The sequence below is a fragment of the Panthera tigris genome, chromosome X (genome assembly GCF_018350195.1).
Source record: "Panthera tigris isolate Pti1 chromosome X, P.tigris_Pti1_mat1.1, whole genome shotgun sequence".
Taxonomy (NCBI): Eukaryota; Metazoa; Chordata; class Mammalia; order Carnivora; family Felidae; genus Panthera; species Panthera tigris.
The window spans coordinates 51,431,902-51,503,345 of NC_056677.1; positions in this window are offsets into that span (position 1 = coordinate 51,431,902).

Here is a 71,444-nt window from a genome sequence, read left to right on the forward strand (position 1 = left end):
TCCCCGCAGACGTCTTCAAACACGCGTCAGTCACGTAGGGAGACAAGACGTTAGTTGAAAGAGGATTTCCCCCAAGTGCAGGGGGACAGCGTCGAGGATAGGAGACTGTCCGCGCAGTCCCGGCACAGGTTTTCCAACAGTTGGCACGGTGAGAAACACGACGTTAGTTAGGGAGAACATCTTCCTAGGTCCCACTTCAGTCTCCTCACACTTTTCACGTCGTGACACAAGCTTTTCCCTGAAAGATGGGTTCTCCAAAGTTCCCTCGCACCATATCGAGTAAAGGTCACCTTCTCCAGGGTTCCCCGCGGAGGGTTTTGAACCCTTGTAACGTGGGGAGAAAGACCTCAGTTTGAGTGAAGTATCGCCCGGGTGCCCTTGGGCAGAGTGGAGAAGAGGAGACTGTCCGCACAGTCCCGGCACAGGTTTTCCAACAGCCGGAACGGAGAGAAACCCCATGTTAGGGGAAAAGGTGGTGTGCCCACAGTGTTCCCTCACAGAGTTGAGTCTATGGCAATGAGCCTGTGGGCGCCGCGCCGGATTTCCAACACGTCTAAATGTAGGAGGGGACACGAGACGTCAGATGAAGGCTGGTTGGCCCGCTGTGTTGTCTCAGAGAATTGCGTGAATGGCAGGCACATTCTTCATAGTCCCACAGAAGTTTTCCAACGGTTTTCACATAGCGAAACAAGAGTCTCCTTGAAGGATGGTTGCTCCCCAGGATTCTTTCCCAGGGGCTGGGATGGGCCACTTTCCCCCATTGTGACCCGCTTTGCATTTCTGACAGTTCTGAAAGTTAGCTCTACCAGATGGGAGGGACCTGAAAGATGATTTTCCCATAGTGCAGTTTGACCGAGTGGAGTAGCTGGCACGTTGTGCAGCGTCCCTGCATAGGTGTGCACACACTTGTAACTTTTGGGAGACAGGATGTTAGTGAACGGGTGGTTTTCCCACAGTGCCCATTGGCAAATGTGCGTGGGTGGCGCTTCCGTTGTGGGCCCCGCAAGGGTTTGCAAACAGTTCTCCGTGACAGGGGATCTTGTGGGAAAGACTGGCTCGCCACGGCGTTTCTTCCCAGCATTCCCTATAGGGCACTTTCTGCCTAGCCCCGCATACCATGTGAGACATTCCTAACACTGTGAAACCAGGTGGTAGCTGCGAGTGTGTGTGCCCACAGCGTTCTTTCGAGCAGACGGCCCATAACTTGTGCGGCGCGCGTAGGGATACACACACACATTTCCGACGTAGTGAAACGAGGCGATAGCGGAAGGAGGGTTTCCCCATCGGCTTCTTTCACAGAACTGTGTGTGTGGCACTCTCATCCTAGGCCCCCCCTTCCCCGAGTTTTTCCACCCTATCTGTCCTTAGGAAACAAACAAGCAAGGTGTTAGTTTGAAACAAGTTGCTCCCCAGGGCGTCTACGCACTGTCGCGCAGAGGACACTTGCCACGTCGTTGGCCGTGTGGAATTTCAAACAATTTCCGCATCGTGACACAAGACGTTTCTTGCCACCCGGTGACCGCCAAGTGCCGTGTGACCCCGCTGCGCGTATGGCGCTTTCGCTCTAAGCCTCACGTCCGTGTTCCGCCTCTTCCAAGGCAGAGAATGGAGATGTCGGTGGAAAGGTGCGGTTCCCACACTTTGGTTTCCCCCAGACGAGTATCTGGCACGGAGTGTGCAGCTCAGAATACGTCTTCACACTCTTCCAAGTCAAACAAGGTGTCGGCTCAAACACGGGTTCTGCACAGTGTTCTTTCGGAGGGCCGAGCACAGGTCACTTGTCACACGGTTCCCTGCATACGTTGTCCAACACTTCTCCGCCAGTGACACAAGATGTTAGCTGCAGAATGGTTTCGCCAAAGTGCACTTCGACCCAGGTGAGTGTCGGCAACTTTCCGCCTAGGCCCCACGGACACGTTAGCCATCCTTTCTAAGGTACTGACACGCGACGGTGGTTGACATACGGTTTCTCCACACTCTTCCTTCCCTGGTGGAGAAAACTTTCCCTTTCCGCGTGGTTCTCCGCATGGGATCTCAAACACTTTCCACTCTGGGATCCAAGAGGTGGCCTGCGGCGCTGGTACCGCTTCGGAAATGCCTTCCGAGGACTGAGACTATGGCCTTTTCGTCATAGGCCCCGCATAGGTTTTCCAAAAGAACTCAGTGAAACAACAAGGTGTTGGTTGAATTGATGGCTTCTCCGCAGTACCCTCTCACATTATCGAGGGAGGGTCACCATCCCCATGGTTCCCCGCCGAGGCTTTCAAACACGTGGAACGTGGGGAGACAAGATGTCAGGTCAAAGGCCTTTTCCCCCAAGTGCACGTGGACGCGGTTGACTCCAAGAGACTTCCCGCGTAGTGTCAGCCCAGGGTTTCCAACGGTCCTACCTGCGAGAAACAAGATGTTAGTGAAAAGACGCTTTGCCCGCAGTGTGCTCTCACAGAGGGGACTCCATGGCAATTGGAGCGTGGGCCCCGCTTGGGGTTTCAAACACTTGCGACTTCGGGACACGACATGGGAGATGAAGGATGGTTTGCCCACAGTGTGGTTTCCCAGACTGGTGCCAATGGCACCTTCTGTAGGTCCCACTTAAGTTTTCAAACAGTTTTCACGCCGTGACACGAGATTTTCCTCCAGAGATGGGTTCTCCGAAGCTCCCTCTCCCCATATCGAGCAGAGGTCACCTCTCCCATGGTTCCCTGCATAGGTTTCCAAACACGTGTGATGTAGGAAAGAAAAGACGTTACTTGAGCGACGTTCTCCCCCCCCCCCCCGCCCCCCCCATGTGCAGTTGGGCAGAGTTGAGTGTATGGCTCTTTCCTCACAGTCCCAGCGCAGGTTTCCCAGCAGTTGGAACTGAGAGAAACAAGATGCTAGCGAAGAGGTGGTTTGCCCACAGTGTTCTTTCACGGAGTGGAGTATAGCGCAGTCAGCGCTGGAAGCCGCGTCGGGTTTCCCACACTTCCAACGTAGAGAAACGAGACGTTAGATGAAGGATGGTTGGCCCGGTGTGGTGTGTCCCAGAGAGGAGTGTACGGCAGGCACTCTCTTCAGAGGTCCCACATACGTTTTCACACAGTTTTCACATAAGGACACAAGACGCCGCTTGATTGAAATGGCTTCTCCACAGTATCGTCTCTCAATACCGGGGAAAATTCACCTTGCAGATGGCTCCCCGCAGACGTCTTCAAACACGCGTCAGTCACGTAGGGAGACAAGACGTTAGTTGAAAGAGGATTTCCCCCAAGTGCAGGGGGACAGCGTCGAGGATAGGAGACTGTCCGCGCAGTCCCGGCACAGGTTTTCCAACAGTTGGCACGGTGAGAAACACGACGTTAGTTAGGGAGAACATCTTCCTAGGTCCCACTTCAGTCTCCTCACACTTTTCACGTCGTGACACAAGCTTTTCCCTGAAAGATGGGTTCTCCAAAGTTCCCTCGCACCATATCGAGTAAAGGTCACCTTCTCCAGGGTTCCCCGCGGAGGGTTTTGAACCCTTGTAACGTGGGGAGAAAGACCTCAGTTTGAGTGAAGTATCGCCCGGGTGCCCTTGGGCAGAGTGGAGAAGAGGAGACTGTCCGCACAGTCCCGGCACAGGTTTTCCAACAGCCGGAACGGAGAGAAACCCCATGTTAGGGGAAAAGGTGGTGTGCCCACAGTGTTCCCTCACAGAGTTGAGTCTATGGCAATGAGCCTGTGGGCGCCGCGCCGGATTTCCAACACGTCTAAATGTAGGAGGGGACACGAGACGTCAGATGAAGGCTGGTTGGCCCGCTGTGTTGTCTCAGAGAATTGCGTGAATGGCAGGCACATTCTTCATAGTCCCACAGAAGTTTTCCAACGGTTTTCACATAGCGAAACAAGAGTCTCCTTGAAGGATGGTTGCTCCCCAGGATTCTTTCCCAGGGGCTGGGATGGGCCACTTTCCCCCATTGTGACCCGCTTTGCATTTCTGACAGTTCTGAAAGTTAGCTCTACCAGATGGGAGGGACCTGAAAGATGATTTTCCCATAGTGCAGTTTGACCGAGTGGAGTAGCTGGCACGTTGTGCAGCGTCCCTGCATAGGTGTGCACACACTTGTAACTTTTGGGAGACAGGATGTTAGTGAACGGGTGGTTTTCCCACAGTGCCCATTGGCAAATGTGCGTGGGTGGCGCTTCCGTTGTGGGCCCCGCAAGGGTTTGCAAACAGTTCTCCGTGACAGGGGATCTTGTGGGAAAGACTGGCTCGCCACGGCGTTTCTTCCCAGCATTCCCTATAGGGCACTTTCTGCCTAGCCCCGCATACCATGTGAGACATTCCTAACACTGTGAAACCAGGTGGTAGCTGCGAGTGTGTGTGCCCACAGCGTTCTTTCGAGCAGACGGCCCATAACTTGTGCGGCGCGCGTAGGGATACACACACACATTTCCGACGTAGTGAAACGAGGCGATAGCGGAAGGAGGGTTTCCCCATCGGCTTCTTTCACAGAACTGTGTGTGTGGCACTCTCATCCTAGGCCCCCCCTTCCCCGAGTTTTTCCACCCTATCTGTCCTTAGGAAACAAACAAGCAAGGTGTTAGTTTGAAACAAGTTGCTCCCCAGGGCGTCTACGCACTGTCGCGCAGAGGACACTTGCCACGTCGTTGGCCGTGTGGAATTTCAAACAATTTCCGCATCGTGACACAAGACGTTTCTTGCCACCCGGTGACCGCCAAGTGCCGTGTGACCCCGCTGCGCGTATGGCGCTTTCGCTCTAAGCCTCACGTCCGTGTTCCGCCTCTTCCAAGGCAGAGAATGGAGATGTCGGTGGAAAGGTGCGGTTCCCACACTTTGGTTTCCCCCAGACGAGTATCTGGCACGGAGTGTGCAGCTCAGAATACGTCTTCACACTCTTCCAAGTCAAACAAGGTGTCGGCTCAAACACGGGTTCTGCACAGTGTTCTTTCGGAGGGCCGAGCACAGGTCACTTGTCACACGGTTCCCTGCATACGTTGTCCAACACTTCTCCGCCAGTGACACAAGATGTTAGCTGCAGAATGGTTTCGCCAAAGTGCACTTCGACCCAGGTGAGTGTCGGCAACTTTCCGCCTAGGCCCCACGGACACGTTAGCCATCCTTTCTAAGGTACTGACACGCGACGGTGGTTGACATACGGTTTCTCCACACTCTTCCTTCCCTGGTGGAGAAAACTTTCCCTTTCCGCGTGGTTCTCCGCATGGGATCTCAAACACTTTCCACTCTGGGATCCAAGAGGTGGCCTGCGGCGCTGGTACCGCTTCGGAAATGCCTTCCGAGGACTGAGACTATGGCCTTTTCGTCATAGGCCCCGCATAGGTTTTCCAAAAGAACTCAGTGAAACAACAAGGTGTTGGTTGAATTGATGGCTTCTCCGCAGTACCCTCTCACATTATCGAGGGAGGGTCACCATCCCCATGGTTCCCCGCCGAGGCTTTCAAACACGTGGAACGTGGGGAGACAAGATGTCAGGTCAAAGGCCTTTTCCCCCAAGTGCACGTGGACGCGGTTGACTCCAAGAGACTTCCCGCGTAGTGTCAGCCCAGGGTTTCCAACGGTCCTACCTGCGAGAAACAAGATGTTAGTGAAAAGACGCTTTGCCCGCAGTGTGCTCTCACAGAGGGGACTCCATGGCAATTGGAGCGTGGGCCCCGCTTGGGGTTTCAAACACTTGCGACTTCGGGACACGACATGGGAGATGAAGGATGGTTTGCCCACAGTGTGGTTTCCCAGACTGGTGCCAATGGCACCTTCTGTAGGTCCCACTTAAGTTTTCAAACAGTTTTCACGCCGTGACACGAGATTTTCCTCCAGAGATGGGTTCTCCGAAGCTCCCTCTCCCCATATCGAGCAGAGGTCACCTCTCCCATGGTTCCCTGCATAGGTTTCCAAACACGTGTGATGTAGGAAAGAAAAGACGTTACTTGAGCGACGTTCTCCCCCCCCCCCCCGCCCCCCCCATGTGCAGTTGGGCAGAGTTGAGTGTATGGCTCTTTCCTCACAGTCCCAGCGCAGGTTTCCCAGCAGTTGGAACTGAGAGAAACAAGATGCTAGCGAAGAGGTGGTTTGCCCACAGTGTTCTTTCACGGAGTGGAGTATAGCGCAGTCAGCGCTGGAAGCCGCGTCGGGTTTCCCACACTTCCAACGTAGAGAAACGAGACGTTAGATGAAGGATGGTTGGCCCGGTGTGGTGTGTCCCAGAGAGGAGTGTACGGCAGGCACTCTCTTCAGAGGTCCCACATACGTTTTCACACAGTTTTCACATAAGGACACAAGACGCCGCTTGATTGAAATGGCTTCTCCACAGTATCGTCTCTCAATACCGGGGAAAATTCACCTTGCAGATGGCTCCCCGCAGACGTCTTCAAACACGCGTCAGTCACGTAGGGAGACAAGACGTTAGTTGAAAGAGGATTTCCCCCAAGTGCAGGGGGACAGCGTCGAGGATAGGAGACTGTCCGCGCAGTCCCGGCACAGGTTTTCCAACAGTTGGCACGGTGAGAAACACGACGTTAGTTAGGGAGAACATCTTCCTAGGTCCCACTTCAGTCTCCTCACACTTTTCACGTCGTGACACAAGCTTTTCCCTGAAAGATGGGTTCTCCAAAGTTCCCTCGCACCATATCGAGTAAAGGTCACCTTCTCCAGGGTTCCCCGCGGAGGGTTTTGAACCCTTGTAACGTGGGGAGAAAGACCTCAGTTTGAGTGAAGTATCGCCCGGGTGCCCTTGGGCAGAGTGGAGAAGAGGAGACTGTCCGCACAGTCCCGGCACAGGTTTTCCAACAGCCGGAACGGAGAGAAACCCCATGTTAGGGGAAAAGGTGGTGTGCCCACAGTGTTCCCTCACAGAGTTGAGTCTATGGCAATGAGCCTGTGGGCGCCGCGCCGGATTTCCAACACGTCTAAATGTAGGAGGGGACACGAGACGTCAGATGAAGGCTGGTTGGCCCGCTGTGTTGTCTCAGAGAATTGCGTGAATGGCAGGCACATTCTTCATAGTCCCACAGAAGTTTTCCAACGGTTTTCACATAGCGAAACAAGAGTCTCCTTGAAGGATGGTTGCTCCCCAGGATTCTTTCCCAGGGGCTGGGATGGGCCACTTTCCCCCATTGTGACCCGCTTTGCATTTCTGACAGTTCTGAAAGTTAGCTCTACCAGATGGGAGGGACCTGAAAGATGATTTTCCCATAGTGCAGTTTGACCGAGTGGAGTAGCTGGCACGTTGTGCAGCGTCCCTGCATAGGTGTGCACACACTTGTAACTTTTGGGAGACAGGATGTTAGTGAACGGGTGGTTTTCCCACAGTGCCCATTGGCAAATGTGCGTGGGTGGCGCTTCCGTTGTGGGCCCCGCAAGGGTTTGCAAACAGTTCTCCGTGACAGGGGATCTTGTGGGAAAGACTGGCTCGCCACGGCGTTTCTTCCCAGCATTCCCTATAGGGCACTTTCTGCCTAGCCCCGCATACCATGTGAGACATTCCTAACACTGTGAAACCAGGTGGTAGCTGCGAGTGTGTGTGCCCACAGCGTTCTTTCGAGCAGACGGCCCATAACTTGTGCGGCGCGCGTAGGGATACACACACACATTTCCGACGTAGTGAAACGAGGCGATAGCGGAAGGAGGGTTTCCCCATCGGCTTCTTTCACAGAACTGTGTGTGTGGCACTCTCATCCTAGGCCCCCCCTTCCCCGAGTTTTTCCACCCTATCTGTCCTTAGGAAACAAACAAGCAAGGTGTTAGTTTGAAACAAGTTGCTCCCCAGGGCGTCTACGCACTGTCGCGCAGAGGACACTTGCCACGTCGTTGGCCGTGTGGAATTTCAAACAATTTCCGCATCGTGACACAAGACGTTTCTTGCCACCCGGTGACCGCCAAGTGCCGTGTGACCCCGCTGCGCGTATGGCGCTTTCGCTCTAAGCCTCACGTCCGTGTTCCGCCTCTTCCAAGGCAGAGAATGGAGATGTCGGTGGAAAGGTGCGGTTCCCACACTTTGGTTTCCCCCAGACGAGTATCTGGCACGGAGTGTGCAGCTCAGAATACGTCTTCACACTCTTCCAAGTCAAACAAGGTGTCGGCTCAAACACGGGTTCTGCACAGTGTTCTTTCGGAGGGCCGAGCACAGGTCACTTGTCACACGGTTCCCTGCATACGTTGTCCAACACTTCTCCGCCAGTGACACAAGATGTTAGCTGCAGAATGGTTTCGCCAAAGTGCACTTCGACCCAGGTGAGTGTCGGCAACTTTCCGCCTAGGCCCCACGGACACGTTAGCCATCCTTTCTAAGGTACTGACACGCGACGGTGGTTGACATACGGTTTCTCCACACTCTTCCTTCCCTGGTGGAGAAAACTTTCCCTTTCCGCGTGGTTCTCCGCATGGGATCTCAAACACTTTCCACTCTGGGATCCAAGAGGTGGCCTGCGGCGCTGGTACCGCTTCGGAAATGCCTTCCGAGGACTGAGACTATGGCCTTTTCGTCATAGGCCCCGCATAGGTTTTCCAAAAGAACTCAGTGAAACAACAAGGTGTTGGTTGAATTGATGGCTTCTCCGCAGTACCCTCTCACATTATCGAGGGAGGGTCACCATCCCCATGGTTCCCCGCCGAGGCTTTCAAACACGTGGAACGTGGGGAGACAAGATGTCAGGTCAAAGGCCTTTTCCCCCAAGTGCACGTGGACGCGGTTGACTCCAAGAGACTTCCCGCGTAGTGTCAGCCCAGGGTTTCCAACGGTCCTACCTGCGAGAAACAAGATGTTAGTGAAAAGACGCTTTGCCCGCAGTGTGCTCTCACAGAGGGGACTCCATGGCAATTGGAGCGTGGGCCCCGCTTGGGGTTTCAAACACTTGCGACTTCGGGACACGACATGGGAGATGAAGGATGGTTTGCCCACAGTGTGGTTTCCCAGACTGGTGCCAATGGCACCTTCTGTAGGTCCCACTTAAGTTTTCAAACAGTTTTCACGCCGTGACACGAGATTTTCCTCCAGAGATGGGTTCTCCGAAGCTCCCTCTCCCCATATCGAGCAGAGGTCACCTCTCCCATGGTTCCCTGCATAGGTTTCCAAACACGTGTGATGTAGGAAAGAAAAGACGTTACTTGAGCGACGTTCTCCCCCCCCCCCCCCCCCCCCCATGTGCAGTTGGGCAGAGTTGAGTGTATGGCTCTTTCCTCACAGTCCCAGCGCAGGTTTCCCAGCAGTTGGAACTGAGAGAAACAAGATGCTAGCGAAGAGGTGGTTTGCCCACAGTGTTCTTTCACGGAGTGGAGTATAGCGCAGTCAGCGCTGGAAGCCGCGTCGGGTTTCCCACACTTCCAACGTAGAGAAACGAGACGTTAGATGAAGGATGGTTGGCCCGGTGTGGTGTGTCCCAGAGAGGAGTGTACGGCAGGCACTCTCTTCAGAGGTCCCACATACGTTTTCACACAGTTTTCACATAAGGACACAAGACGCCGCTTGATTGAAATGGCTTCTCCACAGTATCGTCTCTCAATACCGGGGAAAATTCACCTTGCAGATGGCTCCCCGCAGACGTCTTCAAACACGCGTCAGTCACGTAGGGAGACAAGACGTTAGTTGAAAGAGGATTTCCCCCAAGTGCAGGGGGACAGCGTCGAGGATAGGAGACTGTCCGCGCAGTCCCGGCACAGGTTTTCCAACAGTTGGCACGGTGAGAAACACGACGTTAGTTAGGGAGAACATCTTCCTAGGTCCCACTTCAGTCTCCTCACACTTTTCACGTCGTGACACAAGCTTTTCCCTGAAAGATGGGTTCTCCAAAGTTCCCTCGCACCATATCGAGTAAAGGTCACCTTCTCCAGGGTTCCCCGCGGAGGGTTTTGAACCCTTGTAACGTGGGGAGAAAGACCTCAGTTTGAGTGAAGTATCGCCCGGGTGCCCTTGGGCAGAGTGGAGAAGAGGAGACTGTCCGCACAGTCCCGGCACAGGTTTTCCAACAGCCGGAACGGAGAGAAACCCCATGTTAGGGGAAAAGGTGGTGTGCCCACAGTGTTCCCTCACAGAGTTGAGTCTATGGCAATGAGCCTGTGGGCGCCGCGCCGGATTTCCAACACGTCTAAATGTAGGAGGGGACACGAGACGTCAGATGAAGGCTGGTTGGCCCGCTGTGTTGTCTCAGAGAATTGCGTGAATGGCAGGCACATTCTTCATAGTCCCACAGAAGTTTTCCAACGGTTTTCACATAGCGAAACAAGAGTCTCCTTGAAGGATGGTTGCTCCCCAGGATTCTTTCCCAGGGGCTGGGATGGGCCACTTTCCCCCATTGTGACCCGCTTTGCATTTCTGACAGTTCTGAAAGTTAGCTCTACCAGATGGGAGGGACCTGAAAGATGATTTTCCCATAGTGCAGTTTGACCGAGTGGAGTAGCTGGCACGTTGTGCAGCGTCCCTGCATAGGTGTGCACACACTTGTAACTTTTGGGAGACAGGATGTTAGTGAACGGGTGGTTTTCCCACAGTGCCCATTGGCAAATGTGCGTGGGTGGCGCTTCCGTTGTGGGCCCCGCAAGGGTTTGCAAACAGTTCTCCGTGACAGGGGATCTTGTGGGAAAGACTGGCTCGCCACGGCGTTTCTTCCCAGCATTCCCTATAGGGCACTTTCTGCCTAGCCCCGCATACCATGTGAGACATTCCTAACACTGTGAAACCAGGTGGTAGCTGCGAGTGTGTGTGCCCACAGCGTTCTTTCGAGCAGACGGCCCATAACTTGTGCGGCGCGCGTAGGGATACACACACACATTTCCGACGTAGTGAAACGAGGCGATAGCGGAAGGAGGGTTTCCCCATCGGCTTCTTTCACAGAACTGTGTGTGTGGCACTCTCATCCTAGGCCCCCCCTTCCCCGAGTTTTTCCACCCTATCTGTCCTTAGGAAACAAACAAGCAAGGTGTTAGTTTGAAACAAGTTGCTCCCCAGGGCGTCTACGCACTGTCGCGCAGAGGACACTTGCCACGTCGTTGGCCGTGTGGAATTTCAAACAATTTCCGCATCGTGACACAAGACGTTTCTTGCCACCCGGTGACCGCCAAGTGCCGTGTGACCCCGCTGCGCGTATGGCGCTTTCGCTCTAAGCCTCACGTCCGTGTTCCGCCTCTTCCAAGGCAGAGAATGGAGATGTCGGTGGAAAGGTGCGGTTCCCACACTTTGGTTTCCCCCAGACGAGTATCTGGCACGGAGTGTGCAGCTCAGAATACGTCTTCACACTCTTCCAAGTCAAACAAGGTGTCGGCTCAAACACGGGTTCTGCACAGTGTTCTTTCGGAGGGCCGAGCACAGGTCACTTGTCACACGGTTCCCTGCATACGTTGTCCAACACTTCTCCGCCAGTGACACAAGATGTTAGCTGCAGAATGGTTTCGCCAAAGTGCACTTCGACCCAGGTGAGTGTCGGCAACTTTCCGCCTAGGCCCCACGGACACGTTAGCCATCCTTTCTAAGGTACTGACACGCGACGGTGGTTGACATACGGTTTCTCCACACTCTTCCTTCCCTGGTGGAGAAAACTTTCCCTTTCCGCGTGGTTCTCCGCATGGGATCTCAAACACTTTCCACTCTGGGATCCAAGAGGTGGCCTGCGGCGCTGGTACCGCTTCGGAAATGCCTTCCGAGGACTGAGACTATGGCCTTTTCGTCATAGGCCCCGCATAGGTTTTCCAAAAGAACTCAGTGAAACAACAAGGTGTTGGTTGAATTGATGGCTTCTCCGCAGTACCCTCTCACATTATCGAGGGAGGGTCACCATCCCCATGGTTCCCCGCCGAGGCTTTCAAACACGTGGAACGTGGGGAGACAAGATGTCAGGTCAAAGGCCTTTTCCCCCAAGTGCACGTGGACGCGGTTGACTCCAAGAGACTTCCCGCGTAGTGTCAGCCCAGGGTTTCCAACGGTCCTACCTGCGAGAAACAAGATGTTAGTGAAAAGACGCTTTGCCCGCAGTGTGCTCTCACAGAGGGGACTCCATGGCAATTGGAGCGTGGGCCCCGCTTGGGGTTTCAAACACTTGCGACTTCGGGACACGACATGGGAGATGAAGGATGGTTTGCCCACAGTGTGGTTTCCCAGACTGGTGCCAATGGCACCTTCTGTAGGTCCCACTTAAGTTTTCAAACAGTTTTCACGCCGTGACACGAGATTTTCCTCCAGAGATGGGTTCTCCGAAGCTCCCTCTCCCCATATCGAGCAGAGGTCACCTCTCCCATGGTTCCCTGCATAGGTTTCCAAACACGTGTGATGTAGGAAAGAAAAGACGTTACTTGAGCGACGTTCTCCCCCCCCCCCCCGCCCCCCCCATGTGCAGTTGGGCAGAGTTGAGTGTATGGCTCTTTCCTCACAGTCCCAGCGCAGGTTTCCCAGCAGTTGGAACTGAGAGAAACAAGATGCTAGCGAAGAGGTGGTTTGCCCACAGTGTTCTTTCACGGAGTGGAGTATAGCGCAGTCAGCGCTGGAAGCCGCGTCGGGTTTCCCACACTTCCAACGTAGAGAAACGAGACGTTAGATGAAGGATGGTTGGCCCGGTGTGGTGTGTCCCAGAGAGGAGTGTACGGCAGGCACTCTCTTCAGAGGTCCCACATACGTTTTCACACAGTTTTCACATAAGGACACAAGACGCCGCTTGATTGAAATGGCTTCTCCACAGTATCGTCTCTCAATACCGGGGAAAATTCACCTTGCAGATGGCTCCCCGCAGACGTCTTCAAACACGCGTCAGTCACGTAGGGAGACAAGACGTTAGTTGAAAGAGGATTTCCCCCAAGTGCAGGGGGACAGCGTCGAGGATAGGAGACTGTCCGCGCAGTCCCGGCACAGGTTTTCCAACAGTTGGCACGGTGAGAAACACGACGTTAGTTAGGGAGAACATCTTCCTAGGTCCCACTTCAGTCTCCTCACACTTTTCACGTCGTGACACAAGCTTTTCCCTGAAAGATGGGTTCTCCAAAGTTCCCTCGCACCATATCGAGTAAAGGTCACCTTCTCCAGGGTTCCCCGCGGAGGGTTTTGAACCCTTGTAACGTGGGGAGAAAGACCTCAGTTTGAGTGAAGTATCGCCCGGGTGCCCTTGGGCAGAGTGGAGAAGAGGAGACTGTCCGCACAGTCCCGGCACAGGTTTTCCAACAGCCGGAACGGAGAGAAACCCCATGTTAGGGGAAAAGGTGGTGTGCCCACAGTGTTCCCTCACAGAGTTGAGTCTATGGCAATGAGCCTGTGGGCGCCGCGCCGGATTTCCAACACGTCTAAATGTAGGAGGGGACACGAGACGTCAGATGAAGGCTGGTTGGCCCGCTGTGTTGTCTCAGAGAATTGCGTGAATGGCAGGCACATTCTTCATAGTCCCACAGAAGTTTTCCAACGGTTTTCACATAGCGAAACAAGAGTCTCCTTGAAGGATGGTTGCTCCCCAGGATTCTTTCCCAGGGGCTGGGATGGGCCACTTTCCCCCATTGTGACCCGCTTTGCATTTCTGACAGTTCTGAAAGTTAGCTCTACCAGATGGGAGGGACCTGAAAGATGATTTTCCCATAGTGCAGTTTGACCGAGTGGAGTAGCTGGCACGTTGTGCAGCGTCCCTGCATAGGTGTGCACACACTTGTAACTTTTGGGAGACAGGATGTTAGTGAACGGGTGGTTTTCCCACAGTGCCCATTGGCAAATGTGCGTGGGTGGCGCTTCCGTTGTGGGCCCCGCAAGGGTTTGCAAACAGTTCTCCGTGACAGGGGATCTTGTGGGAAAGACTGGCTCGCCACGGCGTTTCTTCCCAGCATTCCCTATAGGGCACTTTCTGCCTAGCCCCGCATACCATGTGAGACATTCCTAACACTGTGAAACCAGGTGGTAGCTGCGAGTGTGTGTGCCCACAGCGTTCTTTCGAGCAGACGGCCCATAACTTGTGCGGCGCGCGTAGGGATACACACACACATTTCCGACGTAGTGAAACGAGGCGATAGCGGAAGGAGGGTTTCCCCATCGGCTTCTTTCACAGAACTGTGTGTGTGGCACTCTCATCCTAGGCCCCCCCTTCCCCGAGTTTTTCCACCCTATCTGTCCTTAGGAAACAAACAAGCAAGGTGTTAGTTTGAAACAAGTTGCTCCCCAGGGCGTCTACGCACTGTCGCGCAGAGGACACTTGCCACGTCGTTGGCCGTGTGGAATTTCAAACAATTTCCGCATCGTGACACAAGACGTTTCTTGCCACCCGGTGACCGCCAAGTGCCGTGTGACCCCGCTGCGCGTATGGCGCTTTCGCTCTAAGCCTCACGTCCGTGTTCCGCCTCTTCCAAGGCAGAGAATGGAGATGTCGGTGGAAAGGTGCGGTTCCCACACTTTGGTTTCCCCCAGACGAGTATCTGGCACGGAGTGTGCAGCTCAGAATACGTCTTCACACTCTTCCAAGTCAAACAAGGTGTCGGCTCAAACACGGGTTCTGCACAGTGTTCTTTCGGAGGGCCGAGCACAGGTCACTTGTCACACGGTTCCCTGCATACGTTGTCCAACACTTCTCCGCCAGTGACACAAGATGTTAGCTGCAGAATGGTTTCGCCAAAGTGCACTTCGACCCAGGTGAGTGTCGGCAACTTTCCGCCTAGGCCCCACGGACACGTTAGCCATCCTTTCTAAGGTACTGACACGCGACGGTGGTTGACATACGGTTTCTCCACACTCTTCCTTCCCTGGTGGAGAAAACTTTCCCTTTCCGCGTGGTTCTCCGCATGGGATCTCAAACACTTTCCACTCTGGGATCCAAGAGGTGGCCTGCGGCGCTGGTACCGCTTCGGAAATGCCTTCCGAGGACTGAGACTATGGCCTTTTCGTCATAGGCCCCGCATAGGTTTTCCAAAAGAACTCAGTGAAACAACAAGGTGTTGGTTGAATTGATGGCTTCTCCGCAGTACCCTCTCACATTATCGAGGGAGGGTCACCATCCCCATGGTTCCCCGCCGAGGCTTTCAAACACGTGGAACGTGGGGAGACAAGATGTCAGGTCAAAGGCCTTTTCCCCCAAGTGCACGTGGACGCGGTTGACTCCAAGAGACTTCCCGCGTAGTGTCAGCCCAGGGTTTCCAACGGTCCTACCTGCGAGAAACAAGATGTTAGTGAAAAGACGCTTTGCCCGCAGTGTGCTCTCACAGAGGGGACTCCATGGCAATTGGAGCGTGGGCCCCGCTTGGGGTTTCAAACACTTGCGACTTCGGGACACGACATGGGAGATGAAGGATGGTTTGCCCACAGTGTGGTTTCCCAGACTGGTGCCAATGGCACCTTCTGTAGGTCCCACTTAAGTTTTCAAACAGTTTTCACGCCGTGACACGAGATTTTCCTCCAGAGATGGGTTCTCCGAAGCTCCCTCTCCCCATATCGAGCAGAGGTCACCTCTCCCATGGTTCCCTGCATAGGTTTCCAAACACGTGTGATGTAGGAAAGAAAAGACGTTACTTGAGCGACGTTCTCCCCCCCCCCCCCGCCCCCCCCATGTGCAGTTGGGCAGAGTTGAGTGTATGGCTCTTTCCTCACAGTCCCAGCGCAGGTTTCCCAGCAGTTGGAACTGAGAGAAACAAGATGCTAGCGAAGAGGTGGTTTGCCCACAGTGTTCTTTCACGGAGTGGAGTATAGCGCAGTCAGCGCTGGAAGCCGCGTCGGGTTTCCCACACTTCCAACGTAGAGAAACGAGACGTTAGATGAAGGATGGTTGGCCCGGTGTGGTGTGTCCCAGAGAGGAGTGTACGGCAGGCACTCTCTTCAGAGGTCCCACATACGTTTTCACACAGTTTTCACATAAGGACACAAGACGCCGCTTGATTGAAATGGCTTCTCCACAGTATCGTCTCTCAATACCGGGGAAAATTCACCTTGCAGATGGCTCCCCGCAGACGTCTTCAAACACGCGTCAGTCACGTAGGGAGACAAGACGTTAGTTGAAAGAGGATTTCCCCCAAGTGCAGGGGGACAGCGTCGAGGATAGGAGACTGTCCGCGCAGTCCCGGCACAGGTTTTCCAACAGTTGGCACGGTGAGAAACACGACGTTAGTTAGGGAGAACATCTTCCTAGGTCCCACTTCAGTCTCCTCACACTTTTCACGTCGTGACACAAGCTTTTCCCTGAAAGATGGGTTCTCCAAAGTTCCCTCGCACCATATCGAGTAAAGGTCACCTTCTCCAGGGTTCCCCGCGGAGGGTTTTGAACCCTTGTAACGTGGGGAGAAAGACCTCAGTTTGAGTGAAGTATCGCCCGGGTGCCCTTGGGCAGAGTGGAGAAGAGGAGACTGTCCGCACAGTCCCGGCACAGGTTTTCCAACAGCCGGAACGGAGAGAAACCCCATGTTAGGGGAAAAGGTGGTGTGCCCACAGTGTTCCCTCACAGAGTTGAGTCTATGGCAATGAGCCTGTGGGCGCCGCGCCGGATTTCCAACACGTCTAAATGTAGGAGGGGACACGAGACGTCAGATGAAGGCTGGTTGGCCCGCTGTGTTGTCTCAGAGAATTGCGTGAATGGCAGGCACATTCTTCATAGTCCCACAGAAGTTTTCCAACGGTTTTCACATAGCGAAACAAGAGTCTCCTTGAAGGATGGTTGCTCCCCAGGATTCTTTCCCAGGGGCTGGGATGGGCCACTTTCCCCCATTGTGACCCGCTTTGCATTTCTGACAGTTCTGAAAGTTAGCTCTACCAGATGGGAGGGACCTGAAAGATGATTTTCCCATAGTGCAGTTTGACCGAGTGGAGTAGCTGGCACGTTGTGCAGCGTCCCTGCATAGGTGTGCACACACTTGTAACTTTTGGGAGACAGGATGTTAGTGAACGGGTGGTTTTCCCACAGTGCCCATTGGCAAATGTGCGTGGGTGGCGCTTCCGTTGTGGGCCCCGCAAGGGTTTGCAAACAGTTCTCCGTGACAGGGGATCTTGTGGGAAAGACTGGCTCGCCACGGCGTTTCTTCCCAGCATTCCCTATAGGGCACTTTCTGCCTAGCCCCGCATACCATGTGAGACATTCCTAACACTGTGAAACCAGGTGGTAGCTGCGAGTGTGTGTGCCCACAGCGTTCTTTCGAGCAGACGGCCCATAACTTGTGCGGCGCGCGTAGGGATACACACACACATTTCCGACGTAGTGAAACGAGGCGATAGCGGAAGGAGGGTTTCCCCATCGGCTTCTTTCACAGAACTGTGTGTGTGGCACTCTCATCCTAGGCCCCCCCTTCCCCGAGTTTTTCCACCCTATCTGTCCTTAGGAAACAAACAAGCAAGGTGTTAGTTTGAAACAAGTTGCTCCCCAGGGCGTCTACGCACTGTCGCGCAGAGGACACTTGCCACGTCGTTGGCCGTGTGGAATTTCAAACAATTTCCGCATCGTGACACAAGACGTTTCTTGCCACCCGGTGACCGCCAAGTGCCGTGTGACCCCGCTGCGCGTATGGCGCTTTCGCTCTAAGCCTCACGTCCGTGTTCCGCCTCTTCCAAGGCAGAGAATGGAGATGTCGGTGGAAAGGTGCGGTTCCCACACTTTGGTTTCCCCCAGACGAGTATCTGGCACGGAGTGTGCAGCTCAGAATACGTCTTCACACTCTTCCAAGTCAAACAAGGTGTCGGCTCAAACACGGGTTCTGCACAGTGTTCTTTCGGAGGGCCGAGCACAGGTCACTTGTCACACGGTTCCCTGCATACGTTGTCCAACACTTCTCCGCCAGTGACACAAGATGTTAGCTGCAGAATGGTTTCGCCAAAGTGCACTTCGACCCAGGTGAGTGTCGGCAACTTTCCGCCTAGGCCCCACGGACACGTTAGCCATCCTTTCTAAGGTACTGACACGCGACGGTGGTTGACATACGGTTTCTCCACACTCTTCCTTCCCTGGTGGAGAAAACTTTCCCTTTCCGCGTGGTTCTCCGCATGGGATCTCAAACACTTTCCACTCTGGGATCCAAGAGGTGGCCTGCGGCGCTGGTACCGCTTCGGAAATGCCTTCCGAGGACTGAGACTATGGCCTTTTCGTCATAGGCCCCGCATAGGTTTTCCAAAAGAACTCAGTGAAACAACAAGGTGTTGGTTGAATTGATGGCTTCTCCGCAGTACCCTCTCACATTATCGAGGGAGGGTCACCATCCCCATGGTTCCCCGCCGAGGCTTTCAAACACGTGGAACGTGGGGAGACAAGATGTCAGGTCAAAGGCCTTTTCCCCCAAGTGCACGTGGACGCGGTTGACTCCAAGAGACTTCCCGCGTAGTGTCAGCCCAGGGTTTCCAACGGTCCTACCTGCGAGAAACAAGATGTTAGTGAAAAGACGCTTTGCCCGCAGTGTGCTCTCACAGAGGGGACTCCATGGCAATTGGAGCGTGGGCCCCGCTTGGGGTTTCAAACACTTGCGACTTCGGGACACGACATGGGAGATGAAGGATGGTTTGCCCACAGTGTGGTTTCCCAGACTGGTGCCAATGGCACCTTCTGTAGGTCCCACTTAAGTTTTCAAACAGTTTTCACGCCGTGACACGAGATTTTCCTCCAGAGATGGGTTCTCCGAAGCTCCCTCTCCCCATATCGAGCAGAGGTCACCTCTCCCATGGTTCCCTGCATAGGTTTCCAAACACGTGTGATGTAGGAAAGAAAAGACGTTACTTGAGCGACGTTCTCCCCCCCCCCCCCCGCCCCCCCCATGTGCAGTTGGGCAGAGTTGAGTGTATGGCTCTTTCCTCACAGTCCCAGCGCAGGTTTCCCAGCAGTTGGAACTGAGAGAAACAAGATGCTAGCGAAGAGGTGGTTTGCCCACAGTGTTCTTTCACGGAGTGGAGTATAGCGCAGTCAGCGCTGGAAGCCGCGTCGGGTTTCCCACACTTCCAACGTAGAGAAACGAGACGTTAGATGAAGGATGGTTGGCCCGGTGTGGTGTGTCCCAGAGAGGAGTGTACGGCAGGCACTCTCTTCAGAGGTCCCACATACGTTTTCACACAGTTTTCACATAAGGACACAAGACGCCGCTTGATTGAAATGGCTTCTCCACAGTATCGTCTCTCAATACCGGGGAAAATTCACCTTGCAGATGGCTCCCCGCAGACGTCTTCAAACACGCGTCAGTCACGTAGGGAGACAAGACGTTAGTTGAAAGAGGATTTCCCCCAAGTGCAGGGGGACAGCGTCGAGGATAGGAGACTGTCCGCGCAGTCCCGGCACAGGTTTTCCAACAGTTGGCACGGTGAGAAACACGACGTTAGTTAGGGAGAACATCTTCCTAGGTCCCACTTCAGTCTCCTCACACTTTTCACGTCGTGACACAAGCTTTTCCCTGAAAGATGGGTTCTCCAAAGTTCCCTCGCACCATATCGAGTAAAGGTCACCTTCTCCAGGGTTCCCCGCGGAGGGTTTTGAACCCTTGTAACGTGGGGAGAAAGACCTCAGTTTGAGTGAAGTATCGCCCGGGTGCCCTTGGGCAGAGTGGAGAAGAGGAGACTGTCCGCACAGTCCCGGCACAGGTTTTCCAACAGCCGGAACGGAGAGAAACCCCATGTTAGGGGAAAAGGTGGTGTGCCCACAGTGTTCCCTCACAGAGTTGAGTCTATGGCAATGAGCCTGTGGGCGCCGCGCCGGATTTCCAACACGTCTAAATGTAGGAGGGGACACGAGACGTCAGATGAAGGCTGGTTGGCCCGCTGTGTTGTCTCAGAGAATTGCGTGAATGGCAGGCACATTCTTCATAGTCCCACAGAAGTTTTCCAACGGTTTTCACATAGCGAAACAAGAGTCTCCTTGAAGGATGGTTGCTCCCCAGGATTCTTTCCCAGGGGCTGGGATGGGCCACTTTCCCCCATTGTGACCCGCTTTGCATTTCTGACAGTTCTGAAAGTTAGCTCTACCAGATGGGAGGGACCTGAAAGATGATTTTCCCATAGTGCAGTTTGACCGAGTGGAGTAGCTGGCACGTTGTGCAGCGTCCCTGCATAGGTGTGCACACACTTGTAACTTTTGGGAGACAGGATGTTAGTGAACGGGTGGTTTTCCCACAGTGCCCATTGGCAAATGTGCGTGGGTGGCGCTTCCGTTGTGGGCCCCGCAAGGGTTTGCAAACAGTTCTCCGTGACAGGGGATCTTGTGGGAAAGACTGGCTCGCCACGGCGTTTCTTCCCAGCATTCCCTATAGGGCACTTTCTGCCTAGCCCCGCATACCATGTGAGACATTCCTAACACTGTGAAACCAGGTGGTAGCTGCGAGTGTGTGTGCCCACAGCGTTCTTTCGAGCAGACGGCCCATAACTTGTGCGGCGCGCGTAGGGATACACACACACATTTCCGACGTAGTGAAACGAGGCGATAGCGGAAGGAGGGTTTCCCCATCGGCTTCTTTCACAGAACTGTGTGTGTGGCACTCTCATCCTAGGCCCCCCCTTCCCCGAGTTTTTCCACCCTATCTGTCCTTAGGAAACAAACAAGCAAGGTGTTAGTTTGAAACAAGTTGCTCCCCAGGGCGTCTACGCACTGTCGCGCAGAGGACACTTGCCACGTCGTTGGCCGTGTGGAATTTCAAACAATTTCCGCATCGTGACACAAGACGTTTCTTGCCACCCGGTGACCGCCAAGTGCCGTGTGACCCCGCTGCGCGTATGGCGCTTTCGCTCTAAGCCTCACGTCCGTGTTCCGCCTCTTCCAAGGCAGAGAATGGAGATGTCGGTGGAAAGGTGCGGTTCCCACACTTTGGTTTCCCCCAGACGAGTATCTGGCACGGAGTGTGCAGCTCAGAATACGTCTTCACACTCTTCCAAGTCAAACAAGGTGTCGGCTCAAACACGGGTTCTGCACAGTGTTCTTTCGGAGGGCCGAGCACAGGTCACTTGTCACACGGTTCCCTGCATACGTTGTCCAACACTTCTCCGCCAGTGACACAAGATGTTAGCTGCAGAATGGTTTCGCCAAAGTGCACTTCGACCCAGGTGAGTGTCGGCAACTTTCCGCCTAGGCCCCACGGACACGTTAGCCATCCTTTCTAAGGTACTGACACGCGACGGTGGTTGACATACGGTTTCTCCACACTCTTCCTTCCCTGGTGGAGAAAACTTTCCCTTTCCGCGTGGTTCTCCGCATGGGATCTCAAACACTTTCCACTCTGGGATCCAAGAGGTGGCCTGCGGCGCTGGTACCGCTTCGGAAATGCCTTCCGAGGACTGAGACTATGGCCTTTTCGTCATAGGCCCCGCATAGGTTTTCCAAAAGAACTCAGTGAAACAACAAGGTGTTGGTTGAATTGATGGCTTCTCCGCAGTACCCTCTCACATTATCGAGGGAGGGTCACCATCCCCATGGTTCCCCGCCGAGGCTTTCAAACACGTGGAACGTGGGGAGACAAGATGTCAGGTCAAAGGCCTTTTCCCCCAAGTGCACGTGGACGCGGTTGACTCCAAGAGACTTCCCGCGTAGTGTCAGCCCAGGGTTTCCAACGGTCCTACCTGCGAGAAACAAGATGTTAGTGAAAAGACGCTTTGCCCGCAGTGTGCTCTCACAGAGGGGACTCCATGGCAATTGGAGCGTGGGCCCCGCTTGGGGTTTCAAACACTTGCGACTTCGGGACACGACATGGGAGATGAAGGATGGTTTGCCCACAGTGTGGTTTCCCAGACTGGTGCCAATGGCACCTTCTGTAGGTCCCACTTAAGTTTTCAAACAGTTTTCACGCCGTGACACGAGATTTTCCTCCAGAGATGGGTTCTCCGAAGCTCCCTCTCCCCATATCGAGCAGAGGTCACCTCTCCCATGGTTCCCTGCATAGGTTTCCAAACACGTGTGATGTAGGAAAGAAAAGACGTTACTTGAGCGACGTTCTCCCCCCCCCCCCCCGCCCCCCCCATGTGCAGTTGGGCAGAGTTGAGTGTATGGCTCTTTCCTCACAGTCCCAGCGCAGGTTTCCCAGCAGTTGGAACTGAGAGAAACAAGATGCTAGCGAAGAGGTGGTTTGCCCACAGTGTTCTTTCACGGAGTGGAGTATAGCGCAGTCAGCGCTGGAAGCCGCGTCGGGTTTCCCACACTTCCAACGTAGAGAAACGAGACGTTAGATGAAGGATGGTTGGCCCGGTGTGGTGTGTCCCAGAGAGGAGTGTACGGCAGGCACTCTCTTCAGAGGTCCCACATACGTTTTCACACAGTTTTCACATAAGGACACAAGACGCCGCTTGATTGAAATGGCTTCTCCACAGTATCGTCTCTCAATACCGGGGAAAATTCACCTTGCAGATGGCTCCCCGCAGACGTCTTCAAACACGCGTCAGTCACGTAGGGAGACAAGACGTTAGTTGAAAGAGGATTTCCCCCAAGTGCAGGGGGACAGCGTCGAGGATAGGAGACTGTCCGCGCAGTCCCGGCACAGGTTTTCCAACAGTTGGCACGGTGAGAAACACGACGTTAGTTAGGGAGAACATCTTCCTAGGTCCCACTTCAGTCTCCTCACACTTTTCACGTCGTGACACAAGCTTTTCCCTGAAAGATGGGTTCTCCAAAGTTCCCTCGCACCATATCGAGTAAAGGTCACCTTCTCCAGGGTTCCCCGCGGAGGGTTTTGAACCCTTGTAACGTGGGGAGAAAGACCTCAGTTTGAGTGAAGTATCGCCCGGGTGCCCTTGGGCAGAGTGGAGAAGAGGAGACTGTCCGCACAGTCCCGGCACAGGTTTTCCAACAGCCGGAACGGAGAGAAACCCCATGTTAGGGGAAAAGGTGGTGTGCCCACAGTGTTCCCTCACAGAGTTGAGTCTATGGCAATGAGCCTGTGGGCGCCGCGCCGGATTTCCAACACGTCTAAATGTAGGAGGGGACACGAGACGTCAGATGAAGGCTGGTTGGCCCGCTGTGTTGTCTCAGAGAATTGCGTGAATGGCAGGCACATTCTTCATAGTCCCACAGAAGTTTTCCAACGGTTTTCACATAGCGAAACAAGAGTCTCCTTGAAGGATGGTTGCTCCCCAGGATTCTTTCCCAGGGGCTGGGATGGGCCACTTTCCCCCATTGTGACCCGCTTTGCATTTCTGACAGTTCTGAAAGTTAGCTCTACCAGATGGGAGGGACCTGAAAGATGATTTTCCCATAGTGCAGTTTGACCGAGTGGAGTAGCTGGCACGTTGTGCAGCGTCCCTGCATAGGTGTGCACACACTTGTAACTTTTGGGAGACAGGATGTTAGTGAACGGGTGGTTTTCCCACAGTGCCCATTGGCAAATGTGCGTGGGTGGCGCTTCCGTTGTGGGCCCCGCAAGGGTTTGCAAACAGTTCTCCGTGACAGGGGATCTTGTGGGAAAGACTGGCTCGCCACGGCGTTTCTTCCCAGCATTCCCTATAGGGCACTTTCTGCCTAGCCCCGCATACCATGTGAGACATTCCTAACACTGTGAAACCAGGTGGTAGCTGCGAGTGTGTGTGCCCACAGCGTTCTTTCGAGCAGACGGCCCATAACTTGTGCGGCGCGCGTAGGGATACACACACACATTTCCGACGTAGTGAAACGAGGCGATAGCGGAAGGAGGGTTTCCCCATCGGCTTCTTTCACAGAACTGTGTGTGTGGCACTCTCATCCTAGGCCCCCCCTTCCCCGAGTTTTTCCACCCTATCTGTCCTTAGGAAACAAACAAGCAAGGTGTTAGTTTGAAACAAGTTGCTCCCCAGGGCGTCTACGCACTGTCGCGCAGAGGACACTTGCCACGTCGTTGGCCGTGTGGAATTTCAAACAATTTCCGCATCGTGACACAAGACGTTTCTTGCCACCCGGTGACCGCCAAGTGCCGTGTGACCCCGCTGCGCGTATGGCGCTTTCGCTCTAAGCCTCACGTCCGTGTTCCGCCTCTTCCAAGGCAGAGAATGGAGATGTCGGTGGAAAGGTGCGGTTCCCACACTTTGGTTTCCCCCAGACGAGTATCTGGCACGGAGTGTGCAGCTCAGAATACGTCTTCACACTCTTCCAAGTCAAACAAGGTGTCGGCTCAAACACGGGTTCTGCACAGTGTTCTTTCGGAGGGCCGAGCACAGGTCACTTGTCACACGGTTCCCTGCATACGTTGTCCAACACTTCTCCGCCAGTGACACAAGATGTTAGCTGCAGAATGGTTTCGCCAAAGTGCACTTCGACCCAGGTGAGTGTCGGCAACTTTCCGCCTAGGCCCCACGGACACGTTAGCCATCCTTTCTAAGGTACTGACACGCGACGGTGGTTGACATACGGTTTCTCCACACTCTTCCTTCCCTGGTGGAGAAAACTTTCCCTTTCCGCGTGGTTCTCCGCATGGGATCTCAAACACTTTCCACTCTGGGATCCAAGAGGTGGCCTGCGGCGCTGGTACCGCTTCGGAAATGCCTTCCGAGGACTGAGACTATGGCCTTTTCGTCATAGGCCCCGCATAGGTTTTCCAAAAGAACTCAGTGAAACAACAAGGTGTTGGTTGAATTGATGGCTTCTCCGCAGTACCCTCTCACATTATCGAGGGAGGGTCACCATCCCCATGGTTCCCCGCCGAGGCTTTCAAACACGTGGAACGTGGGGAGACAAGATGTCAGGTCAAAGGCCTTTTCCCCCAAGTGCACGTGGACGCGGTTGACTCCAAGAGACTTCCCGCGTAGTGTCAGCCCAGGGTTTCCAACGGTCCTACCTGCGAGAAACAAGATGTTAGTGAAAAGACGCTTTGCCCGCAGTGTGCTCTCACAGAGGGGACTCCATGGCAATTGGAGCGTGGGCCCCGCTTGGGGTTTCAAACACTTGCGACTTCGGGACACGACATGGGAGATGAAGGATGGTTTGCCCACAGTGTGGTTTCCCAGACTGGTGCCAATGGCACCTTCTGTAGGTCCCACTTAAGTTTTCAAACAGTTTTCACGCCGTGACACGAGATTTTCCTCCAGAGATGGGTTCTCCGAAGCTCCCTCTCCCCATATCGAGCAGAGGTCACCTCTCCCATGGTTCCCTGCATAGGTTTCCAAACACGTGTGATGTAGGAAAGAAAAGACGTTACTTGAGCGACGTTCTCCCCCCCCCCCCCGCCCCCCCCATGTGCAGTTGGGCAGAGTTGAGTGTATGGCTCTTTCCTCACAGTCCCAGCGCAGGTTTCCCAGCAGTTGGAACTGAGAGAAACAAGATGCTAGCGAAGAGGTGGTTTGCCCACAGTGTTCTTTCACGGAGTGGAGTATAGCGCAGTCAGCGCTGGAAGCCGCGTCGGGTTTCCCACACTTCCAACGTAGAGAAACGAGACGTTAGATGAAGGATGGTTGGCCCGGTGTGGTGTGTCCCAGAGAGGAGTGTACGGCAGGCACTCTCTTCAGAGGTCCCACATACGTTTTCACACAGTTTTCACATAAGGACACAAGACGCCGCTTGATTGAAATGGCTTCTCCACAGTATCGTCTCTCAATACCGGGGAAAATTCACCTTGCAGATGGCTCCCCGCAGACGTCTTCAAACACGCGTCAGTCACGTAGGGAGACAAGACGTTAGTTGAAAGAGGATTTCCCCCAAGTGCAGGGGGACAGCGTCGAGGATAGGAGACTGTCCGCGCAGTCCCGGCACAGGTTTTCCAACAGTTGGCACGGTGAGAAACACGACGTTAGTTAGGGAGAACATCTTCCTAGGTCCCACTTCAGTCTCCTCACACTTTTCACGTCGTGACACAAGCTTTTCCCTGAAAGATGGGTTCTCCAAAGTTCCCTCGCACCATATCGAGTAAAGGTCACCTTCTCCAGGGTTCCCCGCGGAGGGTTTTGAACCCTTGTAACGTGGGGAGAAAGACCTCAGTTTGAGTGAAGTATCGCCCGGGTGCCCTTGGGCAGAGTGGAGAAGAGGAGACTGTCCGCACAGTCCCGGCACAGGTTTTCCAACAGCCGGAACGGAGAGAAACCCCATGTTAGGGGAAAAGGTGGTGTGCCCACAGTGTTCCCTCACAGAGTTGAGTCTATGGCAATGAGCCTGTGGGCGCCGCGCCGGATTTCCAACACGTCTAAATGTAGGAGGGGACACGAGACGTCAGATGAAGGCTGGTTGGCCCGCTGTGTTGTCTCAGAGAATTGCGTGAATGGCAGGCACATTCTTCATAGTCCCACAGAAGTTTTCCAACGGTTTTCACATAGCGAAACAAGAGTCTCCTTGAAGGATGGTTGCTCCCCAGGATTCTTTCCCAGGGGCTGGGATGGGCCACTTTCCCCCATTGTGACCCGCTTTGCATTTCTGACAGTTCTGAAAGTTAGCTCTACCAGATGGGAGGGACCTGAAAGATGATTTTCCCATAGTGCAGTTTGACCGAGTGGAGTAGCTGGCACGTTGTGCAGCGTCCCTGCATAGGTGTGCACACACTTGTAACTTTTGGGAGACAGGATGTTAGTGAACGGGTGGTTTTCCCACAGTGCCCATTGGCAAATGTGCGTGGGTGGCGCTTCCGTTGTGGGCCCCGCAAGGGTTTGCAAACAGTTCTCCGTGACAGGGGATCTTGTGGGAAAGACTGGCTCGCCACGGCGTTTCTTCCCAGCATTCCCTATAGGGCACTTTCTGCCTAGCCCCGCATACCATGTGAGACATTCCTAACACTGTGAAACCAGGTGGTAGCTGCGAGTGTGTGTGCCCACAGCGTTCTTTCGAGCAGACGGCCCATAACTTGTGCGGCGCGCGTAGGGATACACACACACATTTCCGACGTAGTGAAACGAGGCGATAGCGGAAGGAGGGTTTCCCCATCGGCTTCTTTCACAGAACTGTGTGTGTGGCACTCTCATCCTAGGCCCCCCCTTCCCCGAGTTTTTCCACCCTATCTGTCCTTAGGAAACAAACAAGCAAGGTGTTAGTTTGAAACAAGTTGCTCCCCAGGGCGTCTACGCACTGTCGCGCAGAGGACACTTGCCACGTCGTTGGCCGTGTGGAATTTCAAACAATTTCCGCATCGTGACACAAGACGTTTCTTGCCACCCGGTGACCGCCAAGTGCCGTGTGACCCCGCTGCGCGTATGGCGCTTTCGCTCTAAGCCTCACGTCCGTGTTCCGCCTCTTCCAAGGCAGAGAATGGAGATGTCGGTGGAAAGGTGCGGTTCCCACACTTTGGTTTCCCCCAGACGAGTATCTGGCACGGAGTGTGCAGCTCAGAATACGTCTTCACACTCTTCCAAGTCAAACAAGGTGTCGGCTCAAACACGGGTTCTGCACAGTGTTCTTTCGGAGGGCCGAGCACAGGTCACTTGTCACACGGTTCCCTGCATACGTTGTCCAACACTTCTCCGCCAGTGACACAAGATGTTAGCTGCAGAATGGTTTCGCCAAAGTGCACTTCGACCCAGGTGAGTGTCGGCAACTTTCCGCCTAGGCCCCACGGACACGTTAGCCATCCTTTCTAAGGTACTGACACGCGACGGTGGTTGACATACGGTTTCTCCACACTCTTCCTTCCCTGGTGGAGAAAACTTTCCCTTTCCGCGTGGTTCTCCGCATGGGATCTCAAACACTTTCCACTCTGGGATCCAAGAGGTGGCCTGCGGCGCTGGTACCGCTTCGGAAATGCCTTCCGAGGACTGAGACTATGGCCTTTTCGTCATAGGCCCCGCATAGGTTTTCCAAAAGAACTCAGTGAAACAACAAGGTGTTGGTTGAATTGATGGCTTCTCCGCAGTACCCTCTCACATTATCGAGGGAGGGTCACCATCCCCATGGTTCCCCGCCGAGGCTTTCAAACACGTGGAACGTGGGGAGACAAGATGTCAGGTCAAAGGCCTTTTCCCCCAAGTGCACGTGGACGCGGTTGACTCCAAGAGACTTCCCGCGTAGTGTCAGCCCAGGGTTTCCAACGGTCCTACCTGCGAGAAACAAGATGTTAGTGAAAAGACGCTTTGCCCGCAGTGTGCTCTCACAGAGGGGACTCCATGGCAATTGGAGCGTGGGCCCCGCTTGGGGTTTCAAACACTTGCGACTTCGGGACACGACATGGGAGATGAAGGATGGTTTGCCCACAGTGTGGTTTCCCAGACTGGTGCCAATGGCACCTTCTGTAGGTCCCACTTAAGTTTTCAAACAGTTTTCACGCCGTGACACGAGATTTTCCTCCAGAGATGGGTTCTCCGAAGCTCCCTCTCCCCATATCGAGCAGAGGTCACCTCTCCCATGGTTCCCTGCATAGGTTTCCAAACACGTGTGATGTAGGAAAGAAAAGACGTTACTTGAGCGACGTTCTCCCCCCCCCCCCCGCCCCCCCCATGTGCAGTTGGGCAGAGTTGAGTGTATGGCTCTTTCCTCACAGTCCCAGCGCAGGTTTCCCAGCAGTTGGAACTGAGAGAAACAAGATGCTAGCGAAGAGGTGGTTTGCCCACAGTGTTCTTTCACGGAGTGGAGTATAGCGCAGTCAGCGCTGGAAGCCGCGTCGGGTTTCCCACACTTCCAACGTAGAGAAACGAGACGTTAGATGAAGGATGGTTGGCCCGGTGTGGTGTGTCCCAGAGAGGAGTGTACGGCAGGCACTCTCTTCAGAGGTCCCACATACGTTTTCACACAGTTTTCACATAAGGACACAAGACGCCGCTTGATTGAAATGGCTTCTCCACAGTATCGTCTCTCAATACCGGGGAAAATTCACCTTGCAGATGGCTCCCCGCAGACGTCTTCAAACACGCGTCAGTCACGTAGGGAGACAAGACGTTAGTTGAAAGAGGATTTCCCCCAAGTGCAGGGGGACAGCGTCGAGGATAGGAGACTGTCCGCGCAGTCCCGGCACAGGTTTTCCAACAGTTGGCACGGTGAGAAACACGACGTTAGTTAGGGAGAACATCTTCCTAGGTCCCACTTCAGTCTCCTCACACTTTTCACGTCGTGACACAAGCTTTTCCCTGAAAGATGGGTTCTCCAAAGTTCCCTCGCACCATATCGAGTAAAGGTCACCTTCTCCAGGGTTCCCCGCGGAGGGTTTTGAACCCTTGTAACGTGGGGAGAAAGACCTCAGTTTGAGTGAAGTATCGCCCGGGTGCCCTTGGGCAGAGTGGAGAAGAGGAGACTGTCCGCACAGTCCCGGCACAGGTTTTCCAACAGCCGGAACGGAGAGAAACCCCATGTTAGGGGAAAAGGTGGTGTGCCCACAGTGTTCCCTCACAGAGTTGAGTCTATGGCAATGAGCCTGTGGGCGCCGCGCCGGATTTCCAACACGTCTAAATGTAGGAGGGGACACGAGACGTCAGATGAAGGCTGGTTGGCCCGCTGTGTTGTCTCAGAGAATTGCGTGAATGGCAGGCACATTCTTCATAGTCCCACAGAAGTTTTCCAACGGTTTTCACATAGCGAAACAAGAGTCTCCTTGAAGGATGGTTGCTCCCCAGGATTCTTTCCCAGGGGCTGGGATGGGCCACTTTCCCCCATTGTGACCCGCTTTGCATTTCTGACAGTTCTGAAAGTTAGCTCTACCAGATGGGAGGGACCTGAAAGATGATTTTCCCATAGTGCAGTTTGACCGAGTGGAGTAGCTGGCACGTTGTGCAGCGTCCCTGCATAGGTGTGCACACACTTGTAACTTTTGGGAGACAGGATGTTAGTGAACGGGTGGTTTTCCCACAGTGCCCATTGGCAAATGTGCGTGGGTGGCGCTTCCGTTGTGGGCCCCGCAAGGGTTTGCAAACAGTTCTCCGTGACAGGGGATCTTGTGGGAAAGACTGGCTCGCCACGGCGTTTCTTCCCAGCATTCCCTATAGGGCACTTTCTGCCTAGCCCCGCATACCATGTGAGACATTCCTAACACTGTGAAACCAGGTGGTAGCTGCGAGTGTGTGTGCCCACAGCGTTCTTTCGAGCAGACGGCCCATAACTTGTGCGGCGCGCGTAGGGATACACACACACATTTCCGACGTAGTGAAACGAGGCGATAGCGGAAGGAGGGTTTCCCCATCGGCTTCTTTCACAGAACTGTGTGTGTGGCACTCTCATCCTAGGCCCCCCCTTCCCCGAGTTTTTCCACCCTATCTGTCCTTAGGAAACAAACAAGCAAGGTGTTAGTTTGAAACAAGTTGCTCCCCAGGGCGTCTACGCACTGTCGCGCAGAGGACACTTGCCACGTCGTTGGCCGTGTGGAATTTCAAACAATTTCCGCATCGTGACACAAGACGTTTCTTGCCACCCGGTGACCGCCAAGTGCCGTGTGACCCCGCTGCGCGTATGGCGCTTTCGCTCTAAGCCTCACGTCCGTGTTCCGCCTCTTCCAAGGCAGAGAATGGAGATGTCGGTGGAAAGGTGCGGTTCCCACACTTTGGTTTCCCCCAGACGAGTATCTGGCACGGAGTGTGCAGCTCAGAATACGTCTTCACACTCTTCCAAGTCAAACAAGGTGTCGGCTCAAACACGGGTTCTGCACAGTGTTCTTTCGGAGGGCCGAGCACAGGTCACTTGTCACACGGTTCCCTGCATACGTTGTCCAACACTTCTCCGCCAGTGACACAAGATGTTAGCTGCAGAATGGTTTCGCCAAAGTGCACTTCGACCCAGGTGAGTGTCGGCAACTTTCCGCCTAGGCCCCACGGACACGTTAGCCATCCTTTCTAAGGTACTGACACGCGACGGTGGTTGACATACGGTTTCTCCACACTCTTCCTTCCCTGGTGGAGAAAACTTTCCCTTTCCGCGTGGTTCTCCGCATGGGATCTCAAACACTTTCCACTCTGGGATCCAAGAGGTGGCCTGCGGCGCTGGTACCGCTTCGGAAATGCCTTCCGAGGACTGAGACTATGGCCTTTTCGTCATAGGCCCCGCATAGGTTTTCCAAAAGAACTCAGTGAAACAACAAGGTGTTGGTTGAATTGATGGCTTCTCCGCAGTACCCTCTCACATTATCGAGGGAGGGTCACCATCCCCATGGTTCCCCGCCGAGGCTTTCAAACACGTGGAACGTGGGGAGACAAGATGTCAGGTCAAAGGCCTTTTCCCCCAAGTGCACGTGGACGCGGTTGACTCCAAGAGACTTCCCGCGTAGTGTCAGCCCAGGGTTTCCAACGGTCCTACCTGCGAGAAACAAGATGTTAGTGAAAAGACGCTTTGCCCGCAGTGTGCTCTCACAGAGGGGACTCCATGGCAATTGGAGCGTGGGCCCCGCTTGGGGTTTCAAACACTTGCGACTTCGGGACACGACATGGGAGATGAAGGATGGTTTGCCCACAGTGTGGTTTCCCAGACTGGTGCCAATGGCACCTTCTGTAGGTCCCACTTAAGTTTTCAAACAGTTTTCACGCCGTGACACGAGATTTTCCTCCAGAGATGGGTTCTCCGAAGCTCCCTCTCCCCATATCGAGCAGAGGTCACCTCTCCCATGGTTCCCTGCATAGGTTTCCAAACACGTGTGATGTAGGAAAGAAAAGACGTTACTTGAGCGACGTTCTCCCCCCCCCCCCCCCCCGCCCCCCCATGTGCAGTTGGGCAGAGTTGAGTGTATGGCTCTTTCCTCACAGTCCCAGCGCAGGTTTCCCAGCAGTTGGAACTGAGAGAAACAAGATGCTAGCGAAGAGGTGGTTTGCCCACAGTGTTCTTTCACGGAGTGGAGTATAGCGCAGTCAGCGCTGGAAGCCGCGTCGGGTTTCCCACACTTCCAACGTAGAGAAACGAGACGTTAGATGAAGGATGGTTGGCCCGGTGTGGTGTGTCCCAGAGAGGAGTGTACGGCAGGCACTCTCTTCAGAGGTCCCACATACGTTTTCACACAGTTTTCACATAAGGACACAAGACGCCGCTTGATTGAAATGGCTTCTCCACAGTATCGTCTCTCAATACCGGGGAAAATTCACCTTGCAGATGGCTCCCCGCAGACGTCTTCAAACACGCGTCAGTCACGTAGGGAGACAAGACGTTAGTTGAAAGAGGATTTCCCCCAAGTGCAGGGGGACAGCGTCGAGGATAGGAGACTGTCCGCGCAGTCCCGGCACAGGTTTTCCAACAGTTGGCACGGTGAGAAACACGACGTTAGTTAGGGAGAACATCTTCCTAGGTCCCACTTCAGTCTCCTCACACTTTTCACGTCGTGACACAAGCTTTTCCCTGAAAGATGGGTTCTCCAAAGTTCCCTCGCACCATATCGAGTAAAGGTCACCTTCTCCAGGGTTCCCCGCGGAGGGTTTTGAACCCTTGTAACGTGGGGAGAAAGACCTCAGTTTGAGTGAAGTATCGCCCGGGTGCCCTTGGGCAGAGTGGAGAAGAGGAGACTGTCCGCACAGTCCCGGCACAGGTTTTCCAACAGCCGGAACGGAGAGAAACCCCATGTTAGGGGAAAAGGTGGTGTGCCCACAGTGTTCCCTCACAGAGTTGAGTCTATGGCAATGAGCCTGTGGGCGCCGCGCCGGATTTCCAACACGTCTAAATGTAGGAGGGGACACGAGACGTCAGATGAAGGCTGGTTGGCCCGCTGTGTTGTCTCAGAGAATTGCGTGAATGGCAGGCACATTCTTCATAGTCCCACAGAAGTTTTCCAACGGTTTTCACATAGCGAAACAAGAGTCTCCTTGAAGGATGGTTGCTCCCCAGGATTCTTTCCCAGGGGCTGGGATGGGCCACTTTCCCCCATTGTGACCCGCTTTGCATTTCTGACAGTTCTGAAAGTTAGCTCTACCAGATGGGAGGGACCTGAAAGATGATTTTCCCATAGTGCAGTTTGACCGAGTGGAGTAGCTGGCACGTTGTGCAGCGTCCCTGCATAGGTGTGCACACACTTGTAACTTTTGGGAGACAGGATGTTAGTGAACGGGTGGTTTTCCCACAGTGCCCATTGGCAAATGTGCGTGGGTGGCGCTTCCGTTGTGGGCCCCGCAAGGGTTTGCAAACAGTTCTCCGTGACAGGGGATCTTGTGGGAAAGACTGGCTCGCCACGGCGTTTCTTCCCAGCATTCCCTATAGGGCACTTTCTGCCTAGCCCCGCATACCATGTGAGACATTCCTAACACTGTGAAACCAGGTGGTAGCTGCGAGTGTGTGTGCCCACAGCGTTCTTTCGAGCAGACGGCCCATAACTTGTGCGGCGCGCGTAGGGATACACACACACATTTCCGACGTAGTGAAACGAGGCGATAGCGGAAGGAGGGTTTCCCCATCGGCTTCTTTCACAGAACTGTGTGTGTGGCACTCTCATCCTAGGCCCCCCCTTCCCCGAGTTTTTCCACCCTATCTGTCCTTAGGAAACAAACAAGCAAGGTGTTAGTTTGAAACAAGTTGCTCCCCAGGGCGTCTACGCACTGTCGCGCAGAGGACACTTGCCACGTCGTTGGCCGTGTGGAATTTCAAACAATTTCCGCATCGTGACACAAGACGTTTCTTGCCACCCGGTGACCGCCAAGTGCCGTGTGACCCCGCTGCGCGTATGGCGCTTTCGCTCTAAGCCTCACGTCCGTGTTCCGCCTCTTCCAAGGCAGAGAATGGAGATGTCGGTGGAAAGGTGCGGTTCCCACACTTTGGTTTCCCCCAGACGAGTATCTGGCACGGAGTGTGCAGCTCAGAATACGTCTTCACACTCTTCCAAGTCAAACAAGGTGTCGGCTCAAACACGGGTTCTGCACAGTGTTCTTTCGGAGGGCCGAGCACAGGTCACTTGTCACACGGTTCCCTGCATACGTTGTCCAACACTTCTCCGCCAGTGACACAAGATGTTAGCTGCAGAATGGTTTCGCCAAAGTGCACTTCGACCCAGGTGAGTGTCGGCAACTTTCCGCCTAGGCCCCACGGACACGTTAGCCATCCTTTCTAAGGTACTGACACGCGACGGTGGTTGACATACGGTTTCTCCACACTCTTCCTTCCCTGGTGGAGAAAACTTTCCCTTTCCGCGTGGTTCTCCGCATGGGATCTCAAACACTTTCCACTCTGGGATCCAAGAGGTGGCCTGCGGCGCTGGTACCGCTTCGGAAATGCCTTCCGAGGACTGAGACTATGGCCTTTTCGTCATAGGCCCCGCATAGGTTTTCCAAAAGAACTCAGTGAAACAACAAGGTGTTGGTTGAATTGATGGCTTCTCCGCAGTACCCTCTCACATTATCGAGGGAGGGTCACCATCCCCATGGTTCCCCGCCGAGGCTTTCAAACACGTGGAACGTGGGGAGACAAGATGTCAGGTCAAAGGCCTTTTCCCCCAAGTGCACGTGGACGCGGTTGACTCCAAGAGACTTCCCGCGTAGTGTCAGCCCAGGGTTTCCAACGGTCCTACCTGCGAGAAACAAGATGTTAGTGAAAAGACGCTTTGCCCGCAGTGTGCTCTCACAGAGGGGACTCCATGGCAATTGGAGCGTGGGCCCCGCTTGGGGTTTCAAACACTTGCGACTTCGGGACACGACATGGGAGATGAAGGATGGTTTGCCCACAGTGTGGTTTCCCAGACTGGTGCCAATGGCACCTTCTGTAGGTCCCACTTAAGTTTTCAAACAGTTTTCACGCCGTGACACGAGATTTTCCTCCAGAGATGGGTTCTCCGAAGCTCCCTCTCCCCATATCGAGCAGAGGTCACCTCTCCCATGGTTCCCTGCATAGGTTTCCAAACACGTGTGATGTAGGAAAGAAAAGACGTTACTTGAGCGACGTTCTCTCCCCCCCCCCCCCGCCCCCCCCATGTGCAGTTGGGCAGAGTTGAGTGTATGGCTCTTTCCTCACAGTCCCAGCGCAGGTTTCCCAGCAGTTGGAACTGAGAGAAACAAGATGCTAGCGAAGAGGTGGTTTGCCCACAGTGTTCTTTCACGGAGTGGAGTATAGCGCAGTCAGCGCTGGAAGCCGCGTCGGGTTTCCCACACTTCCAACGTAGAGAAACGAGACGTTAGATGAAGGATGGTTGGCCCGGTGTGGTGTGTCCCAGAGAGGAGTGTACGGCAGGCACTCTCTTCAGAGGTCCCACATACGTTTTCACACAGTTTTCACATAAGGACACAAGACGCCGCTTGATTGAAATGGCTTCTCCACAGTATCGTCTCTCAATACCGGGGAAAATTCACCTTGCAGATGGCTCCCCGCAGACGTCTTCAAACACGCGTCAGTCACGTAGGGAGACAAGACGTTAGTTGAAAGAGGATTTCCCCCAAGTGCAGGGGGACAGCGTCGAGGATAGGAGACTGTCCGCGCAGTCCCGGCACAGGTTTTCCAACAGTTGGCACGGTGAGAAACACGACGTTAGTTAGGGAGAACATCTTCCTAGGTCCCACTTCAGTCTCCTCACACTTTTCACGTCGTGACACAAGCTTTTCCCTGAAAGATGGGTTCTCCAAAGTTCCCTCGCACCATATCGAGTAAAGGTCACCTTCTCCAGGGTTCCCCGCGGAGGGTTTTGAACCCTTGTAACGTGGGGAGAAAGACCTCAGTTTGAGTGAAGTATCGCCCGGGTGCCCTTGGGCAGAGTGGAGAAGAGGAGACTGTCCGCACAGTCCCGGCACAGGTTTTCCAACAGCCGGAACGGAGAGAAACCCCATGTTAGGGGAAAAGGTGGTGTGCCCACAGTGTTCCCTCACAGAGTTGAGTCTATGGCAATGAGCCTGTGGGCGCCGCGCCGGATTTCCAACACGTCTAAATGTAGGAGGGGACACGAGACGTCAGATGAAGGCTGGTTGGCCCGCTGTGTTGTCTCAGAGAATTGCGTGAATGGCAGGCACATTCTTCATAGTCCCACAGAAGTTTTCCAACGGTTTTCACATAGCGAAACAAGAGTCTCCTTGAAGGATGGTTGCTCCCCAGGATTCTTTCCCAGGGGCTGGGATGGGCCACTTTCCCCCATTGTGACCCGCTTTGCATTTCTGACAGTTCTGAAAGTTAGCTCTACCAGATGGGAGGGACCTGAAAGATGATTTTCCCATAGTGCAGTTTGACCGAGTGGAGTAGCTGGCACGTTGTGCAGCGTCCCTGCATAGGTGTGCACACACTTGTAACTTTTGGGAGACAGGATGTTAGTGAACGGGTGGTTTTCCCACAGTGCCCATTGGCAAATGTGCGTGGGTGGCGCTTCCGTTGTGGGCCCCGCAAGGGTTTGCAAACAGTTCTCCGTGACAGGGGATCTTGTGGGAAAGACTGGCTCGCCACGGCGTTTCTTCCCAGCATTCCCTATAGGGCACTTTCTGCCTAGCCCCGCATACCATGTGAGACATTCCTAACACTGTGAAACCAGGTGGTAGCTGCGAGTGTGTGTGCCCACAGCGTTCTTTCGAGCAGACGGCCCATAACTTGTGCGGCGCGCGTAGGGATACACACACACATTTCCGACGTAGTGAAACGAGGCGATAGCGGAAGGAGGGTTTCCCCATCGGCTTCTTTCACAGAACTGTGTGTGTGGCACTCTCATCCTAGGCCCCCCCTTCCCCGAGTTTTTCCACCCTATCTGTCCTTAGGAAACAAACAAGCAAGGTGTTAGTTTGAAACAAGTTGCTCCCCAGGGCGTCTACGCACTGTCGCGCAGAGGACACTTGCCACGTCGTTGGCCGTGTGGAATTTCAAACAATTTCCGCATCGTGACACAAGACGTTTCTTGCCACCCGGTGACCGCCAAGTGCCGTGTGACCCCGCTGCGCGTATGGCGCTTTCGCTCTAAGCCTCACGTCCGTGTTCCGCCTCTTCCAAGGCAGAGAATGGAGATGTCGGTGGAAAGGTGCGGTTCCCACACTTTGGTTTCCCCCAGACGAGTATCTGGCACGGAGTGTGCAGCTCAGAATACGTCTTCACACTCTTCCAAGTCAAACAAGGTGTCGGCTCAAACACGGGTTCTGCACAGTGTTCTTTCGGAGGGCCGAGCACAGGTCACTTGTCACACGGTTCCCTGCATACGTTGTCCAACACTTCTCCGCCAGTGACACAAGATGTTAGCTGCAGAATGGTTTCGCCAAAGTGCACTTCGACCCAGGTGAGTGTCGGCAACTTTCCGCCTAGGCCCCACGGACACGTTAGCCATCCTTTCTAAGGTACTGACACGCGACGGTGGTTGACATACGGTTTCTCCACACTCTTCCTTCCCTGGTGGAGAAAACTTTCCCTTTCCGCGTGGTTCTCCGCATGGGATCTCAAACACTTTCCACTCTGGGATCCAAGAGGTGGCCTGCGGCGCTGGTACCGCTTCGGAAATGCCTTCCGAGGACTGAGACTATGGCCTTTTCGTCATAGGCCCCGCATAGGTTTTCCAAAAGAACTCAGTGAAACAACAAGGTGTTGGTTGAATTGATGGCTTCTCCGCAGTACCCTCTCACATTATCGAGGGAGGGTCACCATCCCCATGGTTCCCCGCCGAGGCTTTCAAACACGTGGAACGTGGGGAGACAAGATGTCAGGTCAAAGGCCTTTTCCCCCAAGTGCACGTGGACGCGGTTGACTCCAAGAGACTTCCCGCGTAGTGTCAGCCCAGGGTTTCCAACGGTCCTACCTGCGAGAAACAAGATGTTAGTGAAAAGACGCTTTGCCCGCAGTGTGCTCTCACAGAGGGGACTCCATGGCAATTGGAGCGTGGGCCCCGCTTGGGGTTTCAAACACTTGCGACTTCGGGACACGACATGGGAGATGAAGGATGGTTTGCCCACAGTGTGGTTTCCCAGACTGGTGCCAATGGCACCTTCTGTAGGTCCCACTTAAGTTTTCAAACAGTTTTCACGCCGTGACACGAGATTTTCCTCCAGAGATGGGTTCTCCGAAGCTCCCTCTCCCCATATCGAGCAGAGGTCACCTCTCCCATGGTTCCCTGCATAGGTTTCCAAACACGTGTGATGTAGGAAAGAAAAGACGTTACTTGAGCGACGTTCTCTCCCCCCCCCCCCCCCGCCCCCCCCATGTGCAGTTGGGCAGAGTTGAGTGTATGGCTCTTTCCTCACAGTCCCAGCGCAGGTTTCCCAGCAGTTGGAACTGAGAGAAACAAGATGCTAGCGAAGAGGTGGTTTGCCCACAGTGTTCTTTCACGGAGTGGAGTATAGCGCAGTCAGCGCTGGAAGCCGCGTCGGGTTTCCCACACTTCCAACGTAGAGAAACGAGACGTTAGATGAAGGATGGTTGGCCCGGTGTGGTGTGTCCCAGAGAGGAGTGTACGGCAGGCACTCTCTTCAGAGGTCCCACATACGTTTTCACACAGTTTTCACATAAGGACACAAGACGCCGCTTGATTGAAATGGCTTCTCCACAGTATCGTCTCTCAATACCGGGGAAAATTCACCTTGCAGATGGCTCCCCGCAGACGTCTTCAAACACGCGTCAGTCACGTAGGGAGACAAGACGTTAGTTGAAAGAGGATTTCCCCCAAGTGCAGGGGGACAGCGTCGAGGATAGGAGACTGTCCGCGCAGTCCCGGCACAGGTTTTCCAACAGTTGGCACGGTGAGAAACACGACGTTAGTTAGGGAGAACATCTTCCTAGGTCCCACTTCAGTCTCCTCACACTTTTCACGTCGTGACACAAGCTTTTCCCTGAAAGATGGGTTCTCCAAAGTTCCCTCGCACCATATCGAGTAAAGGTCACCTTCTCCAGGGTTCCCCGCGGAGGGTTTTGAACCCTTGTAACGTGGGGAGAAAGACCTCAGTTTGAGTGAAGTATCGCCCGGGTGCCCTTGGGCAGAGTGGAGAAGAGGAGACTGTCCGCACAGTCCCGGCACAGGTTTTCCAACAGCCGGAACGGAGAGAAACCCCATGTTAGGGGAAAAGGTGGTGTGCCCACAGTGTTCCCTCACAGAGTTGAGTCTATGGCAATGAGCCTGTGGGCGCCGCGCCGGATTTCCAACACGTCTAAATGTAGGAGGGGACACGAGACGTCAGATGAAGGCTGGTTGGCCCGCTGTGTTGTCTCAGAGAATTGCGTGAATGGCAGGCACATTCTTCATAGTCCCACAGAAGTTTTCCAACGGTTTTCACATAGCGAAACAAGAGTCTCCTTGAAGGATGGTTGCTCCCCAGGATTCTTTCCCAGGGGCTGGGATGGGCCACTTTCCCCCATTGTGACCCGCTTTGCATTTCTGACAGTTCTGAAAGTTAGCTCTACCAGATGGGAGGGACCTGAAAGATGATTTTCCCATAGTGCAGTTTGACCGAGTGGAGTAGCTGGCACGTTGTGCAGCGTCCCTGCATAGGTGTGCACACACTTGTAACTTTTGGGAGACAGGATGTTAGTGAACGGGTGGTTTTCCCACAGTGCCCATTGGCAAATGTGCGTGGGTGGCGCTTCCGTTGTGGGCCCCGCAAGGGTTTGCAAACAGTTCTCCGTGACAGGGGATCTTGTGGGAAAGACTGGCTCGCCACGGCGTTTCTTCCCAGCATTCCCTATAGGGCACTTTCTGCCTAGCCCCGCATACCATGTGAGACATTCCTAACACTGTGAAACCAGGTGGTAGCTGCGAGTGTGTGTGCCCACAGCGTTCTTTCGAGCAGACGGCCCATAACTTGTGCGGCGCGCGTAGGGATACACACACACATTTCCGACGTAGTGAAACGAGGCGATAGCGGAAGGAGGGTTTCCCCATCGGCTTCTTTCACAGAACTGTGTGTGTGGCACTCTCATCCTAGGCCCCCCCTTCCCCGAGTTTTTCCACCCTATCTGTCCTTAGGAAACAAACAAGCAAGGTGTTAGTTTGAAACAAGTTGCTCCCCAGGGCGTCTACGCACTGTCGCGCAGAGGACACTTGCCACGTCGTTGGCCGTGTGGAATTTCAAACAATTTCCGCATCGTGACACAAGACGTTTCTTGCCACCCGGTGACCGCCAAGTGCCGTGTGACCCCGCTGCGCGTATGGCGCTTTCGCTCTAAGCCTCACGTCCGTGTTCCGCCTCTTCCAAGGCAGAGAATGGAGATGTCGGTGGAAAGGTGCGGTTCCCACACTTTGGTTTCCCCCAGACGAGTATCTGGCACGGAGTGTGCAGCTCAGAATACGTCTTCACACTCTTCCAAGTCAAACAAGGTGTCGGCTCAAACACGGGTTCTGCACAGTGTTCTTTCGGAGGGCCGAGCACAGGTCACTTGTCACACGGTTCCCTGCATACGTTGTCCAACACTTCTCCGCCAGTGACACAAGATGTTAGCTGCAGAATGGTTTCGCCAAAGTGCACTTCGACCCAGGTGAGTGTCGGCAACTTTCCGCCTAGGCCCCACGGACACGTTAGCCATCCTTTCTAAGGTACTGACACGCGACGGTGGTTGACATACGGTTTCTCCACACTCTTCCTTCCCTGGTGGAGAAAACTTTCCCTTTCCGCGTGGTTCTCCGCATGGGATCTCAAACACTTTCCACTCTGGGATCCAAGAGGTGGCCTGCGGCGCTGGTACCGCTTCGGAAATGCCTTCCGAGGACTGAGACTATGGCCTTTTCGTCATAGGCCCCGCATAGGTTTTCCAAAAGAACTCAGTGAAACAACAAGGTGTTGGTTGAATTGATGGCTTCTCCGCAGTACCCTCTCACATTATCGAGGGAGGGTCACCATCCCCATGGTTCCCCGCCGAGGCTTTCAAACACGTGGAACGTGGGGAGACAAGATGTCAGGTCAAAGGCCTTTTCCCCCAAGTGCACGTGGACGCGGTTGACTCCAAGAGACTTCCCGCGTAGTGTCAGCCCAGGGTTTCCAACGGTCCTACCTGCGAGAAACAAGATGTTAGTGAAAAGACGCTTTGCCCGCAGTGTGCTCTCACAGAGGGGACTCCATGGCAATTGGAGCGTGGGCCCCGCTTGGGGTTTCAAACACTTGCGACTTCGGGACACGACATGGGAGATGAAGGATGGTTTGCCCACAGTGTGGTTTCCCAGACTGGTGCCAATGGCACCTTCTGTAGGTCCCACTTAAGTTTTCAAACAGTTTTCACGCCGTGACACGAGATTTTCCTCCAGAGATGGGTTCTCCGAAGCTCCCTCTCCCCATATCGAGCAGAGGTCACCTCTCCCATGGTTCCCTGCATAGGTTTCCAAACACGTGTGATGTAGGAAAGAAAAGACGTTACTTGAGCGACGTTCTCTCCCCCCCCCCCCCGCCCCCCCCATGTGCAGTTGGGCAGAGTTGAGTGTATGGCTCTTTCCTCACAGTCCCAGCGCAGGTTTCCCAGCAGTTGGAACTGAGAGAAACAAGATGCTAGCGAAGAGGTGGTTTGCCCACAGTGTTCTTTCACGGAGTGGAGTATAGCGCAGTCAGCGCTGGAAGCCGCGTCGGGTTTCCCACACTTCCAACGTAGAGAAACGAGACGTTAGATGAAGGATGGTTGGCCCGGTGTGGTGTGTCCCAGAGAGGAGTGTACGGCAGGCACTCTCTTCAGAGGTCCCACATACGTTTTCACACAGTTTTCACATAAGGACACAAGACGCCGCTTGATTGAAATGGCTTCTCCACAGTATCGTCTCTCAATACCGGGGAAAATTCACCTTGCAGATGGCTCCCCGCAGACGTCTTCAAACACGCGTCAGTCACGTAGGGAGACAAGACGTTAGTTGAAAGAGGATTTCCCCCAAGTGCAGGGGGACAGCGTCGAGGATAGGAGACTGTCCGCGCAGTCCCGGCACAGGTTTTCCAACAGTTGGCACGGTGAGAAACACGACGTTAGTTAGGGAGAACATCTTCCTAGGTCCCACTTCAGTCTCCTCACACTTTTCACGTCGTGACACAAGCTTTTCCCTGAAAGATGGGTTCTCCAAAGTTCCCTCGCACCATATCGAGTAAAGGTCACCTTCTCCAGGGTTCCCCGCGGAGGGTTTTGAACCCTTGTAACGTGGGGAGAAAGACCTCAGTTTGAGTGAAGTATCGCCCGGGTGCCCTTGGGCAGAGTGGAGAAGAGGAGACTGTCCGCACAGTCCCGGCACAGGTTTTCCAACAGCCGGAACGGAGAGAAACCCCATGTTAGGGGAAAAGGTGGTGTGCCCACAGTGTTCCCTCACAGAGTTGAGTCTATGGCAATGAGCCTGTGGGCGCCGCGCCGGATTTCCAACACGTCTAAATGTAGGAGGGGACACGAGACGTCAGATGAAGGCTGGTTGGCCCGCTGTGTTGTCTCAGAGAATTGCGTGAATGGCAGGCACATTCTTCATAGTCCCACAGAAGTTTTCCAACGGTTTTCACATAGCGAAACAAGAGTCTCCTTGAAGGATGGTTGCTCCCCAGGATTCTTTCCCAGGGGCTGGGATGGGCCACTTTCCCCCATTGTGACCCGCTTTGCATTTCTGACAGTTCTGAAAGTTAGCTCTACCAGATGGGAGGGACCTGAAAGATGATTTTCCCATAGTGCAGTTTGACCGAGTGGAGTAGCTGGCACGTTGTGCAGCGTCCCTGCATAGGTGTGCACACACTTGTAACTTTTGGGAGACAGGATGTTAGTGAACGGGTGGTTTTCCCACAGTGCCCATTGGCAAATGTGCGTGGGTGGCGCTTCCGTTGTGGGCCCCGCAAGGGTTTGCAAACAGTTCTCCGTGACAGGGGATCTTGTGGGAAAGACTGGCTCGCCACGGCGTTTCTTCCCAGCATTCCCTATAGGGCACTTTCTGCCTAGCCCCGCATACCATGTGAGACATTCCTAACACTGTGAAACCAGGTGGTAGCTGCGAGTGTGTGTGCCCACAGCGTTCTTTCGAGCAGACGGCCCATAACTTGTGCGGCGCGCGTAGGGATACACACACACATTTCCGACGTAGTGAAACGAGGCGATAGCGGAAGGAGGGTTTCCCCATCGGCTTCTTTCACAGAACTGTGTGTGTGGCACTCTCATCCTAGGCCCCCCCTTCCCCGAGTTTTTCCACCCTATCTGTCCTTAGGAAACAAACAAGCAAGGTGTTAGTTTGAAACAAGTTGCTCCCCAGGGCGTCTACGCACTGTCGCGCAGAGGACACTTGCCACGTCGTTGGCCGTGTGGAATTTCAAACAATTTCCGCATCGTGACACAAGACGTTTCTTGCCACCCGGTGACCGCCAAGTGCCGTGTGACCCCGCTGCGCGTATGGCGCTTTCGCTCTAAGCCTCACGTCCGTGTTCCGCCTCTTCCAAGGCAGAGAATGGAGATGTCGGTGGAAAGGTGCGGTTCCCACACTTTGGTTTCCCCCAGACGAGTATCTGGCACGGAGTGTGCAGCTCAGAATACGTCTTCACACTCTTCCAAGTCAAACAAGGTGTCGGCTCAAACACGGGTTCTGCACAGTGTTCTTTCGGAGGGCCGAGCACAGGTCACTTGTCACACGGTTCCCTGCATACGTTGTCCAACACTTCTCCGCCAGTGACACAAGATGTTAGCTGCAGAATGGTTTCGCCAAAGTGCACTTCGACCCAGGTGAGTGTCGGCAACTTTCCGCCTAGGCCCCACGGACACGTTAGCCATCCTTTCTAAGGTACTGACACGCGACGGTGGTTGACATACGGTTTCTCCACACTCTTCCTTCCCTGGTGGAGAAAACTTTCCCTTTCCGCGTGGTTCTCCGCATGGGATCTCAAACACTTTCCACTCTGGGATCCAAGAGGTGGCCTGCGGCGCTGGTACCGCTTCGGAAATGCCTTCCGAGGACTGAGACTATGGCCTTTTCGTCATAGGCCCCGCATAGGTTTTCCAAAAGAACTCAGTGAAACAACAAGGTGTTGGTTGAATTGATGGCTTCTCCGCAGTACCCTCTCACATTATCGAGGGAGGGTCACCATCCCCATGGTTCCCCGCCGAGGCTTTCAAACACGTGGAACGTGGGGAGACAAGATGTCAGGTCAAAGGCCTTTTCCCCCAAGTGCACGTGGACGCGGTTGACTCCAAGAGACTTCCCGCGTAGTGTCAGCCCAGGGTTTCCAACGGTCCTACCTGCGAGAAACAAGATGTTAGTGAAAAGACGCTTTGCCCGCAGTGTGCTCTCACAGAGGGGACTCCATGGCAATTGGAGCGTGGGCCCCGCTTGGGGTTTCAAACACTTGCGACTTCGGGACACGACATGGGAGATGAAGGATGGTTTGCCCACAGTGTGGTTTCCCAGACTGGTGCCAATGGCACCTTCTGTAGGTCCCACTTAAGTTTTCAAACAGTTTTCACGCCGTGACACGAGATTTTCCTCCAGAGATGGGTTCTCCGAAGCTCCCTCTCCCCATATCGAGCAGAGGTCACCTCTCCCATGGTTCCCTGCATAGGTTTCCAAACACGTGTGATGTAGGAAAGAAAAGACGTTACTTGAGCGACGTTCTCCCCCCCCCCCCCCCGCCCCCCCCATGTGCAGTTGGGCAGAGTTGAGTGTATGGCTCTTTCCTCACAGTCCCAGCGCAGGTTTCCCAGCAGTTGGAACTGAGAGAAACAAGATGCTAGCGAAGAGGTGGTTTGCCCACAGTGTTCTTTCACGGAGTGGAGTATAGCGCAGTCAGCGCTGGAAGCCGCGTCGGGTTTCCCACACTTCCAACGTAGAGAAACGAGACGTTAGATGAAGGATGGTTGGCCCGGTGTGGTGTGTCCCAGAGAGGAGTGTACGGCAGGCACTCTCTTCAGAGGTCCCACATACGTTTTCACACAGTTTTCACATAAGGACACAAGACGCCGCTTGATTGAAATGGCTTCTCCACAGTATCGTCTCTCAATACCGGGGAAAATTCACCTTGCAGATGGCTCCCCGCAGACGTCTTCAAACACGCGTCAGTCACGTAGGGAGACAAGACGTTAGTTGAAAGAGGATTTCCCCCAAGTGCAGGGGGACAGCGTCGAGGATAGGAGACTGTCCGCGCAGTCCCGGCACAGGTTTTCCAACAGTTGGCACGGTGAGAAACACGACGTTAGTTAGGGAGAACATCTTCCTAGGTCCCACTTCAGTCTCCTCACACTTTTCACGTCGTGACACAAGCTTTTCCCTGAAAGATGGGTTCTCCAAAGTTCCCTCGCACCATATCGAGTAAAGGTCACCTTCTCCAGGGTTCCCCGCGGAGGGTTTTGAACCCTTGTAACGTGGGGAGAAAGACCTCAGTTTGAGTGAAGTATCGCCCGGGTGCCCTTGGGCAGAGTGGAGAAGAGGAGACTGTCCGCACAGTCCCGGCACAGGTTTTCCAACAGCCGGAACGGAGAGAAACCCCATGTTAGGGGAAAAGGTGGTGTGCCCACAGTGTTCCCTCACAGAGTTGAGTCTATGGCAATGAGCCTGTGGGCGCCGCGCCGGATTTCCAACACGTCTAAATGTAGGAGGGGACACGAGACGTCAGATGAAGGCTGGTTGGCCCGCTGTGTTGTCTCAGAGAATTGCGTGAATGGCAGGCACATTCTTCATAGTCCCACAGAAGTTTTCCAACGGTTTTCACATAGCGAAACAAGAGTCTCCTTGAAGGATGGTTGCTCCCCAGGATTCTTTCCCAGGGGCTGGGATGGGCCACTTTCCCCCATTGTGACCCGCTTTGCATTTCTGACAGTTCTGAAAGTTAGCTCTACCAGATGGGAGGGACCTGAAAGATGATTTTCCCATAGTGCAGTTTGACCGAGTGGAGTAGCTGGCACGTTGTGCAGCGTCCCTGCATAGGTGTGCACACACTTGTAACTTTTGGGAGACAGGATGTTAGTGAACGGGTGGTTTTCCCACAGTGCCCATTGGCAAATGTGCGTGGGTGGCGCTTCCGTTGTGGGCCCCGCAAGGGTTTGCAAACAGTTCTCCGTGACAGGGGATCTTGTGGGAAAGACTGGCTCGCCACGGCGTTTCTTCCCAGCATTCCCTATAGGGCACTTTCTGCCTAGCCCCGCATACCATGTGAGACATTCCTAACACTGTGAAACCAGGTGGTAGCTGCGAGTGTGTGTGCCCACAGCGTTCTTTCGAGCAGACGGCCCATAACTTGTGCGGCGCGCGTAGGGATACACACACACATTTCCGACGTAGTGAAACGAGGCGATAGCGGAAGGAGGGTTTCCCCATCGGCTTCTTTCACAGAACTGTGTGTGTGGCACTCTCATCCTAGGCCCCCCCTTCCCCGAGTTTTTCCACCCTATCTGTCCTTAGGAAACAAACAAGCAAGGTGTTAGTTTGAAACAAGTTGCTCCCCAGGGCGTCTACGCACTGTCGCGCAGAGGACACTTGCCACGTCGTTGGCCGTGTGGAATTTCAAACAATTTCCGCATCGTGACACAAGACGTTTCTTGCCACCCGGTGACCGCCAAGTGCCGTGTGACCCCGCTGCGCGTATGGCGCTTTCGCTCTAAGCCTCACGTCCGTGTTCCGCCTCTTCCAAGGCAGAGAATGGAGATGTCGGTGGAAAGGTGCGGTTCCCACACTTTGGTTTCCCCCAGACGAGTATCTGGCACGGAGTGTGCAGCTCAGAATACGTCTTCACACTCTTCCAAGTCAAACAAGGTGTCGGCTCAAACACGGGTTCTGCACAGTGTTCTTTCGGAGGGCCGAGCACAGGTCACTTGTCACACGGTTCCCTGCATACGTTGTCCAACACTTCTCCGCCAGTGACACAAGATGTTAGCTGCAGAATGGTTTCGCCAAAGTGCACTTCGACCCAGGTGAGTGTCGGCAACTTTCCGCCTAGGCCCCACGGACACGTTAGCCATCCTTTCTAAGGTACTGACACGCGACGGTGGTTGACATACGGTTTCTCCACACTCTTCCTTCCCTGGTGGAGAAAACTTTCCCTTTCCGCGTGGTTCTCCGCATGGGATCTCAAACACTTTCCACTCTGGGATCCAAGAGGTGGCCTGCGGCGCTGGTACCGCTTCGGAAATGCCTTCCGAGGACTGAGACTATGGCCTTTTCGTCATAGGCCCCGCATAGGTTTTCCAAAAGAACTCAGTGAAACAACAAGGTGTTGGTTGAATTGATGGCTTCTCCGCAGTACCCTCTCACATTATCGAGGGAGGGTCACCATCCCCATGGTTCCCCGCCGAGGCTTTCAAACACGTGGAACGTGGGGAGACAAGATGTCAGGTCAAAGGCCTTTTCCCCCAAGTGCACGTGGACGCGGTTGACTCCAAGAGACTTCCCGCGTAGTGTCAGCCCAGGGTTTCCAACGGTCCTACCTGCGAGAAACAAGATGTTAGTGAAAAGACGCTTTGCCCGCAGTGTGCTCTCACAGAGGGGACTCCATGGCAATTGGAGCGTGGGCCCCGCTTGGGGTTTCAAACACTTGCGACTTCGGGACACGACATGGGAGATGAAGGATGGTTTGCCCACAGTGTGGTTTCCCAGACTGGTGCCAATGGCACCTTCTGTAGGTCCCACTTAAGTTTTCAAACAGTTTTCACGCCGTGACACGAGATTTTCCTCCAGAGATGGGTTCTCCGAAGCTCCCTCTCCCCATATCGAGCAGAGGTCACCTCTCCCATGGTTCCCTGCATAGGTTTCCAAACACGTGTGATGTAGGAAAGAAAAGACGTTACTTGAGCGACGTTCTCCCCCCCCCCCCCCCGCCCCCCCCATGTGCAGTTGGGCAGAGTTGAGTGTATGGCTCTTTCCTCACAGTCCCAGCGCAGGTTTCCCAGCAGTTGGAACTGAGAGAAACAAGATGCTAGCGAAGAGGTGGTTTGCCCACAGTGTTCTTTCACGGAGTGGAGTATAGCGCAGTCAGCGCTGGAAGCCGCGTCGGGTTTCCCACACTTCCAACGTAGAGAAACGAGACGTTAGATGAAGGATGGTTGGCCCGGTGTGGTGTGTCCCAGAGAGGAGTGTACGGCAGGCACTCTCTTCAGAGGTCCCACATACGTTTTCACACAGTTTTCACATAAGGACACAAGACGCCGCTTGATTGAAATGGCTTCTCCACAGTATCGTCTCTCAATACCGGGGAAAATTCACCTTGCAGATGGCTCCCCGCAGACGTCTTCAAACACGCGTCAGTCACGTAGGGAGACAAGACGTTAGTTGAAAGAGGATTTCCCCCAAGTGCAGGGGGACAGCGTCGAGGATAGGAGACTGTCCGCGCAGTCCCGGCACAGGTTTTCCAACAGTTGGCACGGTGAGAAACACGACGTTAGTTAGGGAGAACATCTTCCTAGGTCCCACTTCAGTCTCCTCACACTTTTCACGTCGTGACACAAGCTTTTCCCTGAAAGATGGGTTCTCCAAAGTTCCCTCGCACCATATCGAGTAAAGGTCACCTTCTCCAGGGTTCCCCGCGGAGGGTTTTGAACCCTTGTAACGTGGGGAGAAAGACCTCAGTTTGAGTGAAGTATCGCCCGGGTGCCCTTGGGCAGAGTGGAGAAGAGGAGACTGTCCGCACAGTCCCGGCACAGGTTTTCCAACAGCCGGAACGGAGAGAAACCCCATGTTAGGGGAAAAGGTGGTGTGCCCACAGTGTTCCCTCACAGAGTTGAGTCTATGGCAATGAGCCTGTGGGCGCCGCGCCGGATTTCCAACACGTCTAAATGTAGGAGGGGACACGAGACGTCAGATGAAGGCTGGTTGGCCCGCTGTGTTGTCTCAGAGAATTGCGTGAATGGCAGGCACATTCTTCATAGTCCCACAGAAGTTTTCCAACGGTTTTCACATAGCGAAACAAGAGTCTCCTTGAAGGATGGTTGCTCCCCAGGATTCTTTCCCAGGGGCTGGGATGGGCCACTTTCCCCCATTGTGACCCGCTTTGCATTTCTGACAGTTCTGAAAGTTAGCTCTACCAGATGGGAGGGACCTGAAAGATGATTTTCCCATAGTGCAGTTTGACCGAGTGGAGTAGCTGGCACGTTGTGCAGCGTCCCTGCATAGGTGTGCACACACTTGTAACTTTTGGGAGACAGGATGTTAGTGAACGGGTGGTTTTCCCACAGTGCCCATTGGCAAATGTGCGTGGGTGGCGCTTCCGTTGTGGGCCCCGCAAGGGTTTGCAAACAGTTCTCCGTGACAGGGGATCTTGTGGGAAAGACTGGCTCGCCACGGCGTTTCTTCCCAGCATTCCCTATAGGGCACTTTCTGCCTAGCCCCGCATACCATGTGAGACATTCCTAACACTGTGAAACCAGGTGGTAGCTGCGAGTGTGTGTGCCCACAGCGTTCTTTCGAGCAGACGGCCCATAACTTGTGCGGCGCGCGTAGGGATACACACACACATTTCCGACGTAGTGAAACGAGGCGATAGCGGAAGGAGGGTTTCCCCATCGGCTTCTTTCACAGAACTGTGTGTGTGGCACTCTCATCCTAGGCCCCCCCTTCCCCGAGTTTTTCCACCCTATCTGTCCTTAGGAAACAAACAAGCAAGGTGTTAGTTTGAAACAAGTTGCTCCCCAGGGCGTCTACGCACTGTCGCGCAGAGGACACTTGCCACGTCGTTGGCCGTGTGGAATTTCAAACAATTTCCGCATCGTGACACAAGACGTTTCTTGCCACCCGGTGACCGCCAAGTGCCGTGTGACCCCGCTGCGCGTATGGCGCTTTCGCTCTAAGCCTCACGTCCGTGTTCCGCCTCTTCCAAGGCAGAGAATGGAGATGTCGGTGGAAAGGTGCGGTTCCCACACTTTGGTTTCCCCCAGACGAGTATCTGGCACGGAGTGTGCAGCTCAGAATACGTCTTCACACTCTTCCAAGTCAAACAAGGTGTCGGCTCAAACACGGGTTCTGCACAGTGTTCTTTCGGAGGGCCGAGCACAGGTCACTTGTCACACGGTTCCCTGCATACGTTGTCCAACACTTCTCCGCCAGTGACACAAGATGTTAGCTGCAGAATGGTTTCGCCAAAGTGCACTTCGACCCAGGTGAGTGTCGGCAACTTTCCGCCTAGGCCCCACGGACACGTTAGCCATCCTTTCTAAGGTACTGACACGCGACGGTGGTTGACATACGGTTTCTCCACACTCTTCCTTCCCTGGTGGAGAAAACTTTCCCTTTCCGCGTGGTTCTCCGCATGGGATCTCAAACACTTTCCACTCTGGGATCCAAGAGGTGGCCTGCGGCGCTGGTACCGCTTCGGAAATGCCTTCCGAGGACTGAGACTATGGCCTTTTCGTCATAGGCCCCGCATAGGTTTTCCAAAAGAACTCAGTGAAACAACAAGGTGTTGGTTGAATTGATGGCTTCTCCGCAGTACCCTCTCACATTATCGAGGGAGGGTCACCATCCCCATGGTTCCCCGCCGAGGCTTTCAAACACGTGGAACGTGGGGAGACAAGATGTCAGGTCAAAGGCCTTTTCCCCCAAGTGCACGTGGACGCGGTTGACTCCAAGAGACTTCCCGCGTAGTGTCAGCCCAGGGTTTCCAACGGTCCTACCTGCGAGAAACAAGATGTTAGTGAAAAGACGCTTTGCCCGCAGTGTGCTCTCACAGAGGGGACTCCATGGCAATTGGAGCGTGGGCCCCGCTTGGGGTTTCAAACACTTGCGACTTCGGGACACGACATGGGAGATGAAGGATGGTTTGCCCACAGTGTGGTTTCCCAGACTGGTGCCAATGGCACCTTCTGTAGGTCCCACTTAAGTTTTCAAACAGTTTTCACGCCGTGACACGAGATTTTCCTCCAGAGATGGGTTCTCCGAAGCTCCCTCTCCCCATATCGAGCAGAGGTCACCTCTCCCATGGTTCCCTGCATAGGTTTCCAAACACGTGTGATGTAGGAAAGAAAAGACGTTACTTGAGCGACGTTCTCCCCCCCCCCCCCGCCCCCCCCATGTGCAGTTGGGCAGAGTTGAGTGTATGGCTCTTTCCTCACAGTCCCAGCGCAGGTTTCCCAGCAGTTGGAACTGAGAGAAACAAGATGCTAGCGAAGAGGTGGTTTGCCCACAGTGTTCTTTCACGGAGTGGAGTATAGCGCAGTCAGCGCTGGAAGCCGCGTCGGGTTTCCCACACTTCCAACGTAGAGAAACGAGACGTTAGATGAAGGATGGTTGGCCCGGTGTGGTGTGTCCCAGAGAGGAGTGTACGGCAGGCACTCTCTTCAGAGGTCCCACATACGTTTTCACACAGTTTTCACATAAGGACACAAGACGCCGCTTGATTGAAATGGCTTCTCCACAGTATCGTCTCTCAATACCGGGGAAAATTCACCTTGCAGATGGCTCCCCGCAGACGTCTTCAAACACGCGTCAGTCACGTAGGGAGACAAGACGTTAGTTGAAAGAGGATTTCCCCCAAGTGCAGGGGGACAGCGTCGAGGATAGGAGACTGTCCGCGCAGTCCCGGCACAGGTTTTCCAACAGTTGGCACGGTGAGAAACACGACGTTAGTTAGGGAGAACATCTTCCTAGGTCCCACTTCAGTCTCCTCACACTTTTCACGTCGTGACACAAGCTTTTCCCTGAAAGATGGGTTCTCCAAAGTTCCCTCGCACCATATCGAGTAAAGGTCACCTTCTCCAGGGTTCCCCGCGGAGGGTTTTGAACCCTTGTAACGTGGGGAGAAAGACCTCAGTTTGAGTGAAGTATCGCCCGGGTGCCCTTGGGCAGAGTGGAGAAGAGGAGACTGTCCGCACAGTCCCGGCACAGGTTTTCCAACAGCCGGAACGGAGAGAAACCCCATGTTAGGGGAAAAGGTGGTGTGCCCACAGTGTTCCCTCACAGAGTTGAGTCTATGGCAATGAGCCTGTGGGCGCCGCGCCGGATTTCCAACACGTCTAAATGTAGGAGGGGACACGAGACGTCAGATGAAGGCTGGTTGGCCCGCTGTGTTGTCTCAGAGAATTGCGTGAATGGCAGGCACATTCTTCATAGTCCCACAGAAGTTTTCCAACGGTTTTCACATAGCGAAACAAGAGTCTCCTTGAAGGATGGTTGCTCCCCAGGATTCTTTCCCAGGGGCTGGGATGGGCCACTTTCCCCCATTGTGACCCGCTTTGCATTTCTGACAGTTCTGAAAGTTAGCTCTACCAGATGGGAGGGACCTGAAAGATGATTTTCCCATAGTGCAGTTTGACCGAGTGGAGTAGCTGGCACGTTGTGCAGCGTCCCTGCATAGGTGTGCACACACTTGTAACTTTTGGGAGACAGGATGTTAGTGAACGGGTGGTTTTCCCACAGTGCCCATTGGCAAATGTGCGTGGGTGGCGCTTCCGTTGTGGGCCCCGCAAGGGTTTGCAAACAGTTCTCCGTGACAGGGGATCTTGTGGGAAAGACTGGCTCGCCACGGCGTTTCTTCCCAGCATTCCCTATAGGGCACTTTCTGCCTAGCCCCGCATACCATGTGAGACATTCCTAACACTGTGAAACCAGGTGGTAGCTGCGAGTGTGTGTGCCCACAGCGTTCTTTCGAGCAGACGGCCCATAACTTGTGCGGCGCGCGTAGGGATACACACACACATTTCCGACGTAGTGAAACGAGGCGATAGCGGAAGGAGGGTTTCCCCATCGGCTTCTTTCACAGAACTGTGTGTGTGGCACTCTCATCCTAGGCCCCCCCTTCCCCGAGTTTTTCCACCCTATCTGTCCTTAGGAAACAAACAAGCAAGGTGTTAGTTTGAAACAAGTTGCTCCCCAGGGCGTCTACGCACTGTCGCGCAGAGGACACTTGCCACGTCGTTGGCCGTGTGGAATTTCAAACAATTTCCGCATCGTGACACAAGACGTTTCTTGCCACCCGGTGACCGCCAAGTGCCGTGTGACCCCGCTGCGCGTATGGCGCTTTCGCTCTAAGCCTCACGTCCGTGTTCCGCCTCTTCCAAGGCAGAGAATGGAGATGTCGGTGGAAAGGTGCGGTTCCCACACTTTGGTTTCCCCCAGACGAGTATCTGGCACGGAGTGTGCAGCTCAGAATACGTCTTCACACTCTTCCAAGTCAAACAAGGTGTCGGCTCAAACACGGGTTCTGCACAGTGTTCTTTCGGAGGGCCGAGCACAGGTCACTTGTCACACGGTTCCCTGCATACGTTGTCCAACACTTCTCCGCCAGTGACACAAGATGTTAGCTGCAGAATGGTTTCGCCAAAGTGCACTTCGACCCAGGTGAGTGTCGGCAACTTTCCGCCTAGGCCCCACGGACACGTTAGCCATCCTTTCTAAGGTACTGACACGCGACGGTGGTTGACATACGGTTTCTCCACACTCTTCCTTCCCTGGTGGAGAAAACTTTCCCTTTCCGCGTGGTTCTCCGCATGGGATCTCAAACACTTTCCACTCTGGGATCCAAGAGGTGGCCTGCGGCGCTGGTACCGCTTCGGAAATGCCTTCCGAGGACTGAGACTATGGCCTTTTCGTCATAGGCCCCGCATAGGTTTTCCAAAAGAACTCAGTGAAACAACAAGGTGTTGGTTGAATTGATGGCTTCTCCGCAGTACCCTCTCACATTATCGAGGGAGGGTCACCATCCCCATGGTTCCCCGCCGAGGCTTTCAAACACGTGGAACGTGGGGAGACAAGATGTCAGGTCAAAGGCCTTTTCCCCCAAGTGCACGTGGACGCGGTTGACTCCAAGAGACTTCCCGCGTAGTGTCAGCCCAGGGTTTCCAACGGTCCTACCTGCGAGAAACAAGATGTTAGTGAAAAGACGCTTTGCCCGCAGTGTGCTCTCACAGAGGGGACTCCATGGCAATTGGAGCGTGGGCCCCGCTTGGGGTTTCAAACACTTGCGACTTCGGGACACGACATGGGAGATGAAGGATGGTTTGCCCACAGTGTGGTTTCCCAGACTGGTGCCAATGGCACCTTCTGTAGGTCCCACTTAAGTTTTCAAACAGTTTTCACGCCGTGACACGAGATTTTCCTCCAGAGATGGGTTCTCCGAAGCTCCCTCTCCCCATATCGAGCAGAGGTCACCTCTCCCATGGTTCCCTGCATAGGTTTCCAAACACGTGTGATGTAGGAAAGAAAAGACGTTACTTGAGCGACGTTCTCTCCCCCCCCCCCCCGCCCCCCCCATGTGCAGTTGGGCAGAGTTGAGTGTATGGCTCTTTCCTCACAGTCCCAGCGCAGGTTTCCCAGCAGTTGGAACTGAGAGAAACAAGATGCTAGCGAAGAGGTGGTTTGCCCACAGTGTTCTTTCACGGAGTGGAGTATAGCGCAGTCAGCGCTGGAAGCCGCGTCGGGTTTCCCACACTTCCAACGTAGAGAAACGAGACGTTAGATGAAGGATGGTTGGCCCGGTGTGGTGTGTCCCAGAGAGGAGTGTACGGCAGGCACTCTCTTCAGAGGTCCCACATACGTTTTCACACAGTTTTCACATAAGGACACAAGACGCCGCTTGATTGAAATGGCTTCTCCACAGTATCGTCTCTCAATACCGGGGAAAATTCACCTTGCAGATGGCTCCCCGCAGACGTCTTCAAACACGCGTCAGTCACGTAGGGAGACAAGACGTTAGTTGAAAGAGGATTTCCCCCAAGTGCAGGGGGACAGCGTCGAGGATAGGAGACTGTCCGCGCAGTCCCGGCACAGGTTTTCCAACAGTTGGCACGGTGAGAAACACGACGTTAGTTAGGGAGAACATCTTCCTAGGTCCCACTTCAGTCTCCTCACACTTTTCACGTCGTGACACAAGCTTTTCCCTGAAAGATGGGTTCTCCAAAGTTCCCTCGCACCATATCGAGTAAAGGTCACCTTCTCCAGGGTTCCCCGCGGAGGGTTTTGAACCCTTGTAACGTGGGGAGAAAGACCTCAGTTTGAGTGAAGTATCGCCCGGGTGCCCTTGGGCAGAGTGGAGAAGAGGAGACTGTCCGCACAGTCCCGGCACAGGTTTTCCAACAGCCGGAACGGAGAGAAACCCCATGTTAGGGGAAAAGGTGGTGTGCCCACAGTGTTCCCTCACAGAGTTGAGTCTATGGCAATGAGCCTGTGGGCGCCGCGCCGGATTTCCAACACGTCTAAATGTAGGAGGGGACACGAGACGTCAGATGAAGGCTGGTTGGCCCGCTGTGTTGTCTCAGAGAATTGCGTGAATGGCAGGCACATTCTTCATAGTCCCACAGAAGTTTTCCAACGGTTTTCACATAGCGAAACAAGAGTCTCCTTGAAGGATGGTTGCTCCCCAGGATTCTTTCCCAGGGGCTGGGATGGGCCACTTTCCCCCATTGTGACCCGCTTTGCATTTCTGACAGTTCTGAAAGTTAGCTCTACCAGATGGGAGGGACCTGAAAGATGATTTTCCCATAGTGCAGTTTGACCGAGTGGAGTAGCTGGCACGTTGTGCAGCGTCCCTGCATAGGTGTGCACACACTTGTAACTTTTGGGAGACAGGATGTTAGTGAACGGGTGGTTTTCCCACAGTGCCCATTGGCAAATGTGCGTGGGTGGCGCTTCCGTTGTGGGCCCCGCAAGGGTTTGCAAACAGTTCTCCGTGACAGGGGATCTTGTGGGAAAGACTGGCTCGCCACGGCGTTTCTTCCCAGCATTCCCTATAGGGCACTTTCTGCCTAGCCCCGCATACCATGTGAGACATTCCTAACACTGTGAAACCAGGTGGTAGCTGCGAGTGTGTGTGCCCACAGCGTTCTTTCGAGCAGACGGCCCATAACTTGTGCGGCGCGCGTAGGGATACACACACACATTTCCGACGTAGTGAAACGAGGCGATAGCGGAAGGAGGGTTTCCCCATCGGCTTCTTTCACAGAACTGTGTGTGTGGCACTCTCATCCTAGGCCCCCCCTTCCCCGAGTTTTTCCACCCTATCTGTCCTTAGGAAACAAACAAGCAAGGTGTTAGTTTGAAACAAGTTGCTCCCCAGGGCGTCTACGCACTGTCGCGCAGAGGACACTTGCCACGTCGTTGGCCGTGTGGAATTTCAAACAATTTCCGCATCGTGACACAAGACGTTTCTTGCCACCCGGTGACCGCCAAGTGCCGTGTGACCCCGCTGCGCGTATGGCGCTTTCGCTCTAAGCCTCACGTCCGTGTTCCGCCTCTTCCAAGGCAGAGAATGGAGATGTCGGTGGAAAGGTGCGGTTCCCACACTTTGGTTTCCCCCAGACGAGTATCTGGCACGGAGTGTGCAGCTCAGAATACGTCTTCACACTCTTCCAAGTCAAACAAGGTGTCGGCTCAAACACGGGTTCTGCACAGTGTTCTTTCGGAGGGCCGAGCACAGGTCACTTGTCACACGGTTCCCTGCATACGTTGTCCAACACTTCTCCGCCAGTGACACAAGATGTTAGCTGCAGAATGGTTTCGCCAAAGTGCACTTCGACCCAGGTGAGTGTCGGCAACTTTCCGCCTAGGCCCCACGGACACGTTAGCCATCCTTTCTAAGGTACTGACACGCGACGGTGGTTGACATACGGTTTCTCCACACTCTTCCTTCCCTGGTGGAGAAAACTTTCCCTTTCCGCGTGGTTCTCCGCATGGGATCTCAAACACTTTCCACTCTGGGATCCAAGAGGTGGCCTGCGGCGCTGGTACCGCTTCGGAAATGCCTTCCGAGGACTGAGACTATGGCCTTTTCGTCATAGGCCCCGCATAGGTTTTCCAAAAGAACTCAGTGAAACAACAAGGTGTTGGTTGAATTGATGGCTTCTCCGCAGTACCCTCTCACATTATCGAGGGAGGGTCACCATCCCCATGGTTCCCCGCCGAGGCTTTCAAACACGTGGAACGTGGGGAGACAAGATGTCAGGTCAAAGGCCTTTTCCCCCAAGTGCACGTGGACGCGGTTGACTCCAAGAGACTTCCCGCGTAGTGTCAGCCCAGGGTTTCCAACGGTCCTACCTGCGAGAAACAAGATGTTAGTGAAAAGACGCTTTGCCCGCAGTGTGCTCTCACAGAGGGGACTCCATGGCAATTGGAGCGTGGGCCCCGCTTGGGGTTTCAAACACTTGCGACTTCGGGACACGACATGGGAGATGAAGGATGGTTTGCCCACAGTGTGGTTTCCCAGACTGGTGCCAATGGCACCTTCTGTAGGTCCCACTTAAGTTTTCAAACAGTTTTCACGCCGTGACACGAGATTTTCCTCCAGAGATGGGTTCTCCGAAGCTCCCTCTCCCCATATCGAGCAGAGGTCACCTCTCCCATGGTTCCCTGCATAGGTTTCCAAACACGTGTGATGTAGGAAAGAAAAGACGTTACTTGAGCGACGTTCTCCCCCCCCCCCCCCGCCCCCCCCATGTGCAGTTGGGCAGAGTTGAGTGTATGGCTCTTTCCTCACAGTCCCAGCGCAGGTTTCCCAGCAGTTGGAACTGAGAGAAACAAGATGCTAGCGAAGAGGTGGTTTGCCCACAGTGTTCTTTCACGGAGTGGAGTATAGCGCAGTCAGCGCTGGAAGCCGCGTCGGGTTTCCCACACTTCCAACGTAGAGAAACGAGACGTTAGATGAAGGATGGTTGGCCCGGTGTGGTGTGTCCCAGAGAGGAGTGTACGGCAGGCACTCTCTTCAGAGGTCCCACATACGTTTTCACACAGTTTTCACATAAGGACACAAGACGCCGCTTGATTGAAATGGCTTCTCCACAGTATCGTCTCTCAATACCGGGGAAAATTCACCTTGCAGATGGCTCCCCGCAGACGTCTTCAAACACGCGTCAGTCACGTAGGGAGACAAGACGTTAGTTGAAAGAGGATTTCCCCCAAGTGCAGGGGGACAGCGTCGAGGATAGGAGACTGTCCGCGCAGTCCCGGCACAGGTTTTCCAACAGTTGGCACGGTGAGAAACACGACGTTAGTTAGGGAGAACATCTTCCTAGGTCCCACTTCAGTCTCCTCACACTTTTCACGTCGTGACACAAGCTTTTCCCTGAAAGATGGGTTCTCCAAAGTTCCCTCGCACCATATCGAGTAAAGGTCACCTTCTCCAGGGTTCCCCGCGGAGGGTTTTGAACCCTTGTAACGTGGGGAGAAAGACCTCAGTTTGAGTGAAGTATCGCCCGGGTGCCCTTGGGCAGAGTGGAGAAGAGGAGACTGTCCGCACAGTCCCGGCACAGGTTTTCCAACAGCCGGAACGGAGAGAAACCCCATGTTAGGGGAAAAGGTGGTGTGCCCACAGTGTTCCCTCACAGAGTTGAGTCTATGGCAATGAGCCTGTGGGCGCCGCGCCGGATTTCCAACACGTCTAAATGTAGGAGGGGACACGAGACGTCAGATGAAGGCTGGTTGGCCCGCTGTGTTGTCTCAGAGAATTGCGTGAATGGCAGGCACATTCTTCATAGTCCCACAGAAGTTTTCCAACGGTTTTCACATAGCGAAACAAGAGTCTCCTTGAAGGATGGTTGCTCCCCAGGATTCTTTCCCAGGGGCTGGGATGGGCCACTTTCCCCCATTGTGACCCGCTTTGCATTTCTGACAGTTCTGAAAGTTAGCTCTACCAGATGGGAGGGACCTGAAAGATGATTTTCCCATAGTGCAGTTTGACCGAGTGGAGTAGCTGGCACGTTGTGCAGCGTCCCTGCATAGGTGTGCACACACTTGTAACTTTTGGGAGACAGGATGTTAGTGAACGGGTGGTTTTCCCACAGTGCCCATTGGCAAATGTGCGTGGGTGGCGCTTCCGTTGTGGGCCCCGCAAGGGTTTGCAAACAGTTCTCCGTGACAGGGGATCTTGTGGGAAAGACTGGCTCGCCACGGCGTTTCTTCCCAGCATTCCCTATAGGGCACTTTCTGCCTAGCCCCGCATACCATGTGAGACATTCCTAACACTGTGAAACCAGGTGGTAGCTGCGAGTGTGTGTGCCCACAGCGTTCTTTCGAGCAGACGGCCCATAACTTGTGCGGCGCGCGTAGGGATACACACACACATTTCCGACGTAGTGAAACGAGGCGATAGCGGAAGGAGGGTTTCCCCATCGGCTTCTTTCACAGAACTGTGTGTGTGGCACTCTCATCCTAGGCCCCCCCTTCCCCGAGTTTTTCCACCCTATCTGTCCTTAGGAAACAAACAAGCAAGGTGTTAGTTTGAAACAAGTTGCTCCCCAGGGCGTCTACGCACTGTCGCGCAGAGGACACTTGCCACGTCGTTGGCCGTGTGGAATTTCAAACAATTTCCGCATCGTGACACAAGACGTTTCTTGCCACCCGGTGACCGCCAAGTGCCGTGTGACCCCGCTGCGCGTATGGCGCTTTCGCTCTAAGCCTCACGTCCGTGTTCCGCCTCTTCCAAGGCAGAGAATGGAGATGTCGGTGGAAAGGTGCGGTTCCCACACTTTGGTTTCCCCCAGACGAGTATCTGGCACGGAGTGTGCAGCTCAGAATACGTCTTCACACTCTTCCAAGTCAAACAAGGTGTCGGCTCAAACACGGGTTCTGCACAGTGTTCTTTCGGAGGGCCGAGCACAGGTCACTTGTCACACGGTTCCCTGCATACGTTGTCCAACACTTCTCCGCCAGTGACACAAGATGTTAGCTGCAGAATGGTTTCGCCAAAGTGCACTTCGACCCAGGTGAGTGTCGGCAACTTTCCGCCTAGGCCCCACGGACACGTTAGCCATCCTTTCTAAGGTACTGACACGCGACGGTGGTTGACATACGGTTTCTCCACACTCTTCCTTCCCTGGTGGAGAAAACTTTCCCTTTCCGCGTGGTTCTCCGCATGGGATCTCAAACACTTTCCACTCTGGGATCCAAGAGGTGGCCTGCGGCGCTGGTACCGCTTCGGAAATGCCTTCCGAGGACTGAGACTATGGCCTTTTCGTCATAGGCCCCGCATAGGTTTTCCAAAAGAACTCAGTGAAACAACAAGGTGTTGGTTGAATTGATGGCTTCTCCGCAGTACCCTCTCACATTATCGAGGGAGGGTCACCATCCCCATGGTTCCCCGCCGAGGCTTTCAAACACGTGGAACGTGGGGAGACAAGATGTCAGGTCAAAGGCCTTTTCCCCCAAGTGCACGTGGACGCGGTTGACTCCAAGAGACTTCCCGCGTAGTGTCAGCCCAGGGTTTCCAACGGTCCTACCTGCGAGAAACAAGATGTTAGTGAAAAGACGCTTTGCCCGCAGTGTGCTCTCACAGAGGGGACTCCATGGCAATTGGAGCGTGGGCCCCGCTTGGGGTTTCAAACACTTGCGACTTCGGGACACGACATGGGAGATGAAGGATGGTTTGCCCACAGTGTGGTTTCCCAGACTGGTGCCAATGGCACCTTCTGTAGGTCCCACTTAAGTTTTCAAACAGTTTTCACGCCGTGACACGAGATTTTCCTCCAGAGATGGGTTCTCCGAAGCTCCCTCTCCCCATATCGAGCAGAGGTCACCTCTCCCATGGTTCCCTGCATAGGTTTCCAAACACGTGTGATGTAGGAAAGAAAAGACGTTACTTGAGCGACGTTCTCCCCCCCCCCCCCCCGCCCCCCCCATGTGCAGTTGGGCAGAGTTGAGTGTATGGCTCTTTCCTCACAGTCCCAGCGCAGGTTTCCCAGCAGTTGGAACTGAGAGAAACAAGATGCTAGCGAAGAGGTGGTTTGCCCACAGTGTTCTTTCACGGAGTGGAGTATAGCGCAGTCAGCGCTGGAAGCCGCGTCGGGTTTCCCACACTTCCAACGTAGAGAAACGAGACGTTAGATGAAGGATGGTTGGCCCGGTGTGGTGTGTCCCAGAGAGGAGTGTACGGCAGGCACTCTCTTCAGAGGTCCCACATACGTTTTCACACAGTTTTCACATAAGGACACAAGACGCCGCTTGATTGAAATGGCTTCTCCACAGTATCGTCTCTCAATACCGGGGAAAATTCACCTTGCAGATGGCTCCCCGCAGACGTCTTCAAACACGCGTCAGTCACGTAGGGAGACAAGACGTTAGTTGAAAGAGGATTTCCCCCAAGTGCAGGGGGACAGCGTCGAGGATAGGAGACTGTCCGCGCAGTCCCGGCACAGGTTTTCCAACAGTTGGCACGGTGAGAAACACGACGTTAGTTAGGGAGAACATCTTCCTAGGTCCCACTTCAGTCTCCTCACACTTTTCACGTCGTGACACAAGCTTTTCCCTGAAAGATGGGTTCTCCAAAGTTCCCTCGCACCATATCGAGTAAAGGTCACCTTCTCCAGGGTTCCCCGCGGAGGGTTTTGAACCCTTGTAACGTGGGGAGAAAGACCTCAGTTTGAGTGAAGTATCGCCCGGGTGCCCTTGGGCAGAGTGGAGAAGAGGAGACTGTCCGCACAGTCCCGGCACAGGTTTTCCAACAGCCGGAACGGAGAGAAACCCCATGTTAGGGGAAAAGGTGGTGTGCCCACAGTGTTCCCTCACAGAGTTGAGTCTATGGCAATGAGCCTGTGGGCGCCGCGCCGGATTTCCAACACGTCTAAATGTAGGAGGGGACACGAGACGTCAGATGAAGGCTGGTTGGCCCGCTGTGTTGTCTCAGAGAATTGCGTGAATGGCAGGCACATTCTTCATAGTCCCACAGAAGTTTTCCAACGGTTTTCACATAGCGAAACAAGAGTCTCCTTGAAGGATGGTTGCTCCCCAGGATTCTTTCCCAGGGGCTGGGATGGGCCACTTTCCCCCATTGTGACCCGCTTTGCATTTCTGACAGTTCTGAAAGTTAGCTCTACCAGATGGGAGGGACCTGAAAGATGATTTTCCCATAGTGCAGTTTGACCGAGTGGAGTAGCTGGCACGTTGTGCAGCGTCCCTGCATAGGTGTGCACACACTTGTAACTTTTGGGAGACAGGATGTTAGTGAACGGGTGGTTTTCCCACAGTGCCCATTGGCAAATGTGCGTGGGTGGCGCTTCCGTTGTGGGCCCCGCAAGGGTTTGCAAACAGTTCTCCGTGACAGGGGATCTTGTGGGAAAGACTGGCTCGCCACGGCGTTTCTTCCCAGCATTCCCTATAGGGCACTTTCTGCCTAGCCCCGCATACCATGTGAGACATTCCTAACACTGTGAAACCAGGTGGTAGCTGCGAGTGTGTGTGCCCACAGCGTTCTTTCGAGCAGACGGCCCATAACTTGTGCGGCGCGCGTAGGGATACACACACACATTTCCGACGTAGTGAAACGAGGCGATAGCGGAAGGAGGGTTTCCCCATCGGCTTCTTTCACAGAACTGTGTGTGTGGCACTCTCATCCTAGGCCCCCCCTTCCCCGAGTTTTTCCACCCTATCTGTCCTTAGGAAACAAACAAGCAAGGTGTTAGTTTGAAACAAGTTGCTCCCCAGGGCGTCTACGCACTGTCGCGCAGAGGACACTTGCCACGTCGTTGGCCGTGTGGAATTTCAAACAATTTCCGCATCGTGACACAAGACGTTTCTTGCCACCCGGTGACCGCCAAGTGCCGTGTGACCCCGCTGCGCGTATGGCGCTTTCGCTCTAAGCCTCACGTCCGTGTTCCGCCTCTTCCAAGGCAGAGAATGGAGATGTCGGTGGAAAGGTGCGGTTCCCACACTTTGGTTTCCCCCAGACGAGTATCTGGCACGGAGTGTGCAGCTCAGAATACGTCTTCACACTCTTCCAAGTCAAACAAGGTGTCGGCTCAAACACGGGTTCTGCACAGTGTTCTTTCGGAGGGCCGAGCACAGGTCACTTGTCACACGGTTCCCTGCATACGTTGTCCAACACTTCTCCGCCAGTGACACAAGATGTTAGCTGCAGAATGGTTTCGCCAAAGTGCACTTCGACCCAGGTGAGTGTCGGCAACTTTCCGCCTAGGCCCCACGGACACGTTAGCCATCCTTTCTAAGGTACTGACACGCGACGGTGGTTGACATACGGTTTCTCCACACTCTTCCTTCCCTGGTGGAGAAAACTTTCCCTTTCCGCGTGGTTCTCCGCATGGGATCTCAAACACTTTCCACTCTGGGATCCAAGAGGTGGCCTGCGGCGCTGGTACCGCTTCGGAAATGCCTTCCGAGGACTGAGACTATGGCCTTTTCGTCATAGGCCCCGCATAGGTTTTCCAAAAGAACTCAGTGAAACAACAAGGTGTTGGTTGAATTGATGGCTTCTCCGCAGTACCCTCTCACATTATCGAGGGAGGGTCACCATCCCCATGGTTCCCCGCCGAGGCTTTCAAACACGTGGAACGTGGGGAGACAAGATGTCAGGTCAAAGGCCTTTTCCCCCAAGTGCACGTGGACGCGGTTGACTCCAAGAGACTTCCCGCGTAGTGTCAGCCCAGGGTTTCCAACGGTCCTACCTGCGAGAAACAAGATGTTAGTGAAAAGACGCTTTGCCCGCAGTGTGCTCTCACAGAGGGGACTCCATGGCAATTGGAGCGTGGGCCCCGCTTGGGGTTTCAAACACTTGCGACTTCGGGACACGACATGGGAGATGAAGGATGGTTTGCCCACAGTGTGGTTTCCCAGACTGGTGCCAATGGCACCTTCTGTAGGTCCCACTTAAGTTTTCAAACAGTTTTCACGCCGTGACACGAGATTTTCCTCCAGAGATGGGTTCTCCGAAGCTCCCTCTCCCCATATCGAGCAGAGGTCACCTCTCCCATGGTTCCCTGCATAGGTTTCCAAACACGTGTGATGTAGGAAAGAAAAGACGTTACTTGAGCGACGTTCTCCCCCCCCCCCCCGCCCCCCCCATGTGCAGTTGGGCAGAGTTGAGTGTATGGCTCTTTCCTCACAGTCCCAGCGCAGGTTTCCCAGCAGTTGGAACTGAGAGAAACAAGATGCTAGCGAAGAGGTGGTTTGCCCACAGTGTTCTTTCACGGAGTGGAGTATAGCGCAGTCAGCGCTGGAAGCCGCGTCGGGTTTCCCACACTTCCAACGTAGAGAAACGAGACGTTAGATGAAGGATGGTTGGCCCGGTGTGGTGTGTCCCAGAGAGGAGTGTACGGCAGGCACTCTCTTCAGAGGTCCCACATACGTTTTCACACAGTTTTCACATAAGGACACAAGACGCCGCTTGATTGAAATGGCTTCTCCACAGTATCGTCTCTCAATACCGGGGAAAATTCACCTTGCAGATGGCTCCCCGCAGACGTCTTCAAACACGCGTCAGTCACGTAGGGAGACAAGACGTTAGTTGAAAGAGGATTTCCCCCAAGTGCAGGGGGACAGCGTCGAGGATAGGAGACTGTCCGCGCAGTCCCGGCACAGGTTTTCCAACAGTTGGCACGGTGAGAAACACGACGTTAGTTAGGGAGAACATCTTCCTAGGTCCCACTTCAGTCTCCTCACACTTTTCACGTCGTGACACAAGCTTTTCCCTGAAAGATGGGTTCTCCAAAGTTCCCTCGCACCATATCGAGTAAAGGTCACCTTCTCCAGGGTTCCCCGCGGAGGGTTTTGAACCCTTGTAACGTGGGGAGAAAGACCTCAGTTTGAGTGAAGTATCGCCCGGGTGCCCTTGGGCAGAGTGGAGAAGAGGAGACTGTCCGCACAGTCCCGGCACAGGTTTTCCAACAGCCGGAACGGAGAGAAACCCCATGTTAGGGGAAAAGGTGGTGTGCCCACAGTGTTCCCTCACAGAGTTGAGTCTATGGCAATGAGCCTGTGGGCGCCGCGCCGGATTTCCAACACGTCTAAATGTAGGAGGGGACACGAGACGTCAGATGAAGGCTGGTTGGCCCGCTGTGTTGTCTCAGAGAATTGCGTGAATGGCAGGCACATTCTTCATAGTCCCACAGAAGTTTTCCAACGGTTTTCACATAGCGAAACAAGAGTCTCCTTGAAGGATGGTTGCTCCCCAGGATTCTTTCCCAGGGGCTGGGATGGGCCACTTTCCCCCATTGTGACCCGCTTTGCATTTCTGACAGTTCTGAAAGTTAGCTCTACCAGATCGGACCTGAAAGATGATTTTCCCAAGGTGCAGTTTGACCGAGGTGAGTGTCTGGCTCTTATTGAAGAGTCTCTGCCTAGTTGTTCACACACTTGTATCATCTTTAAACAAGATATTAGTTAAGAGATGGTTTTACCACAATTTACTTTGGCAAATTTGAGTATGTTGTTTTTACCTTGTGGGCCCCGTGTATGTTTTCAAACAGTTCTCATTTAGTGACAGGGGATCTTGTTGGAAAAAGTGGTCCACCACGGCTTTTCTTCCTAGCATTTCTTATAGGGCACTTTCTTTCTGCTTAGCGCCGCATAACTTTTAACATTGTGAAACCAGTTGGTAGGTACGAGACGGTGTGCCCACAGTGTTCTTTCAGAGTCGAGTTGACACCCCACAGCTTATGTGCCACGTCTACGGATTCAAACATTTCCATCGAGTAAAATGAGATTATTGTTGACGGAGGGTTTCCCACTGTGTTTCCCAGAATTTAGTATGTGGCATTTTGTGTTTGCGCCCCTTCTAGGTTTTGTAACATTTCTACCTTTGGGAAACATGCAAGGTGTCATTTTTTAAAATGGTTGCTGCTTAGGGTTTCTACGCACTTTCTAGTAGAGTTCACTTTCTATATCATTCCCCGTGTAGTATTTCAAACAATTTCCACATCGTGATACAAGATATTACTTGAAACAAGGTTTCCTCAAAGTCCTGTTTGATACCAGTTAGTAGTTGTCACTTTTTGTCTAAGCTTCACGCCGTTGTTCTGCTTCTTCCAATGTCGAGAAAGGAGATATTTTAAAGATGGTGTTCCTCCAGTTTTTTTTCACATAGAGGAGGATCAAGCACTGATCTTACTGGTCAGATTCTAAGTCAAAGAAGGTTTTGTTCAAAGATGCGTTCTGCACAATACTTTTCCGAGGATCGAATAAAGGTCTTTTTTCACGTTTTCCTGCACAGCTTTTTAAACAATTCTACCGTAGTGATACTAGATGTCAGTTGACGAATTGTTTCGCCAAAGTTTACTTTGTCCCAGTTGAGTGGAGGGCACTTTCCACCTAGGCCCCACATATTTTATCAATCTTTTCTACATTACTGACCCATCATGGTAGTTGAAATACGGTTTCTCCACAATATTCCTTCACTGGGTGAACATATCCCTTTCCACATCTTTATCCCCATAGGTTTTTAAACAATTGCAACGTTTTCATCCTAGATGCTACTGAGTCGGTGGTATCCCTATGCTAGTCCTTTCAGAGAATTCGGAAAATGGCACTTTCTTCCTAGGCCCCACATAGTTTTTCAAAAAGAATTCCGTGAAACAATATGTTCATTGAAACATGTTTTATCTACAGTTCCCTTTCACAATTTTGAGTAAATTCACCATCCACATGGTTCCCTCCATAGATATTCATCCACTTGGAACGCAGGGAGACAAGATGTTAGTTCAAAGACGTTTTCCCCCAAGTGCATGTGCACAGATTTGAGTTTGAGACTTTCCGCACAGTCCCAGCACAAGTTTTCCATCAGTGCTGAGAGAAACAAGATGTTAATGAAAAGACAGTTTGCCCACAGTGTTCTTTCACAGATTTGAGTATATCGCAATTAAATTGGCACAACTTAGGGTTTCATATACTTCCAACTTAGTGAAACGCGATGTTACATGAAAAATGGTTTGCCCACAGTGGTTTTTCACAGAATTGAATAAATGACATTCTTCATAGTTCCCACAAAATTTTTCAAACTTTTCTCTCTTAGTGAAACATGTTGAAATATGGTTTCTCTACACCACCTTGTCACAATGTCGAGTAAATGTCACCTTCTACATTGTTCCTCACATAGGTTTTGGAACACGTGTAACGGAAGACAAGATGTTAGTTTAAAGACGTTTTCCTGCAAGTGCACTTGGGCAGAATAGAGTATATGGCATTTTCCGCATATTCCCGGTAAAGGTTTTCAAACAGTTCTAATTGAGAGAAACAAGAAGTTAGTGAAAAAATGCTTGGACCACATTGTTCCTTCACAGAATTGAGTACATGGTACTTTAGCAAATGCCCCTCATTGGTTTTTAAACAGTTCTAACTTAGTGAAGCAATATTTTGTCGAAAGATGTGTTCAGAATAGCTGGGGTGTGTCACTTTCCACAATGTGACCCGATTTGTTTTTCAGACAATTATAATATAGTTATACAAGATGGTACTGCAAGAAAATTTCCCTAAAGTGCAGCTTGACAGGGGAGAGTATATGGTATTTTCCGCAGAATCTCCCCATAGGTGTTCAAACACTTCTAACAAGATATTAGTTGAGAGATTGTCTGCCCACAATTTCCTTTCACAAATTTGAGTATATGGCACTTACATTTTGGGCCCAGCAAAAGTTTTCAAATAGTTCTCAGTTCGAAAGAAATATTTTTTGAAAGACTGTTTCGCCATGGTGTTTCCTGACAGAATTAGTTTGTGGCACTGCCTAGGCACCGCATAGGTTTTCTAACACTTCTTAGTGAAAACCTATGTTAATTAAGACATGGTGTGCCCAAAGTGTTCATTCACAGAAATGACTCTATGGCACTTAGTTTTTGGGTCCCACAAAGACTTTCAAACTTTTCTCCCTCAGTGAAAGGTCTTATCATTTGAACGACTGGTTCACCACAGTGTTTCTTCATTGAATTTCCTATGGGGCACTTTCTGCCTAGGCCCCACGTAGGTTTCCAAACACTTCTAACTTGGTGAAACCGGATGTTTAAGAGATGGTTTGCCCACAGTGTTTTTTCACAGAGTCGAGTATATCGCACTTAGCTTGTGTGCCATGCATAGGGTTTCAAATCTTTCCAATTTAGTGAAACGTTAGTTGAAAAATGGTTTCCTCTCTGTTTTTCACAGAATTGTGTGGCACTTTCTGCCTATGCCCCACCCCCTTAGGTTTTCAAACAGTTCTAACTTTGGGAAACAAGCAAGATGTTAGTTTGAAAAGTGTTGCTTCCCAGTGTTTCTACACACTGTCGAGGAAAGGTCACTTTCCACATCATTACCCTTGTAGATTTTCAAGCAATTCCCACATAGTGATACAAGATTTTACTTGAAAAAAGATTTCCCCAAAGTGTAGTTTGACCCTAGTGAGTATATGGTGCTTTCCTTCTAAGTCTCACGTCATTGTTCCACCTCTTCCAAGGTAGAGAGAGAAAGGAGATGTTAGTGGAAAGATGTTCCCAGTGTTGTTTTACATAGAAGAGTATCTAGCACTGACTGTATAAATCAGAATTCGTATTCCAACTCTTGTCAGTTAGTGGAGCAAGCTATTAGTTGAAATATGGTTTCTTGGCAGTATTCTTTCGAATACAGATCACTTTCACATGGTTCCCCGTATAGGTTTTCCGTCACTTCTAACGTAGTGATACAAGATGTTAGGTGAAACATGGTTTTTCCACACGATTCTTTCACAGTAGCTTTTAAGTGTCACTTTCTACATTATTACCCCCTTTCCTTTTTGAACAATACTAACGTAACTATACAAGATGGTACTTGATAGATGATTTTCCAAAGTGCAGAATGGCAGAGTTGTGTATACGGCACTTTGTGCAGAGTCGTCTCACCGGTGTTCAAACACTTATTTTGTTTTTAATTTTCAAAACATTTATTTTTGAGAGAGGGACACAGAGCACCTGTGGGGGAGGAGCAGAGCGAGAGGAAGACACAGAATCCAAAGCAAAGTCCAGGCTCTGAGCTTTCAGCACAGACTCCGACACGGGGATCAAGCCCATGAATGTTTAGATCATGAACTGAGCCGAAATGATGCTCAACTTACTGAGCCCCTTAGGCACCCCGGTGTTCATACACTTCTGAGTGAAACAGGGTGTTACATAAGAGATGGTTTGCCCACACTGTCCTTTCACAGAGTTGAGTATATGACACTTTTCTCATATGCCCTGCATACGTTTTCCAACATTTCTAACTTAGTGATACAAGATGATAGTTGAAACATGTTTTCTCCACAGGACTCTTTCACAGTTGCTTATATGTGTCACTTTCCACATTTTTACCCGCTTTACTTTTTGAACAATTCTAACATACAAGATGGTAGTTGAAAGATGATTTCCCCAAAGTGCAGTTTAATAGAGTTGAGTATATGGCACTTTCTGCAGAGTCTCTGCCTAGGTATCCAAACACTTCTTTTTTACTAAATTTTTTTAATGTTATTTATTTTTGAGAGAGAGACAAAGAGCACGAGTGTGGCAGGTGCAGGGCTAGAGGGAGACACAGAATCAAAAGCAGGGTCCAGGCCTTGAGCTTTCAGCCCAGAGCTCCATATGGGGTTCAAACCCATGAACAGTGAGATCATGGTCTGAGGGAAAATCGGACGCTCAACTGACTGAGCCACCAAGGCGTCTCAGTGTTCATATACTTCTGAGTGAAACAAGATGTTAGTTAAGAGATTGTTTGCCCGGTGTCCTTTCAAAGAGTTGAGTATATGACACTTACCTTGTGGGCGCTGCATATGTTTTCATACTGCTCTTAGTGAAACAAGATGTTGTTTGCAAGATTGTTTCACTGCAGTGTTATTTCACATGATTCACTCTATGGCACTTTCCTCATAGGCCCCACATAGGTTTTCAAACATTTCTTATCCAGAGAACCAAGATGTTACTTGAAAAATGGTTCTTCCAAAGTATGTTTTCACAGGGTAGCATATATGTCTCTTTCCTCATTGTTTGCAGCAACGTTTTTCAACCACTTTTACCTTAGGTATAAAAGATATTATTTGAAATACGTTTTTCCCAAAGTGCAGCTGGACAGACTTGAATATATGGCTCTTTCCGCATAGTCTCAGCACAGGTTTTCAAATATTTCTAACAGAGAGAAGCAAGATGTTAGTGAAAAAATGGTTTGCCCACAGTATTCTTTCACAGAGTTGAGTATATGGCACTTTCCACGCATTTCTTTTCCCTTGCTGTGTTTCTGACAATGTATTTTTTTCTCCATTAGGAGTCACGAAGACATCCCTAACTCAGCTGGCACCCCTGGCTAGACCAGGCTCTCTCACTTGGCCCCCATGCTCAATGAGAGTCATCAGGCTCTAGTCTATCAAGGGAAAGAAGGCCTTTAGTCCCTGGGTAGTTGGTGCTTGGCCTGCTGTGCTATGGAGGGTGAAGGGGAGCCATCTTGCCTCACTGACCTAGGTTACTGAGGTGTCTTCATTTTGAGAAAGAGACAGTTCACACATGGACAGTAGGAATGAAGAGAGGGTCAGCATTGTAAGAGTTCTTGTCAGGAATGAGGGAAAAACGTTCTTGTAGCAGATTCCTGAGAATGAGCCTTCAGAACCCCATAGTTACAACTCAAACACTGTTGTCTCCCTCAACTGATGGGAATCGTGGCAGGGTTAGACCAAACCAAAAATCACTGGCTCCTAAAGAAAGAAGGCAGGCTTCTTGCTGACCGGGATTCCAGATGTAGACCTTCAGCGGGCCTCCTTGGCCTCAGCCCACAAGACTTCTTATTCTGAATATCACCTGGTTGATAGGAGGTTGCGTTGGGTACCTCATTTTCAAGTTTTTCCAAATCTCATGTGTGTGGTGAAGACCTCAGTGTGTGTCTCCTTTGCCACACTTTTTTTAATGAAATAGGGTATCCATGGACACTATTCTGTCACAGTTTCTCAGAGTAATATCCTCTTGTTTCAACTTGGGATTTTGGTGATGTGCCTGTGGTGGTGATAGAGGTATTGTATTGGGACCTTCCCAATTTGGTTTCAGAATGATGTTGCTCTCCCCATACCGAGAGTGTATGAAGATGCCCAGGGAGAATGCTCATAGGTAGGCATACCCGTGGTTGTGGTTGGATCCCATCTCCTGTGTGGGGCAAGGTGAGGCGAAGGTCATGGTAACTGTCCTCAGTTTCCTCGTGTCCATTTGAATGAACAGCTTTGGCTCAAGTTGTAGTCTTTCTTTTCCCATTGTTGCTTTCCTAACGGTCTCAGTTCACACACGGTTACCCTACCCTGTGTCTGTCCCCTACAGTAACCGAGGTCCCCAGTTGAGGTGTGAGTTTCCAAGCCTTTCCTGACCAAATGAAAGGCTCCCAGAGGTGATGTGCCAGAGGACAGCTGGCCCCCATGTCCCTGAGCTCCTGGTAGTGTTCAGGCTAGAGTACAGTGCAAATGGGTAGCTTCATGGACCCCTACCCCTAATGGAGGTAGCTACACTCAATTGAAAGAACAGAAAGTTCGTGAATATGCACCATGATCCTCCTGATCAGTGCACAAAACTGTTTCGAATACTTAGAGCAGCAGGGCCTCGTTCTCAGAATATGACCGTCACACAGAAGCATATTCTTCATATATCACAGCCAATGTTGCCCCTTTCTACGAATAGGATGGGCAGAAGCATACCAGAAGCCAAATTTCTCCTCTATTTCCTTTTAAAATTATTTTTACATTTCTTTTTTATTTTTGAGAGACAGAGTGAGACAGCACAAGCGTGGGAGAGGCAGAGAGAGAAGGAGACACAAAATCCGAACCAGGCTTAAGCCTCAGAGCAAGCATTAAGCACAGAGCTCGATGCGTGGCTTGAACCCACAAACCACAAGATCATGACCTGAGCCGTAGTCAGTCACCCAATAGACTGAGCCACCCAGGCTCTAGACCCTTCTATTTCTAAAGGGAGATTGTGGCTTCTTGCTCACAGGGCTCCAAAAGACATCCTGTGGAGAACCCCTGTAGCCTAAGGTCCTAAAGGTTCTTGTGATTCCTGACAAAGACACATTATGAATTCATTGTGCTTGTCAGCTTCTTCTGAACATGAAGAACTTTGGCCTTCAGTGCATTCACTCTCATGACACTGCTTTATCATCCATCAAGGTTCATCCTCGGGTCCATAAAAACTCAGGCTTTCAGAGTATTACATTAGGCTGCAGATGTCCAATGGAGACAGCCCTTGTGACTTTGGAACAGGTGGAGCGAAGGGTCCCTGGCCTTTGGTTTCATGACTACATGGACATCTAGAGCACTAGGGCTTTGGAAGGTGTCCAGGTGATAGCTGTTTGTGTGGAGGCTGGGCCAGACATATTAGCGGGAAGCTGGCCCCTTTGGTGGTCCTAGGGGAAATGAAGATAATCATCTCCATTCTACATG